The sequence below is a fragment of the Seriola dumerili genome, unplaced genomic scaffold (genome assembly GCF_002260705.1).
Source record: "Seriola dumerili isolate Sdu_G_001 unplaced genomic scaffold, Sdu_1.0 BDQW01000590.1, whole genome shotgun sequence".
Classification (NCBI taxonomy): Eukaryota; Metazoa; Chordata; class Actinopteri; order Carangiformes; family Carangidae; genus Seriola; species Seriola dumerili.
The window spans coordinates 251735-314157 of NW_019174845.1; the positions used below are offsets into that span (position 1 = coordinate 251735).

General features: G+C 42.0%; 4 protein-coding genes across 8 annotated transcripts in view; 2 read left to right on the forward strand and 2 right to left on the reverse strand.

Moving 5' to 3' along the window:
* LOC111236171 (neurogenic locus notch homolog protein 1-like) overlaps positions 1-17799 on the reverse strand; it is a 24563-nt gene extending 6764 nt beyond the window's left edge. The window contains exons 1-21 of the mRNA XM_022764821.1: positions 17560-17799; positions 16150-16231; positions 8350-8612; positions 7908-8246; positions 6761-6883; positions 6407-6640; positions 6162-6317; positions 5857-6042; positions 5565-5678; positions 4830-4943; positions 4486-4719; positions 4275-4385; positions 2847-3039; positions 2579-2724; positions 2363-2476; positions 1661-1780; positions 1393-1545; positions 1070-1298; positions 749-950; positions 483-636; positions 174-358 (exon numbers count right to left, since the gene is read on the reverse strand). Coding sequence (XP_022620542.1) covers positions 174-358; positions 483-636; positions 749-950; positions 1070-1298; positions 1393-1545; positions 1661-1780; positions 2363-2476; positions 2579-2724; positions 2847-3039; positions 4275-4385; positions 4486-4719; positions 4830-4943; positions 5565-5678; positions 5857-6042; positions 6162-6317; positions 6407-6640; positions 6761-6883; positions 7908-8246; positions 8350-8612; positions 16150-16231; positions 17560-17617 — 3510 coding nt within the window. The 5' untranslated portion in view covers positions 17618-17799. The remainder of the gene's footprint in view (positions 1-173; positions 359-482; positions 637-748; positions 951-1069; positions 1299-1392; positions 1546-1660; positions 1781-2362; positions 2477-2578; positions 2725-2846; positions 3040-4274; positions 4386-4485; positions 4720-4829; positions 4944-5564; positions 5679-5856; positions 6043-6161; positions 6318-6406; positions 6641-6760; positions 6884-7907; positions 8247-8349; positions 8613-16149; positions 16232-17559) is intronic.
* A 14447-nt stretch (positions 17800-32246) lies between these two features.
* Positions 32247-50915, forward strand: sec16a (SEC16 homolog A, endoplasmic reticulum export factor). Of its 4 annotated transcripts, none has more exons than XM_022764829.1 (32): positions 32247-32314; positions 34043-36339; positions 36946-37473; positions 37615-37766; positions 38029-38117; positions 38303-38426; positions 38692-38890; positions 40446-40629; positions 40745-40887; positions 41011-41072; positions 41538-41676; positions 41797-42039; positions 42133-42230; positions 42360-42441; positions 42585-42702; positions 42817-42928; positions 43047-43152; positions 43265-43405; positions 43484-43597; positions 43956-44157; positions 44316-44776; positions 44876-44920; positions 45991-46155; positions 46249-46335; positions 46473-46529; positions 46667-46787; positions 46990-47127; positions 47287-47369; positions 47601-47672; positions 48107-48166; positions 49212-49280; positions 49407-50915. In XM_022764829.1, exons 2-32 carry the CDS (start codon positions 34117-34119, stop codon positions 49479-49481), a joined length of 6492 nt encoding a protein of 2163 aa, XP_022620550.1. In that variant the 5' UTR covers positions 32247-32314; positions 34043-34116; the 3' UTR covers positions 49482-50915. The 4 variants fall into 4 exon arrangements, with proteins under 4 accessions (XP_022620550.1, XP_022620551.1, XP_022620548.1 ...); XM_022764830.1 differs by having other exon boundaries at positions 37027-37473; XM_022764827.1 differs by having other exon boundaries at positions 34043-37473.
* LOC111236176 lies at positions 50700-54814 on the reverse strand. The gene is made up of 6 exons (XM_022764831.1): positions 54407-54814; positions 54196-54310; positions 53832-53944; positions 53051-53150; positions 52732-52850; positions 50700-52559 (listed from the first exon to the last, which is right to left on the reverse strand). Exons 1-6 carry the CDS (start codon positions 54495-54497, stop codon positions 52450-52452), a joined length of 648 nt encoding a protein of 215 aa, XP_022620552.1. The 5' UTR covers positions 54498-54814; the 3' UTR covers positions 50700-52449.
* A 209-nt stretch (positions 54815-55023) lies between these two features.
* On the forward strand, positions 55024-57891 carry rpl28 (ribosomal protein L28). Of its 2 annotated transcripts, none has more exons than XM_022764833.1 (5): positions 55024-55093; positions 55561-55648; positions 56280-56403; positions 57485-57603; positions 57754-57891. In XM_022764833.1, exons 2-5 carry the CDS (start codon positions 55568-55570, stop codon positions 57841-57843), a joined length of 414 nt encoding a protein of 137 aa, XP_022620554.1. In that variant the 5' UTR covers positions 55024-55093; positions 55561-55567; the 3' UTR covers positions 57844-57891. The 2 variants fall into 2 exon arrangements, with proteins under 2 accessions (XP_022620554.1, XP_022620553.1); XM_022764832.1 differs by lacking the exon at positions 55024-55093 and adding an exon at positions 55111-55133.
* The last annotated feature ends 4532 nt before the right edge of the window (positions 57892-62423 follow it).

The window sequence follows — 62423 nt, forward strand, 5'->3', positions numbered from 1 at the left end:
AAAGTGCCTTCTGATCTGTATAGCTACAGTGTATGTGTATCGGGAAAATGATAAATGTGAACATGAGTTGATTATCCTTATCCACCTCTTAAACCAACTGAAACAGATTTTATTATATTAAGACAATCCAACACTTACTATACAATTAAATTTTTCATTCCTATATTCCTTACCTCACAACTGTAGCCTCCCAGATAATCAGTACAGGTGGCTCCATTCTGGCAGGGATTGGGTGAGCACTCATCTACTTGCTCCTGGCAGTAACTCCCAGTGTAGCCAGCCTGGCAGCGGCAGTAATGTGTGTTTCCAGCATCCAGGCACTGGCCTGAGTTCCTGCACAGGTGGCTCACCTCCACACCTGAAATCGACAAGGACAGAGTTACACGATGTACAAATCACTCACAGGACTTGCAGGTTCAACAGATGTAATGAAAATTGATTATATCATATGATGGCAAGTAAGTTTCCGCTGGCTACCGTACCTTGCTGTTTGGCTGCTACCTCGCAGGACACACTGGGGATGTCACAATAGAGGCCAGTCCATCCAGTCTGGCACTGGCAAGTATAAGAGGCTCCCTGCTGCCAGCAGGAACCTCCATTTTTACAGGGGAAAGAGTCACACCAGCGCACAAGATTCTAACAGGGAAACGAGGAGAGAAAATATTTTACAAACTATAACTGGAGGCAATGCATGAAACCAACACAAATCCCCACATGGTTATCCTGACAAAAGGTGACTTTTCAATACCTGACAGTTGACTCCTGTATAGCCATGAGGACAGGTGCACTTGTACGTCCCATAACTGTCAAGACAAGTTCCTCCATTGAGGCAGGGCTTGGAGTCACACTCGTTGATGTCGTACTGGCAGTAGCTGCCAGTGAAGCCGGGGAGGCACAGGCAGGTGAATGCATTGATTCCATCCACGCAAGTGCCACCATTGAAGCAAGAGCTGCAGAAACACAAGAAAATAAAAATGTTAAAGCATTACTATAATAACTTTGGGCTGATTATTCAGCAAAGTTTTGACAGTAAACTAACTACAGACAGTATTTGGACAAGGTGAGCTACCTGTCAGTGCAGTCGTTGGTGTTGATCTCACAGTTGATGCCACTGAAGCCAGGTGGACAGGTGCAGGTGTAGCTGTTGACACAATCCGTGCAGTTGGCTCCATTTCTACATGGGTTACTCTCACACTCGTTTATGTCCTGCTCACATCTGCCACCACGAAACCCAGGCAGACAGGTACATGTGAAACTGTTGATGCCATCGTGGCACAGACCACCATTACTGCAGGGATCTGAAAGACAGAAAAAAGGATATAAGTTTACCGTTTCCTGCTTTTAAGCTGTCAACACAATGGGAACTTGCAAATGTGCGAATCTGTTCCTTACTTGGTTTGCAGTCATCAATGTCTGTCTCACACTTCTGGCCAGAGTAACCTGGCTGGCACTTGCACTGGTAGCCACCCATAGTGTTAATGCAAATAGCACCATTGCGGCATGGGCTCTTCACACATTCGTTGATATCAATCTCACATGTTTGACCTTGAGATAAAGAAAAAAGATGGCTCAATAAAAATTAATGTCACCATCCAGTGGATGGACAGATAAGCGGACAGGACATGTAACAGATGATGAACAGAAATGGATGGATGGATACCTTGCCATCCTTCAGGGCAGATGCAGGAGAAGCTCTGGTAGTCTTCAGACTCCTTACATACGCCACCATTTTTACAGGGTCTGGGGCTGCAGGGGGCCAGCAGGGTCTCACAGTTTTCACCTGGTGGCAGAGAGAAGACAACATCCATGTTTGCATTGCACTGGTAATATAGAGAAACTGCTTCACCCTTAGACTTTCTAACAACAACAAAGACATAAAATATTAAATTTCCCTATGTCTCTAAACCCCCGTAAAAGTTTCATTTCTAAATCCCAGTTTCCGTCCCACTTCCTTATCCATTTCCATGATGACTTCGCCAAACAGGAAGGGCCTTCCTGTTTCCTGCTATTGTGTGATCGCAGACAGGAAACAGGACAGGGCGGAAGTGGGAATAGGGCTTGGAGCTGGCTCCAGTACTCTGGCTTGTATTAGCCACTGTGGCATGTTATTCCAAAACACACACACTCTGTTATCCTTTCAAAGCAGACAAACAAAACTTTCCACACAGAGACGCCAAAAACAGACATCCCCGTTAGTGGCCACTGGCTGATGTTTTCTAAAACAACACAGGATAGGATAATCCCTCTGTGTGGAAAGTGCCTTTACATTTTGAGACCTGTGCTAACAGCTGAGTCAGCAGATAACTAAGATAAAAATAAGTAAAAAAAAAAAATAAGAAAGAAAAGCAGCTACGTGTCATACCAGTGTAGGGCAGCAAACAGTTGCACTTGTATCCAGCCACATCATCGATGCAGGTGCCCTGGTTGAGGCAGGGGTTGGAGGCACACTCGTTGATGTTAGTTTGGCAGTTAGGTCCTACAGGGGCAGGATTAGAGGTCGCACTTGTGTTAGACATAGGCCACAAAGAAAGAAGAGAAAGAAGGGTAGTGATGAGAGGTTGCAAGAGTTACAACTGACCAGTGAAGCCGGCTCTGCATGTGCAGTGGTAACCGCTTGTCATGTCCTTGCACGTTCCCCCGTTCATGCACGGGTTGGACTCGCACTCGTTGTTATTGATGTCACAGTTTGGCCCGCTCCATCCAGAGTCACAGGTACATTTGTAACTTTAATGAAAAATGAAAAGACAGGTCAGTGATGTTTGTTTGTTTGTTTGTTTTGTTTGTGTGAGTGCTATTTGGACCACTTTTTTGCTGCACACTCATCCTAACATGGGATCTGTGCTCACCCATTGATGAGGTCCTGGCATCGGCCATGGATGCAGGGGTTGCTGCCACACTCGTCCACCTGAGACAAACAGGTGGCGTCGTTGTACCCCTCTGGGCACAGGCAAGTGAAGCTGTTGATGCCATCGACGCATGTGCCCCCATTGTGACAGGGGTTGATGGCACACTCATCGATGTTGATGTTACACATTGCTCCTGAAAGACGGTGAGGTATGAATTTAGGACAATGTAGCAAATTTTCTTTTTGAAAGACATGAACTTATAAATATCTACACTGGCCATTTTGAAAGCCCCACAGATGGACACCACTTTCTGTTGTGGTATTGTTTGAGCCTTTATAAGCTGCTAGCTGAGGTGCATTGTGTGGCTTTTGGACAATAGAGAGAGCTAACACTAAAGACTCACAGGCAGAAGCTGTAGCAGCTCCAATGTGTGCCTAGCCTGGCGGCCCCTGGAGGCCCTTTTGCCTCTCCTTCATTGATTGAATGGGGCCCAGTTGAATAGGCAGAAGGAAGGTTTCAGCTGGATCTGAGAGGGGGAGGTGCTGCCAGGAGAGGGGGGTGGGGGGGGGCTGTCCCTACTCACCCTATTCATACACACACACCACCCCCCTGTCCAGGGAGAAGTAACCTCACCCAGAGCTGTTTACAGGGACAGAAGGCCAGACCCATTTCACACACGGCCGAGTAACAATTAAACCCCCCTCTGATCCCCCACTCAGCTCCCTCCTCTTCTGTTCTTCATCAATCAGGAAGGGAGGGCCCAACTGCCTGATCTTCAGTTACAATAGTCCTCTGTCCCTCTGTGTCTCAGTCCCGCCGTGCCCTCCACACTCACCCCATAAGCACAAAAAGATGAACGGGAGGAGGGATGCAGAGCAGCCTGCGCACACACACTTGTTCCTCCCTGCCCCCCTTTCAGCATAATGACACAGCCACTACCAGTCAGAACCGGCTCTGTTGGGCCATGAGAGGGAGGAAGACAAGAGTGGTCCACTCGCTGGGATAAGACTTTGTCACTAAAGTTTTATATGCTAGTACATCACAGGTAGTTGAGTGCCACAGTAAATGAGGTGAAAACACTTGAATCTGAGTTATGAGTGGGATTTGTCAGTTGAACACTACTAAACATCACATGTGTGATTAAAGGCCATGCTCTTTTCCTTTTAAAGTATCACCTTACAGACCCTTTCCAGGCTCAGCGTCACACTCTTTTCAAATGGTTGGAAAAGTTAGCGCTTTGTGTGTGTGTGTTTGTGTGTGGATCAGGTTGGAGACTGTTCCTTTCTCTCTTACCCCCCCCCCATCACACACAGGAAATCTGACACCATTGTTCTGCAGGAGTGGACCCACCAGCCACCTGTCGTACCTGCCCCTCCCAAAGCTCAGTGGACCATCCCACTGCACCTGTAAACTCCACCTAGCGCTCACCTGTGTAGCCCGGCTCACACGCACACTCGTAGCCGTTGATTTTGTCAATGCATCTGCCGTAGTCGCAGGGTTTGCTCTTGCAGTCGTCCAGGTTTACCTCACAGTTGAAACCTGTGGATTGGAGCACAAGTGAGCAAAAAATATGAGTAGAATCCAAACACTTTAACTGGAAGAGCTTGTCATAGTTGAATGTGGATGTCTCTAGTCTCACCTGTAGTGCCTTTGGGGCAGGAACAGATATATGTGTTCTCCCTGTCCTGGCAAGTACCACCGTTCTTGCAGGGCTGGCTCAGACACTCGTTGATGTTGGTCTCACACAGTCGGCCGGTATAGCCAGGGTGGCAGTAGCAAGTGAAGGAAGCCAGGCCATCCTTACAGATGCCGTAGTGGCAGGGGTCAGAGTAGCATTCATTGATGTCGGTCTCACAGTGCTGCCCTGTGTAACCTGGATGAGAAGAGAGAGAATAATGGTGAAGCTCATTTGGAGAGAAACTAGAAAAACTCACAAGATGAAATTTGCACAAAAAACCCCCCCAAAACAATAGTTTGGTTTACCTTCAGCACATTCACAGGTGTACTTGTTGGGACCATCTGTACACTTTGCTCCATTCTTGCAGGGGGTGCTGGCACATTCATCAATGTCCACCTGACACAGACTCCCCGAGAAACCTGGATGTGGATTGAAAATTCATCAGATTATGTTTCAAATGTGTGAAATTACCAAAACTAATGTAGCTCGTCATGTTCCGTATATGATGGCTAAAGTATGCAAAATGTGAAAATGGAGAAGAGAAAAACTAATTTGCATGTGTACGTAGGTATAGAGGACACTGAAGGTCCTAACGAACCATACCACAACATTCCTTCCTCCACCACCCCACCCCCCACCTCCACTCCTCAGCTCTTACTGTGCAGTGTTCTTTCAAACCACAACACAATGGCCTCCAGCTTACTGGGTATTAACCAATCCGTGCCCCCCAATTTTGGCGCTAAGCTCTAATACAAACTCTCATGCCCGCGAAATATGCTAATGTTTTTGCAATCTGATATGCTCTGTCCTGCTCACCCGAAAACCCTTCTGTGACACTAATAGAAGAGGTAAATCATTTACATCCATTCTGAGAACCATGCACACTCTACTCATTGACAGATACGTTAATGATCCACTCTTTTATAACCTCTTCACTGCTCCCATTGTCTGCGGAAAAAAGAGGTTAAAAGAGACCCGAAGGATCGAAGAACCTATTTCTTTTACTCCATCATTCTCCCCATTCCCTGATATGTTCTCACCTTTGGGGCACTCGCAGTGGAAGGAGTTGATCTTGTCGATGCACTTGCCATTGTTGAGACATGGTTGGCTGGCACACTCATCGGTGTTGATGTGGCAGAACACACCCTCATATCCTGAAATTTGTCCAGTGATTAGTCAAATCATGTTTCTTTTTCTGAGACCTAGTCAATGTCCAAGTGTTTAATAATGCTCCAAAAAAGCTTAGAAAACAAAAGGTATAATGATGTTTACATTCACAGTAACAGTGGAAACCCCTTTTCTTCTCCCTGTGGTATCAGCAAATGTTCCTACCTGGCATACAGATGCAGTGGAACCCTCCGATCTGGTCCAGACAGGTGGCATCATTGTGGCAAGGATTAGACATGCATTCATTGACGTCCATTTCACAGCGAGGACCTTCATATCCTTGAAGACACTTACACTGGAAAGAGCCTTTGGTGTTGAGGCAGCGACCACCATGTTCGCAAGGGTTGGCACCTAAAGCATTGAAGATACAAGACGTCTCACTTATGTAGTCATTTATGCATAATAACTATAAAGGACTGCATTTCTAAACCAAACCAGAGGAGAGAAAGACAGTCGCCTTTGTTACTTACCGAGGGAGCACTCATCAATGTCCAGGTTGCAGGCTGACCCAGTGTAACCTGGGGGGCAGGTGCAGATTGCCTTGCCATTGACTGGGTTGGTGTCACAGTTGGAGCCCTTTTGACACGGGTTGCTGATACAGGCGTCATCCAGGTGGCACAGCAAACCTGCGAGTCCCACAAAATACATGTTTTCACCAAACTGTATCATTACAATACTTTCACTTCAGTGAGATCATGATCTGGAGATGTTGTACCTGTGCGACCGTGAGGACACTCGCAGAAGAAGGAAGCTACGCGGTCGTGGCAGGTCGCACCGTGGTAACAAGCAGCACTGGCGCAGTCGTCGATGTTCTCGCTGCAGTCGTCGCCTGTCCACCCATTGACGCAGACGCAGTGATAGCTGCCGTGAGTGTCATGGCAGGTTCCACCATTCTGGCACGCATTGGGCATCAACTCACACTCGTCCACATTTTCTGTGCAGTACTGACCTGAAAAATGTTTAGAAAGAAATAGAGGCATAAACACAGTTTCCCAGTGGGACATTTATAAATGTTTTCTGTGTAAGTTTCTGATTAAAATTTAAAGTTAGATGGAGAAAAAAAAGTCACCTGTGTAATGAGGTGGACACTGGCAGTTATAGGTGTTCACACCATCTACACACACACCACCATTCTGGCAGTTGTGACCTGGACAGTCATCGATGTTATGCTCACAGTGCTGACCTGTGAAGCCTGGTGAACAAAGAGAGACAAAGAGACAAGATGTAAAAAAAATTGGTGTGTCACAAAGACATAGGAAAAGATCTGGCAACCTTTTTGCTTTTAGTTAATAATCAAGACTCTTTTCTTCCTCTTGTTATCACTGTGCACCTAAGTGAAAGATAAGGTCTCTATATCCTCGTGGCAGATTGTTTTAACGCCCTGTAGATGACAGTCCAGCTTGCTGCTCCTCAGACATCAAAGGCTCGAGTGGGTGTTTTACAGCCACGATAGTCTGATTAACTATCAACCAGCAGCTCGGCAGGTGCCTGTGCAGCTTCGCTATCTAAACGCATTCCAACACGGACACCCGCGAGAGACACACAGCATGGGTTAAACTTTAACACACAAGCCCACAACATCCCTCATTCATCTGCATATCTAAACAACTTGCTCTGTGCCGGTCATAAGCGCAAAATCGCACAATAACACAGCCAGCCGAAAGCTTAGAATAAAGATCACATATTGAACCTTTCAGGGAAGTACAACTGTGCTTGGTATGAGGTGGTTTGTCCACAGCTGCTCTCCTGACTTTTAACAGCAGTAACCACAACCTATGCAAGATTAGCCAAGGTTATACACAACACTGCAACGGGTATGGGTGCCAACACAATAAAGACACCAAACAGGCTGGCTGTTTTTAGCTGAAAAACAAGATGCTTTTGTGTTTGTTTGACCTCATGAATAGGGTGTGTCTATCTATACGTTAATCTGTATGTGTGGCTCCTGGTGCTGTGTGGGGCTTGTTGGTGGTTATCAGAAGGAAACGTCTGTATGACTACATCCTGCCAGTGGAGGCTGGCAGAGAGAGAGAGGGGGGGGGATACTCATTCCACCCAATCAGATTTCACTACAGCAACAGACTGGTTTATAGGTCAACTGATGTAATAGGAAAACAAAAGTGTGTGTGCCAGATACAACTCCATATGTCAACAGAAGAAAAAGTTAACTACTATTGTTCTGCTTATTAATATGTAGATGTATGTTTGTGTGATACCTGGCAGGCAGCTACAGTCATAGGTGGTGTCTCCCTTCTGCACGCAAGTGCCTCCATTCTGGCATGGTGAAGGACTGCATGGCATGTAGGTGGTCTCGCAGTGTTGGCCGGTATACTCCTGCGGACAGCGGCAGTGGTATGAGCCCACCTCGTTCACGCACACGCCGCCGTTGAGACAGGGAGAGGGAGTCTGAGCACACTCGTTGATGTCTTGTTTGCAGGTTTGACCGTGAAAAGCAGGTGGGCAGGTGCAGATGTAGGTGGAATCAAAGGCTGAGCACTGGCCACCGTTTGCACATGGGTTGGAAGCACATGGGTTGGCAAGCTGGCATGTTTTGCCTTGAAAAAAAAACAGCGAAAGAGAGTTGTTAGTAATTATGGTTCACAGTAAAATGAGAGTACAAAAAAAGCATATTGAGGTAATAAAGTTTGAGCTGCATACCTGACCACCCAGGTGGGCAGCGGCAGCGGTAGGCAGTCAGGGTAATGAGATCACAGGTTCCTCCATTGCGACAGGGGGAGCTCATGCAGGCGTGGTTGGTGGGGGTCAGGCACAGCCGGTCGGTGAAACCCAGGCGGCACACGCAGCGGAAATCAAACGTGTTGCCATGGGAAACAGGGCGGCATTCACCACCGTTGCGGCAGGGTGAAGGGCTGCAGGGGCTTGGGTACTGGCACCGACTGCCTACGTAGTCACTGGGACACCTGGGAGTAGAGAGTGAGAGGGGAAGCGGTTATGATTAGAGAACTAAGATCTTCTTTGGTTTAAATCATGGGAACAATTATCTAAACAAAAGGGGAATAAGGGGAGGGGGTGGAAGGGGAGAGGGGGACTAAAAATTTCCCGCCCAGCAAAGTCCCACTGCAGTAGGACAGGGACAGCATGTTGTTCTAGTGTGTCTCTCTGGATTAGACTCCCTCAGAACCTTGAAAACACATTCTGCTGGGACAACAGACACCACAAAATAGTCTAGCCGTTAACAGCCCGTTCCCATCTACCTTTCGCCCCCACGCTGTCCGCACTCATCCTGAATGATCGTAGAGATCAAAGGGACTGTGCCGGCTCTGGATGTCCTATATGAAGCACTGCATTCAGACCCTAAGCCCCTGGGTGCTTCCCTCCCATCCAAACTAAGGGCAGATGCTGCTACAGTCACATAGCTGAAAGCGGCTGATTATGAGAAGTGAAGATTTAGAAACACAGGACAAAAGCTGGTCAAAGATGATGATGTGAAACTAAAAATTAATCCTTCCCCAAAAAAAGAGAGAAATCAGCAGGATTCCACTTCACATTATTTGATATGCAGCTTGTACACACGGGTAAAGTCCTATCTGTCACGTGTAGGAGCATTTTAAGTCAGCAGAAAAAAGAGTGTTTATGTTTGAATTGGGGCTTGTGTGAGTGTGTGTAGTTGTGCATATGAGCATGAGTGTTTATGTGCAAGGAAGGGCATCTGTTGGCCTCCTAGTATCTCCACAGGGAGCAGGTGCGCATGTTAATGAAGGCAGCTGTTGGACAGGACTCCTCCTCCTCCCCCCTCCTCCTTTCTCCTCCTCTCCCCTTATCCATCCCCCCTCCCTCGCTCCCTCCTTCCCCTCTGTCCCCTTGTCAGATGGGGGTGCTGACAAGCCAACCTCTCCTCCAGGGACATAAAGAACCCATGTGAAGTCAGCTGTTGCAACTTCTGTCTCTTCAACCCCCCCTCTCAACCACCACACTCATTCTTAATTCCTCTCTTCCTTACCTGTTCCTCTTCCAATTTCCTTTTTTCAATACACAGCACTGACTCTTCTGTCCCTCTAGTCTTCTCTCTGTTTCTACTTCAACTCACACTCAGCTTTTCATTGCCCTGTTTTCTCATTTCTCTCCTGTGTGGACTTTTTACAGCTCCCTGCAGTTTGCTTTTTACAGCGTTTCCCTTTTGTCACACAGGACTGCTGAAAATTCCCCTGTTGACTTAGTTAGGTGAGACCAAATCAGGGAGTTTTTAACAGTCACATGTCCCCACAAGGAGCCCAGACAGTTGCAATTGGCAGGAGATCGTAAAAGCTTTTGGGGTGACTTTGAAGTTTCCCTGTTTCGCTCTACCATGAAAACACACGGGATAATCATTTTGTGAATAATGGCATAATGAAACTGAGACGTTGCTAATGGTGTGTTTGTGTGTGTGTGTGTGTGTGTGTGTGTGTGTGTGTGTGTGTGTGTGGTGTGTGCACTCGTGTGTGTGTCACCCCATGCTAACTAACTGTAATAGATCCTCTTTGTCCTGAAGTCAGTCTAGTCTGAGATAAAGATCCACCCACATGCTGAAAAGCTCAGCAGCACACACCACGGCAACAGGTCTCTCCCAGCGATGCAATGTCCCCTCAGGCCGGAGCAGATGCTTCCCCGACCTCTGACCCCAAACACTTTTGTGACTGTGGGATGGCCTCTTTGCCTTCTCTCCCCTCTCTCCTCTCACCCCGCTGGGCCTGATCTACCATCTGCCACTCTAGGGGTGACTTTATCCTCAGACACAAAACCAGCCCCACTGTGTGGTGGAAATGCCACCGCTGAGGAAAATGTTATGTAAATGACTGAGGGCGGTGTACAGTAACCATGTCTGTGAGTATCAGCTTTATACTCTTGTTGTTTCCTTTAATGTTCTTTAAGAGAGTATTACACGTCACCATATTTTCTTTTCGCACTCTCCCTCAACTCTCACTTCCTCCTTGTTCTCATTGAGTGGCCATTTGTTTCTGTCCTACCCTCTTCAATCATTTTGTCTAGTTTGCTAATGTCCCCTTGGATGTGTCTAATAATTAGCCAAGGTTTGACCTCTGGGGTCCACATCTGTTGGTAAGACTGAGAACAGAACAGCAAAGTATTGTTAGAGGAAATGAGAAATGTACTGGGCCTGGAACGACCTGAACTCCCACCACAATGAATGATCTGCACTTTACTGGGAACACTGAGTTTAATACTGCAGTAGGGGAGCAACACCGGAAACAAAAGAATGTATAATAGCTATACATATCATCATACATTCATCATATCATTATACATTCAATCTGGTGACTTCTTTGTTATTAAGAGTTCTCCTGTAAAATCATCTCCTCTCTTCTAACCATATAAAATCCAGAAAACAGCCAATTCCAATAAAATCATTAAACTGAAACACACACAGGAAGTCAATGGGAAACTATAAAGTATGAATTTCAAATCTCATGTTTACTCAAACAGAGTAAAGTCTTATAAAGTTCACCAAGCCACCGCCTTTAAACAACGCTCTGAAACTGAAACAAAGTGTAAAGCGAATGAAACCACATGAAATAACGTGAACATGAATAGTTTCCACACGTAACACGCATCATTAAAAATACCGTCATAACAAGATCATTTTGACGGTAATTAAGCTATTTCCTGTCTCACTCTCTACAATGGGTGAAGTGGGAAGATTTATGAGGATCACTCACACTGACAGGGACTGAGCACCTGTTGACTAATGACTGCAAGGTCACTTTCATGCACAAAATACTAGATAACAAACAGCAGCGTCGTAACTACCCACAGTGCCTGTGTGTGATTGAGTGATACACTTTGTTCTACTCATGTCAGGTTAATTTCAGTTACTCTCCCAACACCGTGGAGACGCCCCACCTCACAGTCCAACAAGGAAAAACACCTGCCTGCCACTCCACTTCTTACGATGCTTATCAGTGACAACAAATCTGCTAAACGTACCTCTAGCCTGGAGTCCTTGACTCAGGTGCATGCATAATATATAACCACAACATCCTGAGTATGAAACTGATCTGCAACCATTATTAGGGTACTTTTTTTGCCTCTCTTGGCAGAAATACCAATTTGTAATATGGCAAACATTGAGGGTAATGTGGGGTAACTGACTTAAAATACAGATAAAGAAACATTCTCATGCGCACACACACATGTGAGTATTTAACCCATTTACTCCCTTGCTAGGTGCCTTGTAGTTTGACTCTAACCTGCCAAAAGAATTGGTGTTTGTCAGCCTTTACTGATGCATGTGAACTTTCAGCGTCCACTAGAGTCAAATAGCCTCTTATCTCTGTGCTCTGACAGCTCAGCTTTGATCATCCCGCTCTGAGGATCTCCAGACTCCCAGGATTCTGATCACTGTCAATGTGTTATTCTGAGGCCATGTCAACGCTAAATGTGGGGAAGTAATAGTCTGTGTCTTGAGTATTTTCTTAAAGTTACCCTAAAGTTCTTTAGATTGAAACTCAAAATCAATATAAAATTGACTGAATTTGATTCTATTTGGGGTAAATGAGATTGGACATATTTCCCATAGTGTCCCACCAACTTCATTCACTGCTGTATCAGAGGGGCCTTGGCATCTGGGGAATGGGCCCAACCAGGGGAGTGGCAGCCTTAGGCTTTTATTTGGGGTTTAAGCTCTAACACCAGCAGGCACACTTGACCCAGTCATGCACTTGTATGATCTGAAACACTTAAGCCCACATGGAGCTGAGCTTTAACAGAGACCTGCCCGGTAATCCTATAGGAGGACAAATGAAGAGCAGCATTCCTTAAGGGAGAGTGGAACATCTCTTTAGTGGTACTGGTCTCGCTCTAGACAGTCTTTATGGGTGAGACATTTTATCATCAATATGCAACACCAGGCAGCTCTGTGCAAGGTCAGAGAGGTCTGATCACACCAACCACAGCAGACTTTCAGTCAATTTTCTTTCACGCGTCTATTTCTGTCAGACTTCTTGTAGTATTTGAGACATGTAGCAAGACAGTTGAGATGTTTTCCACGTTTATTATTAACAGTCACCTCAGACCAAAACAGTGTCTATTTCAGCAAAGCAGCATCAAGAGTCAGTCAGCCATGCAAAGGGAGGGGTTGAGGGCAACAACCTTTAACCTTGCCATGCCCTCGTTACTGTCTCACAAATGGAAACTAAATTTGACTCAAACAACGCTGTGCCCTTACATGTTTTTAAGTGGCCTATGAAAAGATGACTAGCTCCATGGGAAACAGGAAGCTTCAGACCTTCAGATAACCTCTTATTTTCAGACCGAGTGCTTCCCCATTACAGTGGCTTGTTTTTGTTTCCGTGTGTCAAGTACCACCACAAGCTGAAGCACACTTTTATGTCTAGAGGAGAGACTTTCCCCTGACTGTAACCTCCCCCTGTAATGAATTAATCTGTGGAGTGAATGTGATTTTGCACACGCTGGATGGTTAAATACATTCTCTTTTGTTCCCTCTGCTCTCCTACAAAGCCAAAGTTGATTACATCAAAACTGAATTAAGACCAAAATACCACAAAAATTGTTATATCATTTAAGCATACAATTTCAAAGAAAATTAAACTTAGCAGTTACCACAGAACACAGGGTAGCTAAATATACAACACAAACAGTTAATTACACAGCTTAGCAAGAGAGCTAAATCCAGTTAAAGGTATCTAGTGAGATTGCCACGGCTAGCCATGGCTAAAGACAGCTTTACTCTGCCAAGCTGTTTCCTGTAACTGAAATATCTGTTTTTATGAACAAAGATCCCAGTAATTTAGTTAGTAATCACACATAAATGAGGCCGTAGTTAAATTCAGTAACTGAGAATGAAAACACCTCAACTTATGCTAATGACTAACTAGCCTAGCTTAGCTAAGTAGCAGTGACTCCCATCTCAGCTTTTAGCTCTTTGCTGTGGTTAAGTTACTTTTAAATCACATTTATAAGTACTGATTTATAAATAAATGTGTTATACGAATTTCAGTGTATCAGCAAAAGGTGGATGGAAAGTTAGAAGATGTCTTATGCCGGGCAGCCAGAAAATTTAAAACCTTAGTCTTTCCTGTTGTCATTGTTTTCTGCCTTTGTAGGCAGATACATCTATCAAGAGAACTCCTATACAAAAGCTGAGCCCAGTCAAACTCAGAAAGGTAATTACACAACAGTGACAATACAATAAACAGGACACAAGCCATTTTAGGGATATACGTCATGAAAAATGTCAAATTAAAGGAGGCTATTTTTACATCCAGGAAGGACAGAAAACATCCTCTCTGCAGGATAGGGAAATGGAATATCAATTTTGTCCCAACACAGGTATAATCCCAGTAAACCCTTGAAAGATGTGATTACCACAGTTAGCACCAAGCCTAACCTTGTTCTCTATGCCACCATGTGATTTCACTCTCTATTCTCACACTCATGGGAACTGTGATAAAAGAGGATTTAATTCTATCCTACCACTCAAATCTGTGTCACCATATGCTTATACTCTGCAGCGAAAACCACAACACTAGACATGAGTCACTGCTGGAGTTGCATGTGTGGGTTTGAAGCATTTTAGCATTTAAACCTTTGACCGGGTTTTTAACTCAATCCGCCTGAATGTTGAGCATTGCCTTGACTCGGTCGTCACAGTGCCAGCCTCTTCTTCTTTCAACCACTGTGTCAGAGATCAGTTTCCCTCGGCGGACTTTCCAACCATGTCATCAACACACAATCAAAAGGAATTTGCCAGTCAATGTCTGGCACAAAATTCAAATAATGATGATAAAAAACCACAAGTTGGGCCATTATTGGAACCCCCCCCTTAGCCACACACCCATAGAGACGCTACACTCTGACCCCAGAGCACTGACGCTGAATCTCCCAGTGCACCCCCGTGACTGGGGGCTGCTTGGCTCAGCAGGGATGAATGATTAATGAGAGGAAAAGCAAGGAGGAAGAGAGAGTGCGGGTGGATGAAGTGATGCTCTTATCCTGTCTGTTTTTAATTGGACCGGGCAGAGATGGGGACCACAATAACAGCTTTGTGGAGGAGGAGGGTGGAGGGAGAGTTTCTCTGTGCACACGTGCGGAGGTCTGCACGCGCGCGCGTGTGTGTGTGTGTGTGTGTGTGTGTGTGTGTGTGTGTCTGTGCAGATTAGATATTGTAAATTTGTGGCCCTGGGCTAGTAACATGGGCTATTCAATAATTCCCCCTTGTCCCAGCAGACCTAGAGAAGCGCCTGCCATGACCACATGCCCTGAGGGTAAACCAGGCCACCCTTGAGCTTCTTTACAGGTAGATAAAAATCATACTACAAGTGGAAATCATACAATATTTTAAAAAAAGTATTAGCATTAGTAATCGTCTCCTTATGACTATGAGGAAAACCCCAAAACTGACATCCTCTCATCACTCTATCTTCTGTCATCTTGTACAAAAAAAATATATTCAGAACTGAATCATCAAACTCACAGACTAAGATGCAGGTCAGCTAAAGAGCATGTCAGCGTATTAAGTGTCTCACCCACAAACTACTAACAACAGTCCACAGCCTAAACAAACAGCCCACAATCTGCCTCTCTGTCTGTTCCCACTTGTTTGCCTTCAAATTTCTGTACTTTATTCCAATTAATCTCACTCTCTCGACATCCAATCCAATTACATTTCACAGCCATCTGGCTTTCTAGTGAAGATCACAAGCCGGTAAGGTGTGTGTGTGCGTGTGTGTGTGTGTGTGGGGAGGGGATGTTGGAGTTGGGATGGAAAGGGGGCGGTGTATCCATTCAGAAAGCAGGAGGGGGATTTTGAAGGTTAGTGGGGGTTGTGGCAGGGTTTGGTGTGTGTTGTGGTGTTTGGGGTGGCTGTGGCATGATGGGAAGCCCCACTCAGATTAGTCACACAGCATTATTCTGACTGCAGGACAATGGGTGACGGGCGGCAGGCGAGCCCCAGCTGTCGCTCATGAAAGAGCAGAAAAACAAGATTTAAGACTGGACGCGTCCTCTCACTTTGCTGGCGAAGGGGTCTTGCATTCATTAACGGGCCTACTGATGGAGGGGGGGGGGCTTTTGTCCAGATATCCCTCTTTCACCTCTGCAGCACCCTGGAATTGCACTCTCCTTTAATTTCTTCACTTCTTAAACCCTTTTCTTTTTGAGGGAATGTGTGCAGCCTCACAGAGCGATGTGGCTCCTGAAGGGGCACAGGAGCACACCAGCCCAGGGGAAACTCAAGGGTCTCCTCTGGTTGCCGGGCACAGGGCCCGCTCAAAGGCTGGAATGAAAAGGGGGAATATGTGGCCCCTTTTCTTTACAACCAAAAAGCCCTTTCAAGTACCAAAATTACACTACACTACACTGCGCCGATAAAACAGCACAAATTCTAAAACACCTCAACAAATGACACAAGAGAAAATGTTAATGCTTTGTGGTGGTGTGCACTGCAACATCTGAGGCTTCACCTGTTGCTGCTTTTTTACTTACTTGCATTCTCCATTTCCATTAGAGGTGGCTTCACATCTTCCTCCATTCAGGCATGATTCAGTGGGTAGGGAGCATTTTAGACCTGTTGAGTGCATGAAAAACATTAAAACACATCTGTTACCCAACATGAACATGACATACACACATACCAGGGTGGTGTATTTGAGATCTATACTGTTACAGGAGCTAGTGGGATTAACAAGGATTAGGCAGAGTTGAAATTATTAGCGGGAAATTATTCATCAGTGAGATTTTTTATACAACTTTATTCACAGCCATTTAATATTTAATGCACGCGCGCGCTTGCACATCCTGATCTTTTAATTGATTTGTTACACCGTTGTCCGTGGGGGATATTGGGAAGCCTGTCGCCGGTGAGGCACGGAGCGTGTGGTGCGTGGCTTTTTGGAAGCGCACGCTTTTTTTTTTTGCGGGGGAAAGCGCAGCAGCTGCGGGGCTCAGATGCGGAACAATAGAAATCAGAGTCCAGCACGAGCCATAAAACACTCTCCTCGGGCATTGTTTACCGGCAGACGGGAATAACAGCACCTCCTCCATCCCCCCACCCTCCACCCGGCGCTCACAACACTCTCCCACACATGGAGACAAAAGGTGTCCTCCACCCACCCCCCCNCTAACGTGTGATGGCACACTGAAAGCAAACTCACCTTGAAGCAGAGACAGGAAACCTTGCAGCTTTACATTCCTCATTCATATCAGTACATTGTCCTGGCTATGTCCGCATGCAGCACCCCTTCCCTCCACCCCCCAGCGTCCCCCGGCCCCAACACACGCACCAACTTCCATTATCTCCCATGTTATTTAAAACCGGTTCTTAAAAAGAGGACATTTAACAAGACCTCAATGCATTTTTCTACAGTTAAATAAAACCAGGTTACACGAATAAACAGTGAACTTCAACTACAAGCAGTTAAATACGAGTTCAACTCCTCATAATAAGTTTTTGATAATGAATTGTTGCATTAAAAGTATACGGTAGATTACACTAGTAGGCCTATGACTGGTCTGCCTGTGCAGACAAAATAAACAGTTAACTTTCACAAGCGAGCTCTGGGAAGTCAGCAGACAAGCGCACCGCAGCTCTTGGCTCCTGCACTTGAAGTGAATTCATTCCCACGACCAAGAAAAGCTCTTAAAATAAGTCAATAAAACTTTCAAAGGGATTCACTGGAATTCATTAGTGTCACATATTATGCTCGCACTTACACGGCTCTGACAAAAAACCCAGTACTGATCAAATGACACAGTTATTATCCATTCACTGAGCTTTCACTAACTTCTGCGAGGAGTGATTTTCAACTGATAGAGTTTCGATTCCTGACCCTCCTCAGTGCTGCTCTGCAGCCTGCACTGCAATTCTCTGCAACAAAACATCTTGAGACGTCTTACCTTGTGAGATGACGATTGCAGGAATCAGAAATGTTAGTCTCACAAAGAAACGATACATTCCTCCTCTTCAACTTCACAAATGTCGCTGAATCCCACGTAGGGTTCTCATAGATCCACAGTTTGGTGTACTCCAGATGTTGACTTGAAATAAGTATCCCTTGTAAGGAAAGGTAAATCCAGCGGAGAGAGGAGAGAAAGACAGAAAAAGGTCTCCAGTCATCAAGAGGAATCAGTTCATAGATGTTAACCTGGTGCTTTCCGAGTTCTCAATGAAATCTAGAGGCAACTCTACAAGTTCCTCCCACTCTTCTCCTCCTCCTCCCCTCCGCCCCCCCCCCCCCCCCCCCGGCCAGATAAAAGCTGTCTCTCTCTTCTCATGCTGCAATAGTAACACACACTCATTCCCCTCCTATGTCCAATATAGGGTCTAGTAAAAGTATTTTACTTTTGATACTAACAGTACATTTTTTTCTAATTATAGGCTTACTTGTGTAGTTTTACTTATAACACTTTCTCTGTGTATTATTACATTATGGTAGTACTACCTTTACTAACTTTTCCTTTAAAGGATCTTGATACTTCCTCCACCACTGAAAGTAACCAAGTACATTTATGCAAGTACTGTACTTAACCACAATCTAGAGATATTTATACTTTACCTGAGGTATTTTCATTTTATACTACATTCATTTTATAGCTTAAGGTACTAGGTACATCCAAAACATATGATCAACTTGAAATATGATCAGTTTTTACTGATTTAACTATCCAACTTTCTATAAAGTAGTTGGAATTGACTCAACCATTACTGACCACAAGATGAAGACTGTTCTTTCTCTTTTATGAATCAGTAACGATAATCAAAATAATATAATAATGTGACACTGACAGCAGCCCTTCAGCTGCATAACAGCTACATTTAGCTAATAATACTTACTTTAATATGATTTTGAATGCAGGACTTTAACTTTTCATGGTTTATTTTTACATTATTGTATTGCTACTTTTACTTGATTAACAGATCTGAATAGTTCTTCCACAACTAGAACATTATATTCACTGTAAAGTCAGAATCTACAACCACAGTGGCCAGTCAATAGTGTCACTTCACACTTGTGTTTCTGTTCTGAGAAGCCCACTCTTCATATATGAATGAAACTCGATGTTCTTGGCACCAAACCATAAAGTCTTGATTTCATGAAATAAAGATACATTTCAGTTCCTGTTACAGTTTCATTCACACATCACAACTCACTTTATGGATCCTGGAACACATGATGGCTTGTAATCCTTCTGGTGAAGTCTTTCAACAAGCATACCATGATTTACATTTCTATAATGTTTCAGCTGCAACATACAGCACTAGTACAGTAGTTGTATTGACACTGAGAGCACATGTCTGGGCCAGATTCCTGTTATTCCTTTTTTCTCTCTCTCTCGGGGCAAGTGAAACTGTCAGGGAGTAGCTGCAGAGTTTCAGCACCCCAGGGCAAAGATTATTTTATTATGAAGCCCACGCACATGCTGGTCCTTCTGTTGGTGTGACTGCCAAATGGACCATTGCCAAAAGGGGCTAGGTCTCTTGAGGTGCATGTAGTGTGGGAAACACCGGGAAAACAGAGAAAAAAAAGAGAGAGTGTGAGCAATCAGCTACAATTTTATTGCATAACAGAGAAAAAACAAATGTGAAGTGTTGGTGGTATGAAATAAAAATGTGTATGGACATGCAAGTAATAGAAGGAAAACACCTGACCCACCGTGAGAAATGTCAGATCTGCCAGGCACACGCTCAGCTCAAGCCATGGCGTACTGTTAACACATGCCCTGCATCCTCACCACTCGTAGTAAGGTGTGGCTCAGTCACACCTTACCACAAAGTGCTGATTTTTCACAAGTGCTTGCACAGTGTTGTCTTTTATCTGTGATGAAATTGGAGCCTCTGTTTTTGCATGTGAGGCTCTCTTTGACGTGAGATACTTGTTTGTTTAGGGCGAAAATTTAAGGCCATGAGAAAATGCTCTGTAATGGATTCACAAGGTTGGAGAGGGGAAGATCCAAAGCTAGGAAAACAAACTCTATCAAAGCTTAATATAGAAACAAAACCCAGGGAGGTCAACACAAAGTGCAAGAAAACAGAGTAATTTCTTTGAGATTAAATATAAATACAACTGCCCTCTGCAGTGCGAACCCTGGCCGATCAGTGCTGCAGAGTCTGACCCTGAGCACACTGCAGTTCCTTCAGCTCAGATTCACTTCCTTCCTCCTCTGGGAGCAAGAATGGAGTGAGGCCACAGGTTACGATAAAAAAGTAGCTCTCCTTGACAAGGTCTTCATGATGTCATCCTACTATCAGACCACTAAGTCCGACCGGAGCTGGAGATATGATTCTTGGTTCACACCCAACTGGCTGCAACAAAGTCTCAAAAAAGCTCCATGACACAGAGGATATATAGTAGTTACACTACACTACGGGCAGTCACAGAGCAGTGAGATCTAGTGTCCAAGAAAATATTATTTCTCTCAACAACAGTGTGGAAATGTTGCCTTCTATTAAGTTAAGAATTTAGCAAGAACAGTTTTTTTCAATTGTATGTTAAAGATTTTTCTCATCGTTGAATGTGAGTGCAGATAAACAAGCTTCTATACTCTTGTATTGTAGTTTTATGATCAACAAATCAACTGGATTTTTATAACTTTATGGTAGCCTGTAAAAATAAATTACATTTACAAATTTTCTCAGTTTAAATTTTTATTTCATTATTTACATTTATTTTTAACACTTAGTTTATTACTGCTTTGTTTGGGATAAACAGTTTTTACTACAGTGTGAATTAGAAAATACATGTAAAACTGTCAACTTTTCCAACTGGTGCTGCATTGAAATAGAATATGTTTGACATAGTACAAATTTGTCTTGACTTGTGAATATGGTTTATTTTTGTATTTGTATTGTCACTTCACATAACACTCCATTGATTTATCGTGTATTTTCTTAGTAGTGAACATTAAAACTAACCTTAAAAATCAAAGAATAAACATTCACACAAGTTAACTGAGCTGCTGATCTGACTCGAGTTTGGGAAGAATAGAGGTAACCAAGATGTGAATTAGGGAAAATAATAAAAGAGCCAGTATAACATTCAGTTTTGACAAAATTAGGACTACGATATCAGTGGCATTATTCTAAAGAGTATAGATTACAACACATTCAACATACTTTGAATACCTGTAGTTTTCCAGAACAAGTAAAGAAAATAAAAACTTAATTTCCCTCTGCCTGTATGTGTTATTTATTGATAACTTTAGTGTACTTTTTTCAGATTTAAGATAATACCTGTCTCAAAACATTTAACTATCCTAATTCTTCCTTTGAATTTAAGCGCTCACATTAAGAAACTATCTCCACACTGATTTTCTAAAGTCAAGATGTTCTAAATGAAACAATTAAAAAAATCTATCAGATCAATTTACAGTCAGAAACAATGCTCAGAGAAAAGAAAGGCTTTGTGCCTAATCTGTTGACATTACTTCACACCTTTGTCTCCAACAATCTGAAGCCCCAGTATTTACTAAAGGGCCCGGACTGAATTGGCTGCTGTTTGTAGGAAAACAACCCCTCTGTTGGTTATTTGAAGATAAGTGACTGGGCAAGCACAACACTTTATCAAGAGGAACCTCCACCTCCCTGCAGTGTTGAGCCTCTGTTTGTTTTCTCCCTGTAGTATACAGTCCTGGATCAGAGGTCCTCAGGTGTCCCAATTATCGCCTTCCTCTGATGGCCTTCACATTCACTTTTTAGACAAGCCTCTCATATGTAAGTCATGCTAATGTCAAACATGCCCGGACACTCATTGGTGAGAAAAAGAGTGTTACAGATCAAGCACTTTGCCACATGTGCATCACATGTAATCCTCAGCGGCAGATCAGCACATGAAGTAGGAGTTTATCATCAAAGTGACGATAAACAGACAACAGTAGGACTCCACTTATCACTGTTTTATATTGCTGCACAATGTACAGTAAGAAAAAGATCTAAATTAATACTGCAGAAAAGGAGATATGGATATGGTGTTTTTCATTCCACATTATTCTTTGTGGTCAAAATCTGCAACTCAGCCACCAACATTTGTAGCTTTGTTCTTCTGGAGTCACAAAAGCCTTTGCACAGCTTTCTCCATGTTTAAATGCTGTAAGTTCAGCATCTATCTTTGTTCCTTAACTCACCACAATTTCTCTCCAATGGTGGAAAGCAACCCCCTTGTTTTGTTTCTAATTCTATCACTTCTTTTAGTCTACTGATGTTAGCATGCTAACCAGCTAGCCTTGGCCCAGTACCACTGAAAGTAACACTGTGTATTATAACCTCTTGTATTGTAAATGCAATGATGGCTGAATATTAATTGGTTGTATGTGTGTGTCAATTTCTGTGTTTTGTGTGTTTGTTGTGTGTGTGTGTGTGTGTGCGTGTGTGTGTGCGTGTGTGTGTGCGTGTGTGTGTGCGTGTGTGTGTGCGTGTGTGTGTGCGTGTGTGTGTGCGTGTGTGTGTGCGTGTGTGTGTGCGTGTGTGTGTGCGTGTGTGTGTGCGTGTGTGTGTGCGTGTGTGTGTGTGTGTGTGTGTCAGTATGCTTGCAGAAGGACAATGGAACACAGGAAGGGCCCGGCTCCATGCTGTCCATGTAGACAAGGCATACATATATATCGATGTGCTACAACAGCTAAATACACCACACACACACGTGCACACACACACTCACACACACACACACACACACACACACACACACACACACACACACACACACACACACACACACACACACACACACAAACACACAATAGGTTTTGTTTTTTTCTTGTTTTTTAGGGGGCAGACCTTCCCCCCTCTACAGCCTGAAGTGTGAACAGTGCAGGAAATGGTCCCTAATTCACAACCTTGTGACAAAAAGGACAACTGGAGAAACACACATATACGCACATACAACACACACACACACACACACACACACACACACACACACACACACACACACACACACACACACACACACACACACACACACACACACACAAAACACAGAAATTGACAGTACTAGCAAATTACCAAAAAAGAGCCTAAATTAGATTTGCTGCCCCACTAAGCAGATGTTCAAGGGTTAGATAGGGGAACATTGCCTGGTTTTGGCTGAAACCTGGAACAGTGCAGCAGGCCAGGCAGTTGGCCTTTACAGGCCCAGTGATCCCATCTATAATAGCTGCACGAACGGGTCAGGGTTGCACAGTTGGATGCCTGTGCTCTGCTCTGTGGCTCACAAGGAAGGCATAGCCAACCCTGTCTGTCTTCCTGTCTGTCTGTCCACCCAGCTTTTCATATCCACCTCCCCATTCTGCCCCAAGGTCTCTCTCTGGGCAGTGTGTCGGTGTGTGTCTCTCCTGCCAGCCAAATGCCGCAACACTGGAACAAAGATACTCGTTATCCTGCTGAACCCATAGCTCCCCACAACCCATTCCACCGAACCCTGATCCCATCTGGTGCAGCCAGTCTGGTTCTGACTTGTGTCCTTCCATTTAGAGACATGGGGAGAAGGAGGGAGACAAAACAAAGAGAAAATGAAAGAGAGAAGCATTAATGTGATCTCCGCTCTCATTTCCTGCTGCTGAGGTGCTGCAAGGTCACAGCAGAGAGAAGAGTTCAGCCGAAGTCTGAATCTACCAAAGGTACAATAGACAAGACACAGCCAGTGAAACTAACGGGAACTGGTGCTTATAAGCTCTATGTGTGTGTGTGTGTGCGTGTGTCTGCACATGCACAGTGTGTGTGTGTGAGTGTGTGTGTGTGTGTTTGCATATGAACACAAAGATTGAGAATATTCACTATGAGGGGAGATATTTGTTCAGCCGGGGAGTTTACTGATGAGATTAGGCGCAGGAGATCTGGTTAGGGGGTTTGTGGGTGTGGAATGTAAACAAGAGGCCAGCAGAGAGAGAGACTTTAAAAGTAAATTCAACCACCCGCTCCTTCCACCCCACCACCACCACTGACACCACTGTCATTATTCCTCACTCCTCTGTGGCTTCAAAGACAAGCAGGGTTCAGGGACTGGACCCTGCAACTAGATTAAATGCATTTTCTGCAAGCATGTGTGTGTGAATTTATGAATACACATATGCTCAAGTGCAACAAGGGGGTAGGAAATATTAGAAACCCATGAATGACCACTACCACAATGTTTGTGCATAGTAATGATGATTTAGCGGTGACAGCTGGACTGTATATCAGTTTTAAGTGAAGTCTAGCTTTACTCTGTCATAACTAATTGAATGTTGGTGTTCTTCCCACACTTTAGAGAACAGTGACAGTGAATAATGATCTCCCTCTTTCGCGTATATCTCTGATGTTGGTACTAATGGACACTAATGGATGCCAGTATGCTTTCTCTCCCTCTCTCTCTCTCTTTGAGAGCAGGCCAAGTTTTGGGATAGACAGACAGGGTTCATGCAGTACCAGCCAAATGAGGAATGGCAAGTTCCATAATTAAAAGGAAAATTCTGGTTTATTATAACTTGAGTTTGTATTTTAAGCAATCATTTCTATCAGTGAAGATGACACTGTAGTCAGGAAAATTGTTGCGGAGATGTGAGAACACCATGACATATCCGCAACAATGTCCGACAACACAAGAAACGATCAGACAGGTTGTGGTTATTTTAGTCAGATTATCTAAAACACTTTATTTGGTGATAAAAAATGAGAGTGAACGCACCTGAAATGCTGGTAATAATCCTTTACTTGAGATGAAAACTGTGTGTGCACACAACTTATACTCCCAAATACATATGGAGATTTTTCACTGGATAAGTGAAAATTCTGACCTGCTGGTGGCACTAGATAAAAAGTTAGAGGATCCCGAAATCAGTAGGATTCATCCTCTGGGGACTGTGAATGTCTGTACAAAATGTCATAGCACACTGGTAGACTGTCCAGCCAACAGACCAACATTGTCATCCCTAGAACCATGCTGCTGTAGCAGGACTGAAATCAATACCAAAGTTGTAATAAATTGAAATTATGTTTTATCACAGAGAGAAGAATCTCTTCAAGAAAACTGCACACTCATTGTGCACTAGATATTATACAGTATCACCTATTAGCACACTGCTGCTCAATCTATCCCATGTATCCCTCATTGTATCTGCTGAAGGCATGTGTGGAACATGTTGGGTCCCATTTGGAGAAGGAATATCTTGTGTCCAGAGCACCTCATCCCAACTCCCTGCTGTTTATTTTAGGGCCCACCTGATATGCAGTCTGACTGTGGAGAATGAGGGAAACATTCACCCAAGGGGCTCTCATCATGCGCTGGGCCCCAAAAAGTGCGTGGAGTGGGATGTATGCAGAAGGGTGACAGGCCTCAGTGACAGTGAATATGATTGAAAGAGTTATGGGGACCACATGACTCTGTGGTTACATGACAACCTCAGGAATCCATTCTGTGGTCTCGAGATGGTGACTGTAATTCGGTGTGCGTGTGAGAGAGAGAAGGGGGGAGAGGTAAGGAGACACAGATGCTGAGATTTCCATTTACCCCACCAGCTCCACGTTCATTACAAATCCATCCAGAGCAAAGTGAATGTTAAGACACTCCAAATTAACCCTGAGAGTGACAGAAGCAGCCCCAGCTGTCTGTGGTATCACTTTCCATCCAAATGGTATGGATAGGGGTCCGACAACTGTCACCCTGACCTTGCTTCGCTACACCACTCTCCCAAGACTGACTAGACTCTGTGGGGCGGGGTGGGACGAGATTACCAACATTCACAATCCCTCCTGTCTCTCCAAAAACACAGCCATCTGCTAATCACAGAGATATAGTCACAACAGGGTAGTCAAAAGCATAGACAGTAACATGTTAGGATCTCGGAGTATGTCTTCAAGTAGGTTTATTTTTCTATAAATTGTTTGTGTGCCTCACAGCAGAAGGTGACAACTAGTTAGCCAGAAATTGCTGACTGGTTTATTGGCTGATTAGCGAGCTATCTGATTCACAGAACTGAATGTCACAAAGATAAGCCACATACTTTCCTCTTTCCACTCTACATCTTCATAAAGCATATTACTTTGCTCTCTCTTCTCGTCTTCCAACAACCGTCATGCTCATCTTATCATGCATCTTCACAGTTGTTTCGTTCCTCCTCTTTCATTATCTTGATCCTATCCCATCTCTTTCTTATCCCTAAACAAGAATAAGACTCTAGAGCTGTGCTAGCATCTCTGTTTGGCAGAACTTGTGCACAGTGGTGTAGGAGCTATATGTTAACACACTTAGTTTAGCATGTTTTCATGCTAACATTCGCTAATTAGCACAGAGCGCTACAGGAAAAGTCAGTGTCTGTAGGATTCATTCTCTGAGGACCATGAATGTCTGTACAAAAATGTATTTTAATCCATCCAATAGTTGAGATATTTCAGTCTGGACCAAAGTGGTGGAGCAACCAACCAACCATCACTCCCATTCCTAGACTCATGCTGCTAGCATGGCTGAAAAGCATACACAACTCTGAGCTAAACCTTCTCACTGAGTTTGTCCTTGAACTCTGTGACAGGCGTTTGGCCAATCAGTGAGAGAGGTGACATTGAAAATGCAGTGACAGGAGCCCTTAATCCTGCTAATGACAGACATGATATTAGCTGTTGTACTAGAATGAGTCTGTATCCTTCATATCAGATGTGTACAGTAAACACAGAAAGTGGATGCTCCTTGTTGACACTGAATTTACATATTACAACTCAAGCCACATTGTCTACAGACACTGAGGAGAGCCGGGAGCCATCAATTAATGCCAGAACTGTGTCTTCACATTAAACTGGTATCTGATACCCGATAAAGTCTACAACCAAGGCCAAGTGAAGGGGGCAAGAGGAAGGAGGGGAAGGTCCACAGGGGGATGCTAAAGGGTGTGTGAAGCAGTGGCCTGCGTGCCGTCGGCCAGCCGCCTGAGGGGGAGGCACATGGTGCCAACAGCTGCCATGGTGAAACGCTAACCCCTATAAATGCTCAGTCCAGTAAACAACGTTGGGATGAACACATGCCAATGGGGGAGCCAGGGTGAGGAAAGGGTGAATGGGGCGACCCAGCTGACGCCGTGGAGAAAGGAGAATTGACCCCTGTGAAATGGCTTATTAAAGTGTGGTGGTCACCATTCTGGGGGGCCAACGCAGGACAAGACATGAAGGAAACTCAAAACCCTCTTTGGCAAACTGAGCACCATGCACGCCACAAGCCACAGACAGGAAGCCCCAGATTCAGGAGATACTTTTATTGGATGTATTTACACAGACAGAACACACCGCATACATGAAATACTGATGGCAGATGCTTTTATTTTCCCTGCGGAACCCAATGACTAACCATGCCGAGTTTATTTTATCTCACAAGCGGATGATGGGTGGAACAGGATCTGAACTCTGCTAAGCATCCATCTTTTACCCCCCAGATACGACACAGTCAGACCCATGTATAGCTTCATTTACCTTTTAAATTGATAAATGAACTGCACTTTTTGAAGCCTGTTGCAACCATTGGAGCTGCTGAAGGTTCCCATGCTCCCAGGCCCCCTAGGGAGTGGCAGGAACAGATGTGACGTCTACACTCCTCCGCTCTGCCTTTCCCTCCTACCCTCAGTCTCTCCCTCTGCTGCTTGTAAAACAATCCATCTTCCACTTGTAAAAACATTACTTTCTACCTCCATCGTCTCCTCCCATAACTCTCGCTTTACTCAACGCGAAAACAAAATTATCCCTAATTTTGTAATGCAATAATTGCATCTAGTCCTAATTGATGGTTGAATGTGATACAGGACTGCTAGAGTAATCTAGTAAGTGCCCTTCAATCTGTCATTTAATTTTGCTCCCACTACTGCTTTTCACTAACATACACATTCAATAAAGCACACACTCACACACACCAAAAAAGAAAACAGGAACTGCTGGATCAAATAAACAAAATCATTTCATATCTGAACTTCTTTCTCTTAAAAATATAAAATTAAATAGTTCCTTGTGAAAGTCAAAAGTAATTCTGAATCAGTACGTTTAATATGTGTAATTTTATTAGTTACTTTTCATCTGTACCTCCAGGCAAGTCAGTTGAATTCAGCATTGTCTCATGATTGATCATCTGAGCAACAACGCCCCCATCTGGTGGTGTTTTCAAGAGAATGAGAGGGAGCCCAGCCTGGCTTGCTGGCTCATTGTTTCTCTTGGTTCATTAACAACATCCTTTTTATGTGGAATAGTCCTTTTTCACAGCAGAAACACAAGTGTTTTTAAGTACTTCAACTACGACTGCATACTATTTAGGTGTGGCAGGCCCAGCCGTGGCTTCGTGCCTACTGGCTCACTGGCTTCCTCAAATGGAGCCAATGTCTATTGGTGACACAAACTTACAAGTAAAAATGTATACTGAGGAAAAGACCAATCCCTCTACCTTTGATTTCAGCTGCAGTTTTTCATTTTTTTAAGAGGACTAAAACTCAAAGGGTATGAGTCAATATTTCTAGTTAAATTAATCAAGCATAGGAAAATCACACAAAAGCAACCCCAAGTTCTCATGAGAGGAAAGCTGTCACTTTGACAAGACAAAACTTGTGAATATTTTATAAAACACAATGAATTGTTATAGATTCGACTCTCTAAAGGTATATTAAGTGATTGAAATGACCTCCAGTGTGACCTCACTTAAAATGCTGTTTACACATTAATAAACAGCATTAATCCAGTTATATCATATCTAAATTACATTTATGTACTGTAAGTAAGTACGATTTTTAACCACCATAAGACATTTTAGGCCTAACTGTGAGAGACTGCATCTGTGCAAATAAGATGAGATATAAAGCAGCACCGTGACGTTGGTGGGTTTCTCATGCAAGCACCCAAATCTCAAACTTGAACACTGGTTTATTATGAAGGGATGACAGAGATTCTCTGATAGGAGATTTTGTACATCATGCTAATCTTTGCATCCTGTGGTGTAAAACCCTGCCCACACCTGCCCATACAATCTTTTCTATCACTCTATTAACCACAAGTGTGTGTGTGTGTGTGTGTGTGGGTGGGGGGGTGGGGGGGGGGGTGAGTGAGTGAGTGAGTGAGTGAGAGAGAGAGAGAGAGAGAGAGAGAGAAAGGGAGATTAAGTAAGGCAAAGACTAAGATGGTTCTCAATATCTGTTATTTCCTTTTCTGACTATTCAAAAAATGATTTGTCTATTCTGGGTTCTTATCTCAGACATCACACACCTGCCAAGTTTGACTGCTGAGACCAAACATACGTGCCTCAGCAGGATGAACTCACTCTATTGTTCTGAGACCGTGTGCCATTAACAAAACCACAGGGCTCAGGTTGACATTCAGGGGCTTAACAGGAGTTTGGATAGTGGTTAACCAAACATTAACCACTCTCCAGGCTTTCCTGTAAACATGACCTTAATGATCGGGTTTACAGAGTCTCTGACGACAAACACTGTCCACCCCTGGGAAATGATGCAGGCCACAGATGCTGTTGATTGGCCAAGGACAATTTTACTGAAGTGATAACTTTTGCAGAATGCTTTCTCTTTCTGAGATACAGCTTCTACTTTTCACATAAATATCAAACCTGAGAATCAATGTGGATATCTTAAGAATTCTGAATTAATTTAAAATGGGGTAATTCTACAATTAAACATTTTGATACTAGTTATACTCATTGCTAGCCATTCATACAAACACGTAACTTGTATTTTTTTTTATATATTCTAACTGAAATAACTAGGTCTAAATTCCACATTTTCATTCTTTGTCGCTGCTCTTAAAATGAAAACAAAATTGTCTCTTGCAAATTGAGCAAGGGGAAGATGAAACATGACGTGTGTGGTTGTGGTGTGCATCTACAGCTGAGGGTGCAGATGTTGTTAACTGTGGTTGGTCTGTGTGACAAAGAGTATGTGCATACTAAACCTGCATGTAAAAACGTCAACTTCAGTCCCAGCACTACATCCCGAGTTTAACCACCCAATTTAGCATTTATAAGCACTGTACAAACATTTGATAAATGCTTATAATAGTAGGTGTAAGTAGATATGAAGACATTTTATGTGTTAATTAATGTTAAGTATTTGTCAAAAATGATACCACCATGTATATTATTACAACTGTCTTCATTATCTGCATATACTGTACATTAGCTCAGGATTAGTAATTTCTGCACCAAGAGCACAAGCCAGGGGATTTTAGGTGCAAAACGTGAAGGTCTGTTCCAACCTGCCCTGTGGCCCGTAGTCTCCAGACACAGTCTAGTGGGAGGGCAGGTTTCGGTTGACAAGTCTGAGCAAAAGTAGAAGAAAAGGAGGCGTGTGAACAAGACATAGATGTACGTTTACTGTGGGTGTTTGAACTCTGCACTGAGAGTGTGTGCTTTCTTTCATTTACGCTACTTGACCACAGCTTGTCAAGGTGGACTTTTCCATTACCTTTGAAAAAACAGGATGACTTTTATTGAATTAGTAGAAATAGATTATATACACCCACTGTGTGTCACATAGCTCAAGGCCTCATGTAGGCTGCCCACAGTGAGAGATTAGTGGTTGCATACAAAGTTAGATAATGTGTTACAAAGGTGGAGCATTCTATTTATCATCACTAAACATTAAAAAAAAGATTTGATGCATACAAACAAAATCTGCATTTTTGCACCAGTTCAAGTTAGTTAAAGAAAGTTTTTTTTCTTTTCTTTAAGTATTTTTCTCCTTCTTAAGGAGAATATTCAAAAACCAATGTCTAACGGATGTCAGGTACAATCTCTTTATTGTCTCTTTTTACTGTAACCTTATATGGAAGTTTCTCGCTATAACAGCCAACTTATCATGTGATAATGAGGAAAGTTTTGTGTTTTGTGAAATAACAAGAATGTTTGCTGATAAGAATATAAAGTCATATGTTGTTGCAACAAAAAATAGTCTTCTAAAAACTAAATAACTGTATGTAGTATTGAGAAAATATGTCATAATAACCGTAATATTGTCAAAATTTTATCAGCATGTTTTGCTGATTTAAGTAATTGCTAAATTGTTTGGGTAATGGGTGGAGCTATGAGTGGAAATGCTACTGCTATGATTGCTGTTGCCAGAATCATTTAAAATATCTCCAGATGACGCCTACAGTCAGTGACCAGCAGATGGCAGCATCACAGGACTTTGCAAGACAGAAAACACAAAGTCAGAGCCAGAGTGAATATTAGTCATGGATATTCCTGTAATTTTTCCTCATGTTACATGAAAAAAATCCTGCATTAATATTTATTATATATTAGCTGCCTCCATAGATGGTTAATATATCCTTAACATTGTTATGGGTAATATAATAAAAATGGTATGCTATCAACATTAACTACAAGGGGACATAGGTCCCTTTTGTATGCTTCGTTTTGTTGGATATAATGAATGATAGGTAGTGTGCATGAAGCTGCAATAACAGGTGTGATGCAGGCCTGCTATTGGCTGATTCAGTGCTTGAGGGGGGCATTCTGTATAAACATAAAAGAATATTTTTTGATTTATAAATCAAAGTTTAGGAATATTATTAAGTTAAAGACCATTTCTCTGAAAATGTATACAGGCCCTGATGAAGATGTAGTAATCTTACTCTGAAAAGTAATAACAACTTACAAATAAGTGTATTGAAATAGAAATTGTATGTTTTTAATAAGATCATACCATATTTCACATTCACTGTCTTGGACACATATCTTCATGCGATTCTTTCAACAACACTATCCTCTTGTCTTCCGGTCTGGCCCCTCACCACAAAGGAAATCACTGAACCAATAGCAAGACCACAGTATACAACAGGCATTATAAAATCCATGGCAACCTTCCCCCTAGGACTCACCACTGTACTGCACTTTCACATTCAGAACTACACGAATAATATAGGCATCAAATTTTACTTTCAGATCCAAAACAATAACTCAACCTAACCTCAACACAGACACAACACAAGACAGCGAATGTATCACTAGATCAATTTCTCATGCATTTATTCCAAAATCACGAATGAGGTTCCATATGACATTAGAGCAGTAACCTCTATATTTTCACATTTCAAACCATGTTTAGTGTTAAACAGGCATATAAGCACAACCTGATGGAAGGACACACTTGCAACTACTGATTCAACTCATATACACCATTTTACTGTCTCCACTCAAATGTCGTCCTGTGAAGTGACTGCGTAGGAGTCTCTGTTTTTAATTGTTGTGGTGTTTCTGTTGATTGTTTCTGTTTTGTTTGTAATGTGATCAATTTCATTCTGTGCTGCAAAACAGGAACAGTTTTAACTGTGTCAGGCCAGTTTAAATTTAACACAATGTTACTCTTCATATTTTCCTGTATAAGATTTGAGCACATCCTGATCTGTTAGGAAGTCAGATATACACATTAAATTAGGGTGCATAGCATGTAGACATAGGATCAAAGGATCTAAACAATAAGTCATTTACTGAGTGCTTGTTGAGTGTAAATCATTGATTTAAATCCATCAATTCTTGGATGCAAATTGATCAAGATAAATACACAGACTGGACTGGACCCTTTAACAAGCCCCGCCCTGTGAAGACGCAATCGTTGTTTGGCCCGTGACGCAGCTTGTACACGTAGCCTAGTAGGATGTGTTGCCATTGAAGATGGTGGCGGTGTGTCAGACTCACTCTCCTGCACATTTGTAAGAATTTATTTATATTTGTACACATTTCCGTCATCGGGTAAGAGTAAATATATACCACAATTAACAATGTTTTACTCTGGCTGTTTTAATCTGGTGTCTGATACCGACCTGAAACTGTTACCCCTGTAGTTAGCTTAGGCTAGTTAGCCAGCAGTGCTAACTAAGCAGCAGTGCTAATGCTAGCTGACCAGGCAGTGAACCTGTTAAATTATGCTCGACGAGTGGCTAGCGACCCGTAACTGCTCGGCGTGTGCCCGTGTCGGTGTTGAATGTGTATGAAAAGGATACATCGTTCGTTATCGGACAGTCTCTGGAAGTCACGGTTTCGGGACAAAACAGGCGACTTTGGATGTCAGTGTTTTGCTGGGTCTGGCGTTTAGGACAGAGCAGTGTAGCGTTGCCGTTAGCTGTTGAGCCGAGCACTCTGGACCTTTCCTCGTAGGCAGCTTAATGTGTAACGTTAACTCAAAGTCGGCCCAGACCAAACAGAGCTAGCCACCGATTAGATTTCAGCAAGTGTCGGATAATGAGCAGAAGTCGATGGCGTTTCATGTTGACTGTCGGTAAGTTGTCACATCGGCGGCGCTAACATTAGCTGAAGGGCTTGTAACGGTTCATGGTGAAATTATAACTCAAGGCGTTTGAAAAGATCCGGGATCACTTTGGGAGAGCCCATCTGACCAAGACTAATTGCCTGCTAGTTCGGTCTGTTATTGACCTCCCTTTCTAACATGTCAAATGTTCAGTGTCAATCAGTGTTGGCTCTCCTGAACTTCCCACTGACAGATCCACAGTGCCTGTGTTTGATAGTTAACATAAATAATCTCATTAGGACACAGTCAGCTGTCTGACCTTCTTATGTTTTGTACTTGTGGCTTCTTTATTAAAGTCTCACCAATAACTGTTACCAACAAAAACAATACAGCTGCACACGTTAGCTGCAGAACTTATTTAAGCTAATTGTTACACCAACGAGTTCCCGTTTAGAGAAGTTCAGTCATAAGATCAGCATTTCCTTTACCTTTAGCAGATTAACTGTTCTTATCCTTACAAAATACATGAAACACCTATTATTACAATTGCACCTTGCAGTCTTGTCAATAGTTTCTAGACTCCAACACATTCAAAATTACATCCTGGCAACAGCTGTCTCTGATCTAAAGCAGGTACTTTTCTAATAAGTAGTTAAGAATTTCTCATTTTCCTCACTAACTTTAAAATGATCTTCCTGCTAATATTCTGCACCTGTTTCAGTGTTATTAACTTAATGTGATATTGCAGTTTTTACAAAAAACATCTACTTTCATTTGAGTGATATTCTCCTCTCATATGTGACAAGTTTGTGTTTTTTTGTTTGTTTTTTTTTTTTTAACATCTTTTCCTTTGTAGAATTACAGAAATATTTATATCTGTTTATATCCTGCAGATCCTGCTTGAGTGAGATAAGCAGTAAGCTTTGAAAGTAAAACCATTTCAATCAGTGTGTCATGTAATCAAAGTTGGCATTTATCACAATTGGTCAATTGTGTTCTGCTCAGTATAGCACTATAAGTACTGTAATATTTATCTCCAACAACATCTGAGAGCTCATGTAGAAATTGCCACGTTGTACCTCTCGTTTAAGTAGGATCATAGACTACTACACAAATAAAGGTGTGGTAAAGTCCATCAAAGAGGCATGTGTACATTTTGTCAACCACTCCCTCTTTCTGTTTCTTTTCCCAGCTTCGCCTGACTTCATTCTCTTCAGTGACATCTACTAGAGTGACCTGGTCCTCGGACCTGTTAGCTCTGCAGCCATGCAGCCCCCTCCGCGGACTGGACCTCCAGGAGCCTCTGGCCCTCCTCCTTCTGGGCCCAATATGTTCCGCAGGACCAGGCCTCACAAGCATCCAGCAGCAGCTACTGCCACAATGCCATCCGCTACCCAACCCATGACAGACCCTTTTGCTTTTGTTAGGGCTCCTCCCCCTATGGCTGCAGGTGGTCTCCCAACAATACCGAACAGCAACCCTCCACCCATGCAAGCCCCACCTAACACCATGTACTCTCAGGCTGGTGGAGGGCTGCCTCCACAACCACACTCACAGGAGGATGTCCCAGCTGCTCCTCCTGGTCCTCCACCATCCTCTGTGCCAGGGGTGACATTGTTCAACCCTAACAGTGCAGCATCCCCTGGTGTTTTCCCAGTTCCAGGTCCCGCAGGATATGCATCCTCTCATACTGAGCAGGGTTATTTTAATTCAAGAGAACAGACACCATCCATGGCCACAGAGCTACCACCTGTCTCCTCAACCCCAACACCTAGTCATACACCTTTTAACCAGGAATTTCAAGGACAGCCACATCCTCAGCCTGGACCATTCCAGCCAGTTCCTCCCACCACTTCTTCTTCGCAGTGGGCTCCTGATCATGGAAGTCGCCCTCCATCAGTTCAGAACTACTTCCAGCCTACTAGTGATCCTCTACCACAACCTTTCAATATACCTCCACAGACCCAGATGTACCCCTCCCACACCCCATCGCCCCATCATAACACACCCACCCCTCCAACGCAACCTGGACACCTCCAGGTCCAGGCTCCTCTCCCCCCTCAGAACCCTGTAAAGGCCCCTAGTTCTCAATGGCCTGACCCAAATGCACCCCAGCAGCATAATTCCCACTTCCAAACTCAGAGCTACTTTAGCCAGAGCTCTGCCCCCCAGGACTCTTGGTTCAACCCATCTCCACAGGATTCAGGCTACCACCAAATGGGGACTGGCCTGGGACATCCTCAGCCCCAGTCAGACTCTGTTGGAGCTCAACATGCGTCCAGCTCTGCGCCTGCCCCTGCCCCTGTTCCATACTCTCAGGAGTCTGGTACACTCTCAATGTTCTTCAAAGACAATGATGTGGAAAATGAGGAAACACTTGTTGGAGGCAGAAATAAGGCAGTGAATGGTATTCCTGCTTCCTTTCAGCATCACCACAACCCACAAATCCACAGTGGCCATGCAGATGCCCCTTTGGATTATCAAGGAGCTTCTCTTCAAGATCATTCACACGCACCGTACCTGAATGATGGCAATCATGCATCACTACAAGGAAATACCCAGAAGCCCCCTGATTCCCATTACGACCATGTAGAGAATTTGGAGTGTGTCCCGAACCAGGAAGTATTACCCAGTGAAGCCCATGGCAGCCCTGCTGCTACTGCAGCAGCCCATGGAGTAGACCAGTTTGAAACCGGGCCAAACCTAGAGACACCAGATTCTGTTCCAAGACCAATGAGATCTGCCAGTGTGTCATCCAACTATAGCAATATGAGCCATGGAAGTGGAACTGGCACTCGTCGGCACCAGGGAGTAGTGGGTACCTTTATTCAGCAAGAAAGCCCTCGCCTTACTGATGATGGTAACCTGTCTGCTGCCACTGGCGGTTACTTTGAGCAGATTGACACGTCCCCAGCTGGAGATATGGGTGCTCGACAGAGCTCACTGGAGCAGATGTGGCCTCCCACACCTAGCCCTCCCAAACCAACTGGTATCTTTCAGGCAAGTGCTAACAGCTCTTTTGAACCTGTTCGCTCACATGGGGTTGGGGTGCGTCCTGTTGAAGTTGATGTGGCTAAAATTGTAGCAGAAGAGGGTGCAGATTCTACACCTGGCAACCTGGAGCAGCCACCAGATAATATGGAAAATATATATGGTCAAGGACACCCCTTGCCTGCTGGGGCTGGAGGAGGTGTACCTCACCTGGCACACCCAGTGGTTCATTCTCACTCTCGACCTTCATCCCGTGCTCACGGGGCCAGTCGGCCCTGTGAGAGCCCTGCCACTACTTTGTGGGCTCAGAATGATCCTACTAGCTTGGGCACTAACATCCTCCTAGCCCCTGCTGCCCCAACAGTTCTTGCCCCTTTACGAGAGCCTAGTGCTGATGTTATTCAACCTCCAGAGGATGGCCCACTGGACCTCCAGCCCTCCCAGAGAGTCCAGCCAACGCCACAGCAGCACTCAGAGAACCTAGAGAACCCACCAAAGGTGAGTGAGGCAGAGCCAACAGATGCTCAAGCCAATATGGGATATGCGTCTCTCCTGGTGTCTGATTCGCTCCACCAGCCTGTTTTGATTGCCCCGCCTGTGTCAAATTACAATGTGATTCACCCCAGTACCCCTGTCCAAGCAGCCAGTCAAAGTAGCCTTAGGGAAACTACCCCACCTGTGACATCATTCGCACAGGGACAGGGTGCCAGTACCTCCCACTCACCTTCAGTAGCCTCTAATATAAGTCCACCGTTTGCCACTGGACCAATAAGCTTCAGTTCTTCAGCCTCTAACCAGGGTCCACTCAATCTGACCCGAGACAACACAGAGGTGGCAACGTCAGAAATCACAGCTCCGCCTCAGCCTCAGCCAGTCCGCCCTCCTCTTTCAAGGGGCCAATCAGTGGGTGGAGACAGCCACTCTGTTCTCCAACCTAATCCACAGGCTTCTCTCATGACTGCTACTGTTCCTAATCATAATCAACCATCAAATTATGAACTGCTTGATTTTTCTATGCACCAATCACAAACTCAAAACCAAGCATCTGGCCATCCTTCTTCTCTGCACGAGTCTCCACAATCGAGTAATGGATTTTACCTACAGGTCACCAAAGATGCTCAGCAGGGGGTAAGAATGGAAGGGAATGCCCCTGTTCAGACCCCAGCCTCTTCATCTACCCCACAGGTACTGCCAGCTCCTTCCCAAGCAGCTGCAAATCCCCAGCCACCACCAACGGAACCTCCCAAGGCATCAGACCCTCTGGCTGCACTGCAGGGACAAGGTGATGCTCCTCCTGCTCTGATGAGTGGAGCACAACCATCCCATGGCCAATATCCAGCTCCAGCGCAGGGGCCTGCTGCAGCGAGCACTCCTCCTTCAGCTGCTGCTTACCCCCCAGGGCCTCGAGGACCAGTACCTGCAGGGTCTTCCCAGCCAGCTCCTACAGAGCCACCTCGACCACCCTCCTCTGCAGGTAGCCAGCAAGGCTATGGGCCCCCTCCCCCAGTACCAGGACAGATGTATAGTGGCTATTACGGTAATTATGGAGAATACCCGGATAACAGGGCATCTTATCCTCCTGGCCAGTACCCACCTCCACCTGGGGATCCTAGAGCACAGCAATTCTATCAAGTATGATGAAAGTCTTTTTTTTTTCCTATGTTATCTTGTGAATGTATTCATCTGACACTTTTATGTAAAGATGTACTTCATTTGCGAAATGCCATGAAATGTAAAAAAATTAACACATTTATTGATGCTTTTATCTTTCAGGATGGGGCATACAGGAGCCGAGCAGATCCTTGGTATGGCAGATATGATGGGCAGACCCCAGCTTATCGTGATCCAAACTACCAGTACAGAGAGCCTCAGCCAGAGCGACCCAGCTCTAGAGCCAGTCAATACTCTGACAGGCCTTCATCCAGGTCAGTAAAACTGTTTCTCAATAGTTCATCTTCATTTACATCGGCTGTACCACATATAAAGTCACAATGACTTCATTTCAGTCATTAATTTGCTTATGCTGATTTTAAGTTTCTTAATTAATTAAGAGAATATTGAGAATTAGGTAATCCCCATGGTTAGGGTTAGGGTTAGGTGTGTTTGGCTTTGTTTGGCAGAGGCAACATTCAGTATGTTTTCATACATGACCGATAAATCTCACCTTTTGTTTACTTTCTCCAACAGACAAGGCTATCCTGAAGATTACCACAGAGCAAACCGAAGTGCCTATAGTGACTATTATGCAGATTACTCCAAGAACTATGATTACAGAGGTATGAACCATAGAGTTGAAAGCTGTGTTCACTTACTAGTGTGGACCGGAGCACATTTTCTTCCCCTGCTCCTTCACTGAATTTGTTGTAAAATTATTTGTTCACTAAACATATAATTCTTTGTGTATATAAAATTCTTTTGATTTGTATCTGTCTCTCCTTCTCTCCATATTTTCTGTTGGAAGCATACAACTATGGACAGTATGACCCTCGATACAGAGGATATTATGATCAGTCCTACTGGGCTAATTACGATGAGAGCTACAGAGGCAGAGACAACTACTATAATCATCATATGTATCCTGCCAGGTATGCAGAGAAATCCACCAGTCTTAGTAGTACATGTCAGTGAAATTGTTTTCTATGACATAAATGTACATTTGTTAGTAGGTACTGTAGAGTTGTATAAGAAAGTATTGCTGTAGTTATTTATATGTGCTGTTATTCTTGTCATTTATGTGCTATTATTTCCTGTCGTTATGTATGTGTGATTAATGTTAGATACTTTTAGTCTTGTTTAAGAAAAAAATCGAGTGCTGTTTTTCTTTATAAACACTGGATACTCCACTCATAGGAAAGATGGCTATGAGGACCAGTGGCGGTACTATCCTGGTTATGATCCCAGTTTTGATGACGACTACCATCGGCGTGGAGAAATGTACGGCGACGAGTTTGACCGACGCAGCGTCCACAGTGAGCAGTCGGCACACAGTGTGCACAGTTCTCAGAGCCACCACAGCAGACGAAGCAGTTTCAGCTCACGGTCACAACAGGTAAATCATTTTTTTCCGTAGGTGTTATTACCTACATTATTACAGCATTACAGGGCCTTCAAGGTCGAGCCACTAGTGAACATGTTTTAGACCATGGCATGTGGTGCAACTGCTTTCAGGCATAATATGGTGCTCCTCACCTGCCATATATCTGCCTACATGCTTCTTTGACACCAGCAGTCCTGGCTGACAGTACATTGATAAACTTGTATATAAAGGACAGGTGATGCTGTCTAATTCTGTCACAGCTCCTGAATCTGCATTAACTGTGAACTTGACACATGTTTTTCCCATTTCCTGTTTATTTCAGAGTATTTCTTCATTTACTTCATTTTGCTTTCATTATAGCTTGATTTTCACTATTGTTAGTCTTGCTTCCTAAGTTATACAGAGTGCTGTCACAGTTCCCTTATATGCCATAATGGGTGGTCTGTGGATTTCTCAGGAAAAGATCAAGACAAAATTGTATACACTGCCATGAAGCTAATTTTAACACATGAAAATTGCTAAATTTCAGTTTCCTGAAGATTATGGTTTTCATTTATATTGACACTCATGATAAAATGCTCATCAAAATGAGTTATGTGGTTCCGATACTATGGGCAGTGTGTTTACCACATGGATCATCTGCGAGTTGTGGTTGGGTTTCAAAATGTTAGAAATGGCCTGGAAAGAAAAGTGTGGGACTGTATTTAACATTCCCACACTGCACTCTAATTTTCCCTTATTTTATTGTATGGTAGTTCATTTCTGTTCACACACAAAGGAATAGTTTGACATTTTGTGAAATATGCTTATTCACTTTCTTGTAGAGAGTGAGAAGATCAAATCGCTAAATATGAAGCTACAGCCAGTGGCTGCTTAGCTTAGCCTAGCATAAAGACTGGAAACAGCTTCATATATTCATATTTATAGAAATGAGAGTGGTTTTGATCCTCACATCTATCTCTCTTGCTGAGAGATAGCAAAATAGTGAATAGGTCTGTTTTCCAAAATGTGAAACTATTGATCTAAGGGATGTTCTTCACTGTTTTACTGTTGCTAACTTGTGGTTGCTCTGCCATGACACCCTCTAGCATCTACTCTGTACTATTAGCCACACTTTTAAGCAGTCCCATGATCCTTCCTGCATCTCAACTGCTTCATTAATAACAGTTCCATGACAGATTAAGGGGTGGTCATCTCTATAGACGCATTCCTCATGTTTAGGAAAGTAGTATAGCTGATAACAGCTGCATCACATGTTTCTGTGTTGTGATGTTCTGTGAACCCTTGAGTCAAGTGTGTAATGATGTTTCACACTAACCTCCTGCCACTCTCACTCTCAATGCTTATTAGAATTGCAGTATTTACTCCACACTTACTCTGTTGTGAGTTGCACAGATGATTTCCCAATAACTCTCCTGGCAGCTGATTCTAAAACCAAATAGTTTAAGGTATTTTAATCAACAAATGGCTGATAAATGTGTGCAAGCTACAGTATGTGGGAATTGCTTTTATGTTTTTTATATCTTCCTATTTGATAATTATATCTGTTTGTCTTCACTTCCTGCAGAGCCAAGCATACAGGAGCCAGCCTGACTTAGTGTCAGCAGTCTATGACACCACAGCGTCCACTCTGGCTGTGGACTACTCCTACGGACAATACCCAAACCCAGCTGATGCTTCCCAGAACTACAGTCAGTACATGTATCCATCTGAGTACACTGCAGACAGCACCTGGATCGCCCCTGAGCAACGTAAATGGACAATTCTCAGTTTCAAGGCTGTTTGCATTTTTAAACATAAATGCTAACATGATCCTTATCAGAAATATGAGAGATACTCATGGTCTGACTCTTATTTTTCCTCTAGCCCCCCCTCGTCCTGCCACGCCAGAGAAGTTTACCATACCCCACCGTTGTGCTCGCTTTGGACCTGGTGGTCATCTGGTTCAAGTTCTGCCCAATCTCCCCTCAGCTGGACAGCCTGCACTTGTTGATATCCACAACATGGAGGTACATTTTGAACAGATTACATTTCAGCATCTTCAGTGTAGCTCTGGGATGTTTCGTTTTCAGGCCCCTACACAATGTTAAGACTGTATGAAGTAGTGTTTCAAACCACATTTGTGTTTGCAGACCATGCTGCAGGATACCCCGGATCAGGCAGAACTACGAGCCTTCCCTGGACCTCTGGTTAAGTAAGTGTACTCATCCCTATTTATCCATTACAAATAGCTTAGAGACACTGACATTTGAGGGATGGGATATTTGAGTGATGAGGCAATCTACATTTTTGTTATTGTCAACAAATCAAATGAAAAGACCAAAACCAACATTAGTCCATTGCATTAGTCCATTTATCAATACTCTGCGACTTCCCCAGCCTGTCTGTTGCTCTTAGTGCCAAGCCCATTTGTTCTTCCTGAAGACATAAATATTTGAAAACTAGTCAAGAATATAGAGTTTCATTTTTTATTTTCCTAAAAAGGCTGCATATTGTAATTTATAGCAAACATTACTCAAACAGGAGTAAATAGTGTCTCAAAAAACTACAGTGCTCATTCATCAGTTCATCATTATGAAGGACCATGCCTTGATGAGTTTTTGTTCACAATAACATAAACACCGTCCACCCCACTCACTTCTTGCATTCTCTCCATCAGGGAGGAGACCCATAAGGTGGATGTGATAAAATTCTCCCAGAACAAAGCACTCGAGTGTTCCCGTGACAACAACCTCTTGGACAGGGACTCTGCCCGTCTGCTCTGGGACTTCATTATGTTGCTCTGTAGACAGAATGGGGTAAGACTGTACAGACGTAACTGGGGAATCTGTCAGAATGAGAATTAGAAGCAGGAATGTGACTTTCCTGCATGAAACCACTTTCTCATCATCATACTCTTTGTTGCTTGTTTTCTTAAGACTGTGGTAGGCACAGACATTGCTGACCTCCTGCTGAAGGAGCATCGCTCTGTTTGGCTACCGGGCAAGAGTCCTAATGAAGCCAACTTGATTGATTTTAACAATGAACCACTGGCACATGCTGAGGAAGAGCAAGGATCTGGACCACTCTCCCTCCTATCTGACACCTTCATGATTGTCCCAGAGAACGTTGGCAAGGAAACGGAGCGCTTCAGGGAGCTGCTGCTGTTTGGCCGCAAGAAGGTGAGAAAAACCCTCTTTAACTGCATTATTGTCATTTCATTTAGTGTTTATCTTGTTAAATCTGAAATGGGCTCTGCTTTGTCCGTGGAATAGGATGCACTTGAAGCAGCCATGAAGGGAGGTCTCTGGGGCCACGCCCTGCTGTTGGCCAGTAAGATGGACAACAGGACACATGCACGGGTCATGACAAGGTAAAGTATTAGTGATCTTAAGGTTGTGACTCATAAAATAAGTTCCACCATTATTCTGTGATTTAAAAAAAATTTTTTTTTTTTACATATTTATAGATGTGACATTTAAATAGTTTCTTTGTTGCTTAGGTTTGCCAACAGTTTGCCCATCAATGACCCTCTTCAGACGGTGTACCAGCTGATGTCTGGGAGGATGCCTGCATCAGCCACTGTAAGTACTGCTTTGGTCTTCTCTCTTTAACCCCTCCATTATTTTTTTTTATGATTAGTCTGAAGTTTAATAGGTGGTACTTTTCAGGTGTGTAGTCTTGCATGTCTTTTTTGCAACTTAAGTAATTTATTGTATTCATGTAGTGCTGTGGAGAGGAGAAGTGGGGTGACTGGCGCCCTCACCTGGCCATGGTGCTGTCTAACCTCACACACACCCTGGACCTGGACACCCGCACAATCACCACCATGGGCGACACTCTCGGTAGGATTGCATAAAACAAAGGCAGTAACTCACTGCATTAAATCAAAAAGGGTCTTTTATTCTTTACAACACAATACCTCACATTTTGTCTGTGCTCATTTTGTGTGGTGGCAGCTTCCAAGGGGCTGATTGATGCTGCACACTTCTGCTATTTGATGGCCCAAGTTGGTCTGGGAGTTTTCACTAAGAAGAGCACCAAGATGGTTCTGATTGGCTCCAATCACAGGTTTGAGACAGATGAGCACATGCACATTGTTGAAATGTGATGAAATCCTTACACCTTACCTTACAGTTTGCACAAAATATGCCACATATATAACCGTATCTTTGTCTCTTCCCTTCAGTTTGTCCTTTTACCAATTTGCGACCAATGAAGCTATTCAGAGGACTGAGGCCTATGAGTATGCTCAATCTCTGGGCTCCCAGCCCTGCACACTGCCCAATTTCCAGGTCGGTTTTTCTGTATTTACTAATTACTGAATGAATTATCAACAATTATGTCCATCGTGGTGATACTACAGAACAATAACACTGTTCTCTGCTCTTTATTGTCTCTCATTAGGTGTTCAAGTTGATCTATGCATGCCGCTTGGCTGAAGCAGGCCTGAGTGCTCAGGCCTTCCACTACTGTGAAGTCATCTCTAGGACTGTCCTCGTGCAGCCCTCCTACTACTCTCCTGTTTTCATTAGCCAAATCATACAGGTGTGTGCCCACTCTTTTTCAGATATGTTATCATTTTTTTCATTCTGACTAATGTCATTTTCTGCTGTTTGTTGATAGATGTCTGAAAAGCTGCGGTTCTTCGATCCGCAACTGAAGGAGAAGCCTGAGCAGGAGTTGTTCAATGAGCCTGAATGGCTGATTCACCTCAGACAGCTGGATGGACAGATCAGGGTGAGGAGGAAGGAAATGTATTTGCAGTCATACTGTATTGCTTAAGTAAAAAACAAAGGATATTCAAAAGAATGGAATTTGTTTTAGTAGCACTTTTTTTCCAGTGTTATATTTGGACTTCTTAGCCAAGAATTAAGCTTTTGGTCCCTTTAAATCTCAGAAAAAACTTGGTATAAACCTTCCTTTGTTTTGTTTGTTAACTCAAATTCTTATGATGATGATAACAATAATGACAGTATGTAAGAACCTGGACTAATGTTTGATGTGGAAATTGTGGAATTTAATCTTACATTTATGGTAGTTTAAACCTTGGTCATTTGTACCCATGAAAGAAATGTTTCAATCTGTGTTTTTTTAGACAGGGGCGATAACCTACAGTGCAGGCAGAACAACTCCTACACAGTTCAACTGCAGCAGCCCCAGCTCTGACTTGGACCAGACCAGTCCACCTGAACCTTATAGCATGCCGCTGGAGGTGGATGGCCCCACCCCTGACAACCCACTAATGAGCTCATTACTGCCCGGGCCTCCACCACAGGGAGTGCAGCTGATGCCTCCAGGTTTGTGTGTGAAAATGTATTTGTGTGTGTGTGTGTGTGTGTAAGTGAAAATGTATTTGTGTGTTTGTTCGACACAGTGTTCTTGTGGCCTCCTTTTTAACCCCTCATGACTGTGAGCCAGTTGCAGTGCATCAGGTCTGACCTCTTCTTTCTTTCAGCTCCCACCTCCATCCTCCAAGAAGGGATGGCCCCACCTCAGCCTTTACCCCCCAGTGATGTACCCCAGTTCTACCCAGTACCCCCCAGTGGACCACCAAGCCAGATCCCCATCTCAGGCTACCCTCCACAGGATCCTGGCTTTGCCCCTCCTCCCTTCCAGCCTCAACATGACCAGTCGGACATGTATCCAGGAGCCCATGAGCAGCCTTGTCCCCCACCTCCTCATGTGGGCCAAATGTCACCACATATGCCCCCTCAGATGCCACATTCACCTGTGCAGATGAACCACCCGCCACACCAGATGCCTCAGCACATGCCCCCTTCTCCTGGGCGTATGCTGCCAGTAGAGCAGCCGCTCCAGGTCCCACCTGAGATGCAGACAGCTCAGCCAATATCATCCTCCCCACCCAGAAGCTCCTTCACGCCTCAGATGGACCTCTATGACCACATGGCACTCATGGTCAGTATCCACCTGTCTGAATATCAAAGAAAAGTTGCTGTTGTGTTTTTGCACAAATCACAATAAAAGTTCATGCCATTGTTTTTTCTGGTGCTGCAGGGTCATGGGAGATCAAGGACTACTTCACAGTCTTCAATGCATATGGTGCGTTTATGTGTTATCTATATAATTTTTGGTGGCTCTTCTGTTAAATAAGTTGTTTGTATTAGCACGTGTTTTCAGACCTGATGTAGAGCAGGTTGTTTTGCACGTGTCAACAAAAAAGGATTCAATATAGTGCTGCAGAGCTAATCATACATGGTATTTTAAATGACCATCAATCACTACAATTTGTTAAATTCAAAACAGTTTAGCAGGGCGTTTTAATGCTGTGTCACATGCAGAAAAAAACAAGGAACCCTGTCCAACCAATCCACTGGACTATTTTGCAAGTTATACTATACAGTGTTGTAAAAGAAGATTTCATCTCTCCCAAGAACAGTGAGAGGAATAATCCATCCATACACTGTTATATACCATGGTGAGAATCTAGAAGAAGACAGCCCTATGTTTAATATGGATATCTATTCTGCCAAAGTGACGAGCAGTAGTAGAATGAAAGAATAAGGTTTGCATGATTAGTTATCAGCACATGCCGGCAAGTTAAGAATTCAAAATCAGTATCAAGAATTCAGTTCAGTAATGATATGTGTTGTGATTGAATAGTCTTTTTTGCTTCAGAAGGTTCCTAACTGAGTGAAGTGACATGGAAGTATCTGAGTGGCATCTATGATAAGCTGGTTGAATTCTCCAAATGCTGAGGAAAGGTGCCCCAATGCTTCCTTTCTTATCTCATTTAGCATAGGGTACAGTGGACCACCCTTTAAGAAAGAAAAAGAGATAATGATGTCCCACAATTCCTTGCAGCAGCAAATTTTAAACAACCCCAAACCTGCTTTCGGATAATTTCGTAGCCCAAGCACTGCGGTTGTCGTCCTAAGTCCTTAGAAATTCTCCTTCACATCTCTCCTTGACTTCATGATGTTTTCCACTGAGGTCAAGGTGAAGTGGTTAGGAAAGGACAAAAGATCCTTGGTGCATGATTGGAGAAAAGCGAATACAGGAAGCATGTCCATGACAAGGCCCCCCAAGGACAAGCTCTCTTTATAAGAGGCTCAAAAGAAAGATGTGTATGTCTATTATTGTCTATTATACAAGTGTTTTCTGGTCTAAAGGGTCCAGGACGGCGTTCACGTACAACCTCTGAGTCTTCCACTCACTCTGGTGGAAGAGAGCGCAGCAACTCAGCTGTGAAGCAGGCCTCTCCACCTCCGCCTTCAATTCCTGAACAGCCCCGCAATCAAGAGGCCAAAAAAGTCAAGAAAGACTCCCCGAAAAAGGTTCATAGTCACACATAAGCATTCTGATCTTACTTAGTGCTCCCGCAATGTTCACTAGTTTTCAGTGCAAATTTTCCTCTCTCATATACACAGAGTGGTGGTGTTATTTTTGGCTTGGTGAACTTGTTTTCTCGGAAGGGGAAGAATGAGGCTCACTTGCCAGATGACACAACAAAATCTGTAAGTTACAGCTTTTACATTTGCAGGTCCTGTTTTAGCATTTCTCTGTATTCAGTTTCACATATTTGCACAGGTTTTGTTCATCTATGTCTGTATGTCACCAGTACTGAGAAGAGTGCTTTGTTCTTAATTGTCAGATTGTGTGGGATGAACAGAAGAAGAAATGGGTCGACTTGAACGAGCCAGAAGAGGAGGTCTGTTGTGGTTTTAAAATTGGTCTACAAGACAAACAAATTCTTAAGCAACCAGGCTTTGTCTAAATTGAGCAACTGAAACTGAAACCTTTATCGACCAACCAGTTCTAATATGTGGCTTTCTTATAATCTGTTAGAGTAAGCCCCCTCCACCACCTCCTTCTGGTTTCCCCAAGATGGCTCCAATGCCTGGCCCCGGAGGGCCTGCTGCACCCCCCTGCAGCGGTCCTCCTGTCAACATGTTCTCCAGGAAGGCAGGTGAGATGAGGGTTACTGGAAGTGACTTTTGGCTTCACAAATGCCATGAATGACCATGAAAGTTTTAATTGCTGTAATCAAGGAGACACCACTTATTACTTATTATCATTAACACCAATATAATTGTCTATCAGTTTAGTCACTGTTCACACCAGCTGTTTGCTTTGTTTCTTGCTGCTCTGATGTGTTTCTGTCTTCTCAGGCACTAGGAGCAGATATGTGGATGTCCTGAACCCCAGTAGAACTGCTAAACCGGGTGGATTAGCCCCTGCTCCAGCAGACATCTTTGCTCCTCTGGCACCAATGCCCATGCCCACTAACCTATTTGTGCCTAGTTCAGGTTTGTGTCATTTATAAAAATGAATACATACATTTATGTAAATTTTTAAATTTTAATAAACTGTCTTAGTTTATATGTGTGCCGGTATAGTCACAAGCAATGTTCCTCTGATGGCTGCAGATGAAGTAATGAAGTATTTTTTCTCTGTCCCTGATGTAGCTCCTGATGATCAACAACCTCTGGAGGGCATTGAAGGAGGACATCAGGAGCAGAATTCACCAAACACCAGCGCTGCTCCACAGGTAAACCTAATGTTTAAAAAAACCTATTCACAGAGCTGCTCTCATGCTTGAAATGCATTTTAGCTTGACATTTGTATCAGCACTTTGATCTCAGTTTCATCATCGCTCTCAAAAACCATAATCGCACGAGGTCATAAGGACATTAGGGGAAACTTAAGCCAGTTGAAAAGAAGTACAAAGCTGATGCTCTCCTCATCCAGATTCTCTTCTTTTGCACTTTAATCTGTTCAGATGTTCAACCCAACGTTGTTACCACCTGCCCCAGAGGGTCCTCCCGTGCCTGATGGCTTACAGTCTGGGGAGGTAAGAGAAAATTGCTCCTGTCAAATGCTCCTGTAACTACCACAGTACCATCATGCCACCCCTGACACATGATGCTCGACACCTAACAGCCAGTGTGTGCAGTTTGCTTATATGTATGAATGTATATTAAGTATAGAGGGAAATGAAAGAACATGAGAATGCATGCATGTCAACTTAAAATCTTTCCTCATTATCATGCTAAATGCGCAGCCTTGATAAAATGTAAAATTTCTGTTCCATTTGCTCTTATAATCTAATTCTGTCCATGTCTGTTTTTTAAAGAACCATAATTTTTTAACGCTGGTTTATTTATTTTCATTCTGAACTGGTGGATGGTAGAAACAGATCTAATCCAATTCATGGGTTTGTGGTTTGTGTTTTTATTTTTTTATTTTTTTTATTTTGTCTGTTTATTTCCCTCCTGCTGTCTTAAGCTCTCACGTTCTAGCTCAATGAGTTCTTTATCACGCGAAGTGAGTCAGCATTTAAACCAGGTACCTCTAGCTGGACCTCAAATGGTCCACTCTCACCCCCGCCTGCTCACCCACCCAGCTCATTACATCACTAGTAGCATGCTTCACCATTTGCACCTGAAGCTTCACTGCCCATCCAACCCAGGATGTCTGCCTGCTCACCTGCCTGCCTTCTCCAACATTGCTAACTTAACTCTCTTATCTGTTATGAACAACCACAATTGGGCAAATGGTCAACAAATTCCGAGCTACAGTGATGACAACGAAGCTCCTCATTTATAGCCTCACTAGAAGTCAACTGACTTTGGTGATCCCATGACTTTTTCTCTAGCGCCACCTGCAGGTCAAAGTTTGCATCTCAACATCTACACCATGGATTGAGACAAAATTTGCTGCAGACATTCATGGTCAACAGAGGACGTATCCTAGTGTCTTTGATTTTTCTTTAGCACCACCATGAGGTTGACATTTGTATTTCTTAGTGTAATATCAACTATTGGAGAGATTGCCATGAAATTTATTATAAACAGTACATGTTCAGGTCTTTGGTTTGTGACACTCCCATCAGCCTCAGCTGTCCTTTTAGTGGTAATTAGCAAAAGCTAACATGCCTGCTAAATATCAGCGTGTTAGCATTCTCACTGTGAATATGTTAGCATTTAGTTCACAGAGCTGCTTGCAGCGATGTAGACTATAGTGAACAATCTACTTCACCTGAGGGTCGCTAGGAAATTTAGTCATAGAGTCATAGATCATGAGAGTTAAGCATGCTGGAGACTGTTGGCAGGACGACTCCCTCGTTATCATGGGAGCTCATCGCTTCATTAACCCATCATAAAGCTTGCATGGTTACTAAAACAAGTGAAACAGTGGTTTGTAATGCTGCCTCACTGTGGATCCAAGTCCTCTTTGCCATTACTTTTCCACTTTTCCTTCGCCTCTGTTTTATAGTGTTGTCAAAACATTGTGTGCCATTGGGAGTGCATCCTCCTCGCTGAATCTGCGTCTCTACATAATGGGATAGCAGCACTGCACACACTGTAGTAACTCTGTTTGTGCCTTTCAGAGTCATCCTGCCCAGGGAGCTCCACCCACAGGAGGCGTCACCTTTTATAACCCTGCACAGTTTGCACAGGTATGGCATTAAAAAATAAAAATCAATGTGAACCAGTATACTGACATTATAAAAGGCCCTCTCATTTTTCTTCTTTTTCACTTTATAATTGTCTTTCCTTGCTGTTGTTTTCACTCCTTTTCTCAGACAAGTGCACCACCAGGAGGTGGACTCCGCTCTGGTCGTTTGGGCGGTCAGCGCCAGTACCCCGTGTTGAAGTAAACATCATTTTGCAGCGAGATTGCGTGAACAGACTTGTTGAATAGAGTGGTATCCTACCTGGAAGAAAATGAAGCACATGGACATACTTCTTTTTGCCTGCACCTACGAAGAGCATAATCACAGTCTTCACCATGTTGGTCTTTGTCAGACAGCTTAACCACTGTCATCTTTTTCTTTAGTTCAGTAATTTGTCACTGGTGTATTTTTAACAGGCACGGCGTCTCCCTGAAGGGCTTATTTCTGCATCCAAACAGAAAACCGACAGTTGTATAATGGGTTTTAACACACATAAAAGCGCATCCATGGATGCAGTCAAACACAAACTGGATGTCCATGTAGGCGTAATTTAGTGTACAATAAATATGTTGATCCTCTAAGCTGTCCAGCTTCGACTCAAATGCAACACTGATCATCCTAGGTCCTGTTTTAGGTTTCCCTTTGTGTCTAAAGTCCAAATGTCCATGTGTGATTGATTGATTGATTGTATGTGTGATGGATAGAAAGAAAGTGGCACCTTTTTTTTAATTTCATATTGTTATATCGGACTTGTATGTGCAGCTCTTCAGTGTCCTTCACTCAACTGGAGATAGCATTTTGTGTGAGAATGAATTGTGTCAATAGTGCATTGTCTGCTGTGTTGTTTGCTTTTCCTCAGTCGCCCTCCAGTAAAGGAAGGATGTTGAATGACACAGGAAAGAGACTCGAACTGGCTTCACAACCTGAGAGCTGGAGGAAGTCTGCAGTGTTAGGATGCTGCTCGTTTCAGATATTTATTTAAATGTCCTCCTGCCCATCAGCAACTCTCCACGTTACAGATGTGTCAGGGTCTTTCGTCCAAGTTAGGCTTCAGTTTCTCCTCCCGAGAAATTTGACAATATCAACGAAACGAGGGGTGGTCTTCAGAACAGCAGGAATCAGGATTAAAATGCATTTTAAATGTTGCTAAAAATAAATCTATCCAAATATTTGTATATCAGATTGATTGTATTTATGAGCTGTAGGCAAAAAGGTGTGTGAGTGTGTGGAGAGCAATTAATTTTTTTCTGAATAGCTTTGACAAAATGCATTTATGACTGACCAGAAATTACATGGATTCATATTCTGATCATTTGTATTGGCCGCTTCTGCAGACAAATAAATCTTTATCTAAATTGTGAATTGAGAGCTAATTGCAGTCTAACGACTTCCTTTTAATTTTCATTTTCAGATTTTTTTTTCTTTTTTTCTTTTGTCATCCGAAATGTTTCTAATTCAATGGTTTTGTAGACATCAGGTTATGATTTTAAAAGTTCCTCTTCTGTTTCAGAGAAGTAATTGTTTTCCCCAGTGTTTTAGAGTTTCTCCTGTAAAATTGTTGACATAAACAGTAAATAGAAAAGGTAAGAACAAAATGGTAATAAAGGTATTTTTTGCGCTCTGTAGCACTATGAAAGAGATGTGTTCTGGTTTCATAAAAGAACTTCGTGTTTTAAAATAAAATGACTATTACATTAAACATTAGAAACTTGTTAAATCTCTTTTGGCAGGTATCTGTACCTGAGGAAAGTCTAAATGTCAGCAGGTGTGATGCCAAATAGCTCCTTTATGATCAATAACCGATGAATACTAAGAACATTATCAAAGCAGAGCAAAGCAAATCTAGTATGGTACCTGTGAGGAAATCCAAAAAAAGGTCTGGGCTGAAGTGTATTTCAAAGTCAGATATCATGTAGTGGTTGAAATGTTGACAGAGGGGATTTACAGTGACATTTTGACTTTACGTCTAAGAAAGTCATGCAAATGTCATGTAAAAGTACTGGGGTGATCTAACCACAGGTCACCATGTTTTGCAAGTTAGCTAGCTACTAGCCCCAGTTTGTGCCTCTCATAGTGTTACATTGGAGTCACATCCATTTCTCTAAAAGATTAATGCTCAGCAGCGTTTGAAAAACCCTAAATGTTTTCAATTAAAAAAATATTCAGTTCACTGCATAAAAAAAAAAGTTTTTAACCTGTTTCCTAAGTTGCTTTTTTTTGACAAGACTTTGTAAAATGGTCTATGTATAACAATAATAATAATAATTTCCCACTTTATTTATGCATGTTCACCATCATAGTTTTTGTGTTAGCATGCTAACATTTGCTAATTAACACAAAACATGAACAGCTGAGGCTGAGCGGAATGTCATTAGTTTTGCAGATGTTTGGTCATAAAGTAAGATGAAATTTGAACTTGATGATGGTACTAGATTAAAAGTGAAGGGATCCGCACAAGTCATTGGAATATGTTGTTTGGGAACCTTGAATGTCTGTACACCATTTTGTGCCGGTCTGACAAGTAGATGTTGAGATATTTCACAGGGTAAGTGAAAAACATTGCTACAGAAAAAGTCAAAAGTCAACATTCATCCTCTGGGTTAACATGAACGTCCACATAACATTTCAGGGCAGTCCATCCAATAGTTGTGGAGATAATTCAGCCATTTGACATACTTACTGATACATCATTATGAATACAGTTTGTTACAAAATCCAAACAAATACATTGTCATCTCTGGCATGACTGTTGGCAACACTGAGGTAAGAACATACAAGTAAACCCTCTCATACAGCCAACATATTTTCATCAAACAACAAAGATTCTGATGTTTTGTTGTGGAGGTTCGGCTCCCAAATGGAGCAACACTGATAAATATTTCTTATTAAACACCCTGGCACTTGTGTTCAGTCCTTTTATCTGATAAAGACAATCGTGTATTAGCAAAGTGAGCACCAGTATTAGAAAGTGGCAATATCAAGTTCATTTCATCTGGGAAGAGGCTTACTAGACTCTTCACTTATTTACAGTTGGTCCAGTCAAACGTAGACCCATCATGGCAAGTTGTATTGCCATGATGTTCCAGCATTATATTATCTGAGTTCATACAAGTCATTCATTCAATAATGTGTTATTCTATGTGTAAAAGTTTGTCGTCCTCTTCAATAGAGTTCAATTCGAAGTGTCCAGTGCTGCTTGTGCTTTCTGAACAGCCACCTGCAGCATCGTATGGTCACTGAGCAGCTGTTGGAGAGCAGCTGGATCCATCTCCAGCAGCATACCTACACAGACAGATAGATCGATGCAGTACAAACATCATTAAATATCATTCGTGTTATGCTTTGGTTATACATATATGGGCCTATATAGTCAGAAAAATCATAAACTTCCAAGACATTACATCTAGGAAGATCAATTATATTTACAGGGAATGCCAACAGAGTATCAGCTCACCTGTAATATCATTTGCATGAAGAGGATCCATCTCCTGCACCAGGGAGAAGAGCTTCTCTCCCAGTTTCTCTGTGTCATCAGCATCGGATGAGTCACTGATGTCTGTCTCCTCATTCTGCCTGAAGTCAAGCAGCAGGATCATTATTGCAAACAGGTTAAACAGTAATTCATTCATTAATCCCTCCTCTTACTGAATCGATTATTTTCTAGATTTGAATTGCAATTTTTTTTACATGGAAAAGGAAATGGATATAAATGAGTGATTATGCCCTTGTGTGCAGATATGAGTATGTTGTGTGAACAGTGATAAGTCACATACTCTTTTAGTGTCTTCACAGCGAGGTTCACCTGTTCCTCTAGTAGTTTTGGATCTGAAAAAAGGTTTAAAACTGCCTCTTTGTGCTGCTCCAGAAGCATTCCTGTGGTAGAACAAGGAATCGTTCAGTATATCACACACTAGTTGCTCATATATGAATCTGCATATAAATTATAACAGCCATGCTGCCAGCTCTGTGAGCCTGCATTTAGGCACAGTGGTGTTGAGCTAAATACAACAACATGGTCACAATAGCTTACATTTGCTAATTGTCACTAAAGACAAAGTAGAGCTGAGGCTAATGGGAATGCCATTAGTATTAGACATATAGGAATTTTGACCTGATGGTGGTGCTAGATGAAAGGTTTAAGGATCACTAAAGTAAATTAACAATCAATTGGGGGGGGGGGGGGGGGCATGAATGAATGTACGAAATTTCATGGCACTCCATCTAATAGTTGTTGAGATATTTCAGTCTGGACCAAAGTGGTGACCGACCAACTGACCGACACTGGCATCTCTAGGGCCATGCCACTGCCATGGTTACAGCTGTGGATTGGTTCAAGCAGTAAACTAGAAAACCAAATGTGTTTATTTTCTGAAATTAAATGAGAAAACTGTGTTAGAAAAAGTTATATAATATACTCAATAAAGACCATTAGTATGTGGGTTACTTTGAAGGTAACTTCATAGTACGTCTTCTTTATCCACAGTTTAGCGCTGTTTTAGTCCTATTTAACCTCATAACATTCAGTGTTTATTGAGTCAGAGACGGGTTTCTTACCTGTGATTTTCTGTGAGTATCCAGTGTTGTAGACATCCACCAGCTCAAACAGCTGCTCCCCAAGAGAGTCAGAGGATACAGACACATCATCCTCATCCCTACATGTTACCCTGCTGCAAAGAGGTGAAAAATACACCATTTAAAAAAGCGGTTGACTCAAGTTCTATAGTAGGTAATTTTTTAGAAAGACACTTGACAGTTCAATGGTATAATAATCTGTGCTTTCTACATTTTAAGACTACCTCACTCCTCTGCTGGGGATGCATCTGGCTCAGAAATGAGGACTTATGAGGATCTACATACTCTCTCACCAGCCTGTTCAAGGTGATGGAGGAAGGAGATCAGGTCCTACCCATTCCCGTACCTTGGCTCCTGTGACAGCTGCAGGGCTCGGAGGGCTTTCTCCACAGCTGCAGTCAGCATGGCCTCGTCCTGCAGCATCTGACTCAGGACAGGACCTGGCAGCTCCAGCAACATACCTGGAACACGCAGGCAAGATTGGCAACTATGGTTTTATATCGTATTTTCAGTGTTATTACAATACAGATTTTGCTGGTTTTATAACGTCAGCTCACCTGTGAGTTTCCCAGCAATCTCTTTGTGTTTGGGGTAAATCCGACTGTACAGTTGTTCACCGAGTGTCTCCATATCTTCTTCTTCATCCATCACATTAAGACACTGCTTTCAACCTTTCATACGGCTTTGAACTGATTTGTTTTCCAGATGATTTTCACCTGTAACAACTTTGTGGTGTTTACATCTTCCAATCACACCAGCATTCATCCACAAAACATACAAAACCACGTCCAAAACTGCAGAATTTCACGACATTGGTCAACTTATTTATGCTGTTCTTGTCATGGACATGCACTCATGTTACAGACTAAAATAACTCTCCACTGTTTGGGGTTAAAACAGCGGATAGTTGGTACCTGCTGAATTTTTGACGGCTATCTGTAAACACCAGGCGCACAGTAATGACGTTAAGCTTTCCCCAAGAGCGGTGAGGACGTATTCTTCCGCTGGGTTTGAGGATAACTAGTTCTCCATAGAGTGGCAATGAAAATTTCGTATAGCATCATAACACTTCGAAAATACTACAAAAAAGATAATTAATATTGAATACACGTGCTTTACATGCGTGAAAACGTGGGTTAGATAGTAAATATCTTATAAAAGGGTGGATTTAGGTGCGCAAGGATCTCAGACAGAGGTTCCGTAAAGCGGTTTCCGCTCTCTCCGGTCCTTTCCTCCGCTAAAAGGTAACGTGGTCGCATCTGCTGCTAACAGTCGGTCATTAAAGTTGGTTTGTTTGATCTCCCTATTTCTGTTTAACTTCATAAAGTGTCATATTATTGTTCTGTTAATGGTTATACATCAGTTGTGGCAGTAGATGCCCCCGTATAATGTCAAAATTGAAAGAAAACTTTGTGAACACGTCGCCCCGGTTAGGCCTCGTTGTGCTGAGCTTTGAAGCTAGCGTTAGAAAACTGTAACGTCATGAAACATTGCTCAGGGCTTTCTACATTTAAGCGCAGATTTATTAAAGCTGTCTATATTGTGTTTAAAACTGGCTCTTGATTCCCCCCACTCACTGGCGGTTAACTATAGAGAGAAAATGTGAAATTAAGCGAACACGCTTCACGCTAGCTTAAATGCAAATTGTTTCAACTACAGTTTGTAACCTGTCAGATGTATTTTCACTAATACTTGGTCCTGTTTTGTCCAGGTTCATCATGTCGTCCCATTTGCAGTGGATGGTCATCAGGAACTGCTCCAGCTTCCTCATCAAGAGGAACGGACAGACCTACAGCACTGTAAGTATCTTACACTACCTGAGTGAAAGACGTAACTGTACCTGAGTCCCAACAGTGTGCAACAAACTGATACTAAACACGGTCTGAGTTGGCTGTCAAATAGGGCTGCAACTAACGATTATTTTCATTATTGATTAATCTGCCAGTTATTTTTCTTGATGAATCCTTCAGTCTATAAATGGTTCAAAAATGGCGTTATTTGGCAGTTTTTCTTAAAAGAAAAATCACTCAATTGTTGCATAGTATTTTTCTGATGATTGACTAATTGTTGCAGCTCAACTGTTGATTCTCAGTATATTCTTGTCCAATAATGCAGTTTTAAATGTTAATGGTAAAGATACTCATAGCTGCCACTTGAGAAAGCTTCTGTAGATAATAATAATGTGCAAAATCTGTTGAGCCATCATTTTGCTTCCTTTTTGTGAAGTTGAATGGGTAGAAGCATTTCAATATCTGTTGGCACACATATTACAACATTGATTTAGATTTGACATAAAAAAGACCTTAGTCTGTAGTTAACAGGATATGACAGGAGTGATCTTGGTCATGAATTAAATATGTAATTGTCAGTGTTTGAAGGTACACAAGCTGTTCAATTGGGTAATGACAATTTAATAAATTCATGTAACAGGAGCCCAACAACCTGAAGTCCAGGAACTCTTTCCGCTTCAATGGTTTGGTGCACAAGAAGACTGTAGGTGTGCAGCCAGCGGCCGATGGCAAGGGTGTCGTTGTCGTGCTGAAGAAGCGTTCAGGTAAATACTTGATGATTGTTTTATCTTCAGGCACTTCCTATATTTGTAAGTTATTTTTTGTGTAGAGTACAAGCAAACTTTAGTTGGTGTTCACAAGAGGTCTTTTAATCATTTGAACGAAAACGCTATGTCAATATTAGTGATTGGGAAACAAGGCATTCCTGAAGCAATGAGGCTTCACAGCCAATTGCATCAACAAAAGATTCATTACTCAAAACCTCACTTAACAGTTTTCGTTAGTGACGCCTACCAGTAAAAATAATCGAGCAGACAAATCATAAACAATTCTTCCCTGCCATAGTACAAATATTAACTGATATTAACTCAGCATGCCAAAACCCATCAGGATTTCTGCATCTTTGTACCTTTTCATATACCTTACAAATGAAATAGCCATAAAAGTAAGTTCACTTCACATCGTATCATCTGGAAAAATGTAAGTGAACATAAACTCAGTAAATTGGAGAAAATGAAAAAATAGTAATAACGATTCATTTGAAAGCTGTGAACGGAGTAAAATGTTTGCAAATTCAGCCTTTAGCTGGCTGCATGCCCTTGACTGAAAGACATCAAGATTTTTTTTTTTTTTTAATACTTGGGTCAACACTATCAGGTGATTCTCCTGAAACCAAGGCTGCGTTTGTCATCGATTATGTTATAACCTCAAAAATTATACAAGCCTTGAACATACTCTACTGCAGCTACTTTTTATATCATGTACAGATGCTTTATTGAGTCACCCTGCTTTCCTGAAATGATTCAAAGTAGAGTTGGCTCATGTTCTAAATCATAGAAAGTAAAGAAATCGTAGTGACAGTTTTAGGTTGAGGTCACAAGCAAGAATTCAAATGACAGCTGTTCAAGCTTTCCAATAGATTTACCCTCTGCACTCACTGATCCCTGGAATACACTAACATGAACTGAGCTGAAAGGACATGAAAAATGGTGCATATAATCTTGGTGCAGATGAGCGCTGCTCTTAACAATAATATGTACAGCTGATATGGAGTTTTTTTTCAGTGTGTTTGGATTATTACTGCTAGTGTGTTAACATTTCAACACTTTTTCTCTTTTTACACAGGTCAGCACAAACCTGTTGGCTCCTACGAGAAGATCACCATTAACAAGAACTCCCGCGCCACCCTCAACAGCCTGAGGCACATCATTCGCAAGAACAAGTACAGGAAGGACCTGCGCATGGTGAGCTATAATCTGTACAGTTTAATGGCAAAATCACAGATTTAGTGTCAACAAATTGGTTTATATGATGATTTTAAGGTTGTCCTTTTATCTTATGTTCATATTTCAAAGCTTTCAACAACATAATTTGAGCCTAATTTTTTTCTCCAGGCTGCCCTGCGTCGTGCCAGTGCCATTCTGAAGAGCCAGAAGCCTGTTGTGGTCAAAAAGAAGCGCACCAGGGCTGCCAAGACAGCATAAACTGATACACATGATTAATAAATAAAAGCTTTTTGTTTGGAAAAAACACCACATTGTCCAGAGTCTTAACTTGCCCCAGCAGATTGGTTACATCTGTGGGTTCTGTGTTCTGCAAAATGTCCCAGACACTTGACCACAGTCATTTGGCATGGTAATGGATCAAATTATTTCCAAGTATTAACTGCAAAATTCTCATGCAGTTATTCATACTTTTGAGAAAAAGTTTAAATGCAATAAAATTCCTGCCTAGGTCTGCCAAAGTCTGCCCAATTAAGGATTAAGTCAGGTTTTTAAAAATATGGTAAAGATGCACATTTTGTGTTCCAGTTGGAAAAATGATTATATACAGCACAAAGAACATGAACTAACTGTAAACTAACTGGAATTTGATTTGAATAACTTCCAGGTCTCGATCAGTATGAAAATGAGAAAAATACTTGTGTTTCCAGACTACTGCCCCTATTCAGTTTTCTAAAATATAAAATAAAGATTTTTTACTAACAGACTGATCATACAAGCAGCCAAACTACACAGAGCATAGCAGACACACTCAGGTTATCTTTTCTTCTTCCCTGGTGACTTGTATATTAACATCCTTTCTATTACTGTTAATAGCATTGCAGGGTTAGAGCAGTGCAGCATAAATATTATCCTGTGCATTGAGCTTTAGGTTTGGTGTGAACTGATTTGTATGAACTACAGTACCCAGCTACAATATTTTGGTAACATGCATGTTGCAGCCTTATACTAAAATTGTTTGAATTCATTTTTCCCCCTCATTGATCTAGACTGAGTACCCCATAATGACCAAGCCAAAACAATTTTAGATTTTTTTGCTAATTTATTATAAAGGAAAAACTGGAATATCTCATTGACATAAATATTTAGACTATTTCTCAGCACCTTTGGGAACGATTACAGCAGAAGTCTTCTTGGGTATGATGCAACAATCTGCACATCTGAAAAATTAATTTTTATGATTTTAGCATAAGGCTGCAACATAACAAAATGTGGAAAACACGAATGCACTCTTAACACTCTGAATGCACTGTCATAACATCATCAGAAGGCAAATTACATGTTAACAGCTGGGGTCTATTCCAGACAGCTGTTTAAAACTCTTGACACCTGAACTCTGAGTTGATGAACCATGAGATGGGAAACTGAGTTTTCGTTTCCAGAACAGCTGATCTGAGTAAGTTCAATCAACTCTGAGTGTGTTCACTCTGAGTTAACCACGTGCATGAGGAATATGAAAAGCCATCATGAGTGGATCTCCGATTCGACAATTCACCATGGCAACACGTAAATAAAGAGCAGGGCCTCCATTTTAATCCAGTGGAGCCAGAAAGATGAATATGTGTGACATTAAAGCACATTTATTTCTAAAAAGAAAAAAACAAAAAGCAGTGAAAGAGTCTGAGCTGGAGAAAAGAGTCAATTAGTTAAAACTAACATTTTATTCAGCGTCATCCACTAGACCATGTTATCTAACAACTTTTATTTCTGTTAGATCAGGTTACACCTGATGCGGACCAAGTTCTTCTGCAGCAGAAGTTTATAGATATACTGTATATGAAGCAGATCAGACCGAAGTTTATAGATCTATGATGGTAAAATGAGATTCTGACCCAGAAACAGGATGATCTCAGTGTCCACAGAGTCTCAGTGTTATAAAGATGGACAGGCAGATTTTAATTTGATCTGAATAATATTTGAGATCACTATCTCTGTCCTCATACTGACTAACTGATCAAAAAAGAGGTCATGTTCTTAAACACAGACTGGGTAACCTAACAAATTAATGACTAATTTCGATTTTATTCTTTTCCGAAATAAAATTCAATGTCTACAATCTGCCGTTTGATGTAGACAGTTTGAAGGAGGGACATGGATTTAAAAAAGTTTATTTGGGAAAAGATTTGGCATTAGTTTGTTGAGCTAAACAAGAACTGTGTGAATGAAAAATGTCACAGTATAGTAAGACATTAAAAAGGCATAAAAACGACATAGTATATAGTAAGGCATAAAGAGTAAAAAAGAAAGGCCATAATACCGTAAGGCATAAAAACGACATAATATAGTGAGGCATGAAGACGACATAGTATAGTAAGGCATAAAAAGTCAAAAAAACGACATAGTATAGTAAGGCATAAAAAGTAAAAAGAAACGACAGTATTGTAAAGCATAAAAAGTCACAAAAACGACACAGTATATTAAGGCATAAAAGGCATAAAAATGACATAGTATAGTAAGGCATGAAAAGTAAAAAATACGACATAGTATACTGAGGCATAAAAAGTCACAAAAACGACATAGTATTGTAAGGCATAAAAAGTAAAAAATATGACATAGTATAATAAGGCATAAAAAGTCACAAAAAAGTCATAGTATAGTGAGGCATGAAGTAAACATAGTATAGTAAGGCATAAAAAGTCAAAAAACCGACATAATATTGTAAGGCATAAAAAGTAAAAAAAAAACGACATAGTATTATAAGGCATAAAAAGTCAAAAAAAGAAAATAATATTGTAAAGCATGAAAAGTAAAAAAAACGACATAGTATTATATGGCATAAAAAGTCAAAAAAACGACATAGTATAGTAAGGCATAAAAACTAAAAAAAATGATATAGTATTGTAAGGCATAAAAAGTCAAGAAAAACGTCATAGTATATTGAGGCATGAAGACGACATAGTATAGTAAGGTAAAAAAGTCAAAAAAACGACATAGTATTGTAAGGCATGAAAAGTCAAAAAAACGAAACAGTATAGTAAGGCATAAAAAGTAAAAAGAAACGACATAGTATTGTAAGGCATAAAAAGTCACAAAAACGACATAGTATTGTAAGGCATAAAAAGTAAAAAAAACACGACATAGTATTGTAAGGCATAAAAAGTCAAAAATACGACATAGTATAGTAAGGCATAAAAAGTCACAAAAACGACATAGTATAATAAGGTATAAAAGGCATAAAAATGACATAGTATAGTAAGGCATAAAAAGTCAAAAATGCGACATACGTACAGCATAGCAAAAACGACATAGTATTATATGACATAAAAGGCATAAAAATGACATAGTATTGTAAGGCATAAAAATGACATAGTATAGTGAGGCATAAAAAGTCACAAAAACGACATAGTATAGTAAGGCATAAAAGGCATAAAAATGATATAGTATTGTAAGGCATAAAAAGTCAAAAAAACATAATAATATTGTAAGAAATAAAAATGACATCGTATAGTGAGGCATAAAAAGTCACAAAAACGACATAGTATAGTAAGGCATAAAAGGCATAAAAATGATATAGTATTGTAAGGCATAAAAAGTCAAAAAAACATAGTATTGTAAGGCATAAAAATAACATAGTATAGTAAGACATAAAAGTGACATAGTATAATGAGGCATAAAAAGTCACAAAATCGACATAATATTGTTAGGCATAAAAAGTCACAAAAACGACATAGTATAGTAAGGAATGAAAAGTCAAAAAAATGACATAGTATAGTAAGGCATAAAAAGTCAAAAAAACGGCATAGTATAGTAAGGCATAAAAAGTCAAAAAAATTACATAGTATTGTAAAGAATAAAAATGACAGTATAGTAAGGCTTAAAAAGTCAAAAAACGACATAGGATAGTAAGGCATAAAAATGACATAGTATAGTGAGGCATAAAAAGTAAAAAAAAACGACATAGTATAGTAAGGCATAAAAAGTCACAAAAACGACATAGTATTGTAAGCCATAACAATGACATAGTATAGTAAGGCACAAAAATGACATAGTATAGTGAGGCATAAAAAGTCACAAAATCGACATAGTATCGTTAGGCATAAAAATTCACAAAAATGACATAGTATAGTAAGGCATGAAAAGTCAAAAAAATGACATACTATAGTAAGGCATAAAAAGTCAAAAAAATGACATAGTATTGTAAGGCATAAAAATGACATAGTATAGTAAGACATAAAAGTGACATAGTATAATGAGGCATAAAAAGTCACAAAAACGACATAGTTTAGTAAGGCAAAAAAACATCATACAATACACCTTACAATACTACAATACAACGCCTTACAATACTATGTCATTTTTTTGACTTTTTATGCCTTACTATACTATGTCATTTTTATTCCTTACAATACTATGTAATTTTTTGACTTTTTATGCCTTACAATACTATGTAATTTTTTTGACTTTTTATGCCTTACAATATTATGTCGTTTTTGTGACTTTTTATGCCTTACTATACTATGTCATTGTTATTCCTTACAATACTATGTAATTTTTTTGATTTTTTATGTCTTACTATACTATGTTGTTTTTTGACNTAGTATTAAAAGGCAAAAAAATGACATAGTATAGTAAGGCATAAAAAGTCAAAAAAATGACATAGTATTGTAAGGCATAAAAATGACATAGTATAGTAAGACATAAAAGTGACATAGTATAATGAGGCATAAAAAGTCACAAAAACGACATAGTTTAGTAAGGCAAAAAAACATCATACAATACACCTTACAATACTACAATACAACGCCTTACAATACTATGTCATTTTTTTGACTTTTTATGCC

What these genes read in the sequence shown, in the direction of transcription:
- sec16a (XM_022764827.1), top strand. Translation starts at nt 34,117, where the DNA reads ATGCAGCCCCCTCCGCGGACTGGACCTCCAGGAGCCTCTGGCCCTCCT. An exon ending in CTGATTGGCTCCAATCACAG is followed by an intron (nt 42,929 to 43,046) that starts GTTTGAGACAGA and finishes TCTTCCCTTCAG; the next exon opens with TTTGTCCTTTTACCAATTTG. An exon ending in CAGATGACACAACAAAATCT is followed by an intron (nt 46,336 to 46,472) that starts GTAAGTTACAGC and finishes CTTAATTGTCAG; the next exon opens with ATTGTGTGGGATGAACAGAA.
- LOC111236176 (XM_022764831.1), bottom strand. Translation starts at nt 54,497, where the DNA reads ATGGATGAAGAAGAAGATATGGAGACACTCGGTGAACAACTGTACAGT. An exon ending in ATACTCACAGAAAATCACAG is followed by an intron (nt 53,151 to 53,831) that starts GTAAGAAACCCG and finishes GTTCTACCACAG; the next exon opens with GAATGCTTCTGGAGCAGCAC. An exon ending in TCATGCAAATGATATTACAG is followed by an intron (nt 52,560 to 52,731) that starts GTGAGCTGATAC and finishes CTGTCTGTGTAG; the next exon opens with GTATGCTGCTGGAGATGGAT.
- rpl28 (XM_022764833.1), top strand. Translation starts at nt 55,568, where the DNA reads ATGTCGTCCCATTTGCAGTGGATGGTCATCAGGAACTGCTCCAGCTTC. An exon ending in CGTGCTGAAGAAGCGTTCAG is followed by an intron (nt 56,404 to 57,484) that starts GTAAATACTTGA and finishes CTTTTTACACAG; the next exon opens with GTCAGCACAAACCTGTTGGC. An exon ending in ACAGGAAGGACCTGCGCATG is followed by an intron (nt 57,604 to 57,753) that starts GTGAGCTATAAT and finishes TTTTTTCTCCAG; the next exon opens with GCTGCCCTGCGTCGTGCCAG.